The sequence below is a fragment of the Puntigrus tetrazona genome, chromosome 4, assembly GCF_018831695.1.
Source record: "Puntigrus tetrazona isolate hp1 chromosome 4, ASM1883169v1, whole genome shotgun sequence".
NCBI lineage: Eukaryota > Metazoa > Chordata > Actinopteri > Cypriniformes > Cyprinidae > Puntigrus > Puntigrus tetrazona.
Window position 1 is genome coordinate 26,370,325 of NC_056702.1, and position 72,089 is coordinate 26,442,413.

At 41.0% G+C, this 72,089-nt stretch overlaps 1 protein-coding gene across 1 annotated transcript; it reads left to right on the forward strand.

Annotated features, from left to right (window-relative positions):
• Positions 1-12,591: 12,591 nt before the first annotated feature.
• Positions 12,592-56,915, forward strand: LOC122342362 (the record flags this gene model as incomplete). The annotated part of the gene is given in 15 exon segments (XM_043236142.1): positions 12,592-12,850; positions 13,181-13,426; positions 13,788-13,882; positions 14,117-14,167; positions 14,282-14,425; positions 37,195-37,480; positions 37,483-37,545; positions 37,698-37,838; positions 38,023-38,120; positions 46,821-46,836; positions 55,479-55,573; positions 55,810-55,860; positions 55,976-56,357; positions 56,506-56,676; positions 56,830-56,915. Coding segments are annotated over 15 exon segments (2,184 nt in total), but the record flags the coding sequence as incomplete, so codon positions are not given.
• Positions 56,916-72,089: the final 15,174 nt, after the last annotated feature.

A 72,089-nucleotide genomic window follows, 5' to 3' on the forward strand; every position in this document is an offset into this window, starting at 1 on the left:
CCTAAGAGAGCTCCTTTGCAACCACTGCCCATCATTGGTACACCGTTTGAGAGGCTGGGAAGAGAAGAGCCTCTCGAGAAGAGCCGTTCAGGTAACCGATTCATGTTGGTATGACTGGGTTTTATAATCGTTTTATACCTAATTATTCTGACAGAGCTGCTCACCTAAATGATATGGTGGGTTGACGGCGCCCCAACCAGCTGCAATGGACTGAGGAGGGATTGAAGGCTTTCCGGGTCATTCAAGGAGCTCTGACTACTGAGGCGGTACTGTACAATCTGGACTTTACTCAGCCGTTCATTGTTCAAACGGATGCCTCCGAAAGAGGAATTGGAGCTGTCGGAGCACGTCGACCTGTGGCATTCATCAGCACGAAGCTCTGTTTATTAACCGCTAGAGCGCAAAAAAGTCACGAACTGCAGCTTTAATTATTGCCGATTTCGGGATTTTTGTGTTATTGAGTTTAGCATTAAATTGCGATTATATATTGCCTTCTGTGTTTTTATATGAACATTTGTTTTTTAAAATATATATAATAGCCTACTCTTTTCAAATAATGTGGTTTATGCGAGGCCCCTTGCGCTGCACGTGCAGAGTACACGTGAGGTCACGTGAAATCTGTGACGTCATAGTGAAGCATTCCACAGTATAAATTCATCGTCGGCCTCACATTTAATCTAATCTAGCGTGATCAATTGAGTGAGAATCAGAGCAGAAAGATTATCACGTGAACAAACACTGTATTCGTAGCAGCTAGGGGAAAGAACAAGAGCTGGACTTGTAAACTTGAAAGAGAACGACGGTCGGGCAATCTATGGCAAAGTCAACTCAGATCAGAAGGAAGAGGGAAACCCCAGGTAGCAGGACAATCAGGTGGGCTCAGTATGACTTTTAAACGACCTGTGACCTGTCACCTGTGTGGACAAGAAGGTCATATTAAGCCAAATTGTCCGAAGAATACGGTCCAGTCTATGCACTTGTGCTTTGTCCCAAGAAAAATATGAATTGCCAGCTTTTGCAGGTTGCCATCAAAATCATCTTCAAGTGTAAAAGAGACCGTTATATTGAACTAGTAAGTTGACGTAACTTAATGTACATACTTAAATACCAACTACATACTAATTACATTGCAAACAGAAGTGAAATGTGATATTGAACTCTTAATTACTCTTTTCTCTAATGTTAGCCTGGCTGTTCAAAGCCACTGTTTGCAGAAGTGGCTGCGAACCTGCTGCTGAAACAGGCTCCATTAAGCCCCTACATTGTGTACATGCTGGAATGGTTTGAAGAGGAGGATCGGTTCATCCTCATCCTGGAACATCCGGAACCCTGCATGGACTTGCTCAGATTTGTGGTTCACAACATTCATTGGGCGAACGAATTACAGACACGTAGCCTGATGTATCAAGCGGTGCTCGGGGCCAAGCACTGTCTTGACCGAGGTGTCTTTCACCGGGACATTAAGTTGAATAACTTTCTGATCAACACGACGACTAACCGAGTCCAACTAATAGACTTTGGCTGCAGTGACCTTGTCAAAAGTACAGGCTACTTGGGTGATTTTATAGGTGAGTTGGCGTGTTATGTTACTAGGCCTAATGAGAAGTCAAACTTCTGAGTAGTGATTTAATGAAAACAAATAGACATTTGGTCAAGTTTCTGGTGACATTTGTTTGCAAATAGATTTTGTAACCTGAATATGTCTTGCTTTCATGAGCAGGAGGAGTCTGCCCGCCTGAATACTACAAGGGCTACAAAGGATACAAGGCAGGGCCAACAACCGTCTGGTGTCTGGGTGTAATGATGTACGCAATGATGTGCAAATGTCTGCCCTTTAGCAGTCCTGAAGACATGATGCATGGCAGTCTGAGTTTTAACGTTAGAGTATCCACAGGTGAGAGAACAATCAACTACCAATGACACAGTGACATTAAGATTGTTAAACACACAAAGTGTAATACATGCTACATATTTCCATACTTGATAACGTTAGCATGTCATGGACATGAAAGAACACACATGACTAACCAATGAAAAACTTGTACAGAATTGCAGAACTTGATAAGTCGCTGCCTGACTGTTGACCCAACTAAGAGAGCGACTATTGAGGAGATCCTACAGCATAAATGGTTTCAGCAAGGACAAATGTCAGGAGTAGCTCAGAGTCAGGCAGAGTGACTTAGGAGGAAGGCAGATGATGACAGAAATCCCTCTTCTGAAAGTCCAAGAAGTGCTGTCATTCGTTCATTAAGCGGATGACCAAAACTGCACAAGCCATTCACCAGAGAGTCTCCGGAGCAGCAAGCTTAGTTTAAAAAAAAAGGGCAAACTTAATGGACGAAATGAAAAACAAATTTCTAAGAAATTAACACACGAAACCAAGGAGCAAATTTTATACTGTAAAAAGTGTGCACAAAACAGAGGAAATGAAGATGGAGAATATTATAAATTTAGCGCACAAAACAGGAATACTAATGTAGACTTCACAAAGACCGTTCCTGTCAGCTCCTCAAACTGATCTTAATATATTCAAGTTATTGAATAGGTAGAGTTACATTTCATTCAATAAAACCTCTACAAAAAAAATCACTTGTGTAAAATTTTCAGGACCTACTGAAAAACAGCCTATGCCAGGCTGGGAGAAATGAACAGTGTTGACATAGTTTAAACACTACATGGTGATAAAATTACACTGCTGTTATTTTTAAGACAGTGTCAGTGTAAAAATTTAACCCAAAGAGGTGTAAAAACAAAAAAGCCACACCTCCACTTAACGCTAGGCCACCAGGCTATGTCTGCCATTTTATTTCACTTGAAGACGAAGAAAAAGCAGATAAATCAGGTTCTCACATGGTATAGCTAAAATAAGTGTTAATTTTTATACACATGCACAGGAGTATATGTCGTGTAACTCACATTTGATCAATTTGTGACTTTAAGATAAATCGGGACCACGTTGTACTAATAACGTTACCTCAGTAAGGTTCATTCAAATTGTGGATGCGGTCTAAACTAGGTCTCTAATTACGTGTCCGTGGATTTCCTAAATGAAGGAGCGTATTAATAAATAGTGAGTTCATACAAAACCCTAAATCGTGAAGCGTGGGCGCCATCTTACACATTGACCAGCTTTATAAAACATTTTAGCTAGTCGCTAGAAATGCTTGGTGTTTTGTTAAATATAGTCTGTGGAACAACGTATAAATGCGCTGCATAGTGCTAACGTTAGATTACCAAAAGTATGTTTATTTCGAGGGGTGCTGCAGACCTGGCTTTTTAATGTTTATTTTTATGAGTTAACGTTAGCTGTGGTGGTGTGTGTTTTAGTTTTTAGTATTGGTCTCATCTAGATACTATAGGCATTTTTGTGTTAGCTTGTTAAAAAAGCACACCGACTGACTGGGATTATCCTGTGAGAGTGTTTCATTCTGAAGAAATGCTGGTTCAAGTGGAGTCTAAAGGGAACCCAAACTGGATCCGAATACCAGTGAAAAATGGCGGTTTTGACTTCTGTGAATTCATTAAGGAAGGTACATTTTTCAGTTTTAGAGTAATTTTATTCTTAGTGTTATTTACGTTGAAGTTAACTATTATTACTCGTATAAAAAAGCCATAATAATCATAATATCCGTAACTTTCTTTTTAAATCAGATATTCAGTATATTATAAATGGACTTAATCCCAAATAAAATTCTGATCGCACTAAAGTGGTGTTTTAATATTGTACCTGTATAGTAATGTTAAAATCTCTCAAAATCTGTTGCATTGGAAAATTTAAGTTTGAACATGAAATCGAATGGTACTTTCTACCTCTAAGCTTCAACAAAGCTCAACTTGCCGCATGGAGCCAATGTGATCCTAAAGACTTTGCAGGAGTTGATGATGATGCTGGTATTTTTGATGAGCTTGTGAGAACATCTAAGGTGTCCTTCAGACTTTTAGACGGTGATAAAGCCGGTAAGAAGCTGGTAAACATCCTTGTGGCTGATATGGTAGAGAAGTATGGGTAAGTTAGCAAAAAAATTGCACTGGTGTTTTATCATAGTTTTTATTTTTTATTTGTAATGTTCATTTATCTCATTTTTTTTCATGCTGTGGTGTAGGATTCCACCAGCCTTTATCCGTGTAAGATATATGTTCCTGGAATCATGACTTTATTCCTCAATCTGTGCTCACTGACAGGCTATGTAAGTATACAGTACATGGAGGCTGTACACTTTCCTTATTTCAGCACATATCAAATGCGTGAGTCAATCAAATTATTTATTATTCTGATTATTTATCTCTGATGGAATTTGCAGGCTTTTTTGGCTTCAGTCAGCATGTTTTCTTTTAGAAAAATCTGCAGAACTCTGTGGGAGGAATGTAAACCTTGTCAAATGTGTCTGTTATTGGTAGCTGTGAGTATTATAAAATAAGTATATGTATGTTTTATTGTTTGGGTAGTGGGTCATCAACAGAATGAACGAGTCTGATTATGGTAAGTATAAATGTCTGTTTTTTATTTGTTTATTATGTTTAAGGTTAAACTGTATACTGTATTCTACAATCAGCTGTGGCGAGGAATGAACGGAACCACTAATAACCTGAAATAATAGAGCAGAGAGCAACAGACAAAACCACCTAATAATGTTATGTAACAGTGAGTTATTCTCTGTATTAGGAAGCACTGCTTCTGAACTCCCTTAAACATGTCAATTGCTGTCCTGAGTTTTCTTCCAGGAACACACACTTCAAAATATCCTCATTTTTATTAGAACAACTCTCCAAGATTTTAGCATGGTAAAGGTTAGGACAATATTACTGTATTTGGTATTGGAGGAGTAGATCTGCTACTGTTAGTTATTGTTGTTGTTGTTGTTGTTGTTGTATATTGCTCAGTGACATGTAGCACTGCCAGTTGATGTAGAGATTCATAGTCCTCATGTCCATTATTGTGAAACCCGTGAGACACAACAAAACATAGCTCCGATCACAGCGTCCTCTATTCTCCTGTTCTTTGTTTCCTTTGTTGAACGTGGTGCACAAATGATGTTGCTGTCAACCGGCTTACCTCATTTCTTAGACATCGCTGCTAAAGCAATCTTTTCAATGGTACTGGGAAATACTTCGCTCAACGAGATCAAAGTGATCCTCAAGACATAATAAAATATCTCATATATCACCCACAAAAATATCTGCACGTCAGGTCTCATCTGTTAATTTCTAACCTTTCTATTTATGCATATAATTTTTTTAATGACTATAAAAAAAGACTTTCTTCAAGAGAATATAGTAAGCTATAAAACATACTACAACACAACGCAAGAAGTGCAACAAAGTTAACCCTGTTTCCTCAAAGATCCACAGACGCTGCAGGATCCTCAATTAAAGGTTAACCCTACTGGATTGCCTTGGGTCAAGTGTGTATTTATGCACATGCTGTATGTCTGATCGCTTATCCAGGAATCCAAATGCCAATGATAAATCTAGTACTCTATATATCAAAGATGGGAAGCAGGTAAAATCACTCTTGATACGTCCTGAAAAATCAAACATGCCCTTAGTCAGCTAACCTTTTGCTGAACTCCTCTCTCTAGAATGGATGTTACAAGCCAGTGTTTGCAGAAGTGGCTATAAATCTGGTAATGAAACTTATCTCCATTAAGCCCTTACAGTGTAGATTGGTTTGAGGAGGAAAATGATTACATTCTCATCTGGGAGTTTCTTCAACCCTGAAAAAGAGTACACAAATCTATCAATGGAAATGAATCACAGACACATTGCCTGATGTTGTGAACAGTGCTTCTTAGAGACAGTTGTCTTCTACCGTACATTGCGCTGGTCAATACAAAGATCCCAGAACTGTTTTATAAACAAATTTTGGGAAAAGCATGCACAAATAATTTACGCAGCCAGTATGTCATTAGTGATTATATTGTTTTCCAGTCCAATAGAAATCTGCTATAAATTATCTAGAATGTCCTGCCTTGGTATCTCTCGATTCAGCATTGGTGTGTTTTTATATCCAGAAGATAACCACTACGTTAACGCAGTGTCTCTAGCTGGTGTTCAAGAGGCCAACGTCCAGCTGATCCCACAACTGCAACCCAAGGCCATAGGTCTTTCAGCACCACCACCGCTCCTTCTCCTAGGTACAGAGGATCACATTCTCCACAACCATCCTCCTATGCCTCTCTCCTTCACTCCAGCCAAGGAGAAATGGAGAAATCTCCCGCTAGCCCTATACGCTTCGCTACAAACAGGAACGACATACCTAAATCCCATTCCCTCGGCTAAGGCCAGGGAAAAGTCAAGCCGGGGATGCTCACTATCAATGCCCCGAGGCGACTACTACAGTTCCAGGGTCATGCCTTTGATCTTCAGGCTGCAGCAGAATGCCTTCAGGAAGCCCGGCCGACTCCCAGATTTAGCCACAAGCAGCTCCCGATCTCGCAAACACCAGTCAGCATTGCCTCAATATAATGCTCCGGCGCAGGCCGAGCATTCCTCCCCACCTCCCCACAGATTTGCCTGCCACCAGAGCCGACCATAGTGCAAGGCCACCTTTACTAATGGCACAGGCTATGGCACCCCCTATCCCACTTCTGTCTTCTGCCTAGCTTTTTGCCTACCTCTGGAGCTGGCCAAAGCATGAGGCCGCCTCCACTGATGAACAACCCCCTTTGTTTTCCATACTTTTCCTCCAGTCTTGTCCCCGTAGCCATTCAAAGTGCAAGCCTGCCTTTGCAATCGGTTCAAATGACCTTTTTTCCTTCCAGCACCCCCTTACCCACCTTAACTCCTACGCCTTATCCACAGCCACGCCCCTACCTATGCCACCGAACACCCTCGCTCTGGATCCTCCCCCCATCTCAAACAGTATCAGGACCTAGATCCTCTCAGAAATCCAGCATGCTGGCCCTAGATGCAGAACCCCTGCCAACCCCAGCACCTCCTTTTCCAGAACTAATATACCTCTGAATCATCTCCTAAGACCTCTCTTCGAAGCTTCACTTGATTTGATTCTCCAAGCCATTTCACCCAGAACATGGCAATTTTGCTACTTTAAAGCATTCCTTTCCACCTATAACTTGCCTTCTCCCTGTTGTCTATCACTTAATTAATTTCTTACCTTAATATCACAAAAAACTCCAAGTCAGCTCCATCAATGAATATCTAGCGGAATCCAATTTTTTCCATAAACTCATATACGGTTCAGCCTCAACTCAAATCACCAATGCCCATACTTCTCTTTTTTTATCAAAGTCCATTTAAGCAGCCCTTCCCACTCATACAGACACTAGGCAACTCATTACTCTCTTGAGAGGAGATTAATCTCATTCAATTTACACTGCCCGCTCGATGCTATGTTCATTTTAGCATTTTTTTGGCTTCCTTAGATGTTCTGAACTAACTGTGACTTTAAACTTCAACCCGAAGTTCTATGAAAATCCATGCAAATGCAGATTAATAGATCCATATTTAATTACATTTAAATATATATGCATATATATCTTTATTAAATATTATATTTAATATTTGCTAGCTATTTACATTGCATTTATATTTTTCTCTTTAAATCAATTAAACTTTAATCTGTTTAATTTCTTTAATTATATTTAATTTATAGATCAAATTAAATCACACAGATGTAAACTGCTGTTTCTGTCAATGCTTTCAGGGAACATTTCAGTTGCATTGATGCCCATTCAGGGTTAGAAAGCTCTCTGATTTCATCAAACATATCTTAATCTGTGTGAACTGTCCCTTTAAATCTTTAAACAGAGCCTAATACAATGCTGAATTTATACTGGATTATTAGTATAGATATAGCAATATAGAACTTGTCTACCATGTTGACACAGGTAATTGACACAAAGTGTTAAAATAATATAAAAGATAAAAAGCCTTTAATGTACCTGGCTTTAACCATTACAAAAATGGTTTGAATGTTTCTAACCAAAATTGATTCAACTATACCAGTGGTTTTCAAACTTATTCCTGGGGATCCAGAAAAGATAGCTTTCAGAGAAGATAGACATGCAAAATGAGCAGAGCAGTGGATCCCAAAGAACAGGATTGAAAACCACTGGATTATACAATAAATATTGTATTACATGCTATTATATTGCTCTGTTGTATTCACTGCAACATCAGTGACAGTATGAATGCTTGAAAATAAAGCCTAATGTCTTTAAATCCATTATTTCTGTGAACAAGTTGAGGTGTGTTTATTATTTCCTTATGTCTATTGATTGACTAACATTAATTTCAGTTTCTTACAAATCTTCGACTAAAAAAGTGACAAAAAAAATGTATAGCATTAGCATTACAGTTTACATTTCGACATTTGTGTTGTAAGAATGTAGAATCAATATTGAATTTAAATTGAATGTGTGGGTATAGCAGTGCAATCCAGTTTGGAGATCTATTACTGTCACGAATGAGGGGTCTGAGGCGTGTGGATCCATGTGCAGGCTTTTATTGAAGAAAGGCAAGGTCATCAAACAGGCAGGTGTCAAACAGGGCAAACAGATGTATAGGAGGCGAGGCAATAACAAAATCCAAAAACAGGCAGTGGTCAGGTCAGGCAGCAAACAATCACAGAATCAGAAGACAGGCAGGGTCAAAACCAGGGAAACAAGAACTCAGAAAACACAAGGAACCTCGGAAACAACAACAGTACAGGCGAACAATGCAACCTGCAGGTGAGTGACCTGCTTCTGAATTTATAGTCCTAAACAAGAAGTAGCAGCAGAGGAAGTGATCACCGATCACCCAGAGGTAAGAGCTCCCTCTGCTGGCTTGGTGACATAGCCCCCCTCCTAGGAGCGACTCCTGGCGCTCCACAAGACAAACACCACAAAACAAAACTGGGAGCTTGGGAGGGGGTTCCGGGAGGGAGTCAGCAGACAGAGTCCAGGGAGAAAGAGACGGAGGGAGGAGCCAGGGAGAAGACAGGAGGAGTCCGGAGCGGGAGGCGATCCAGAGCCCAGCCATGAAGGTCAGTGGTGGAGTCGACGGAGGGAGGAGCCATGGAGAGGTAGCGGCCATCAACCTTATGGGGCCGACCGACGGCAGCGGCGGAGCAGGTGGTCAAGGAGACTGAGGCGGAGGCGGAGAGCCGAAGAGCCAGGGTGACACAGAGGCATTGGATGTCCTAGGCGATACCGCAGGCTTCTGCGACAGACGGGGGACGAGAAGGACGCGGCGAAGCCAGAGCGACAGAGGACTGTCGGGGGGAGGGAGGAGCCTGACAGAGCCAGAGGGATGGAGGGACGAGGCGAAGCTGGAGGAGAGGAATCCTGAGGCGACGGATGGTCGACGACCGACCAAGGCGTAGCCGGAGAGACAATGGAGCCTGGTGGAGCTGGTGGACTGACGGACCACGGTGGAGAGGAGGGAGTTAGAAGCCCAGGGGGAGCCGACGGGTCTACGAGCCGAGGAGGAGTCCGGGACTCGGAGGCGGGACGGTGAAGCGATGGATCCTTCACCCACGGCGGCGATGGAGACTGGCAGACCCGTGGAAAACTCCAGGTGGAGGGCAGAGGATGCAGGGTGCAGGGGCTGCTGGGATCCATCGATGACGTGTAGCGAGGGTGGGCTAACTGGAGGCTTTGCACGAGGCGCGGGCACTGGAGGCTTTGCACGAGGCGCGGGCACTGGAGGCGGCCATCTTGGGAAGTGGCTCTGGGAAGGCGGCGGCCATCTTGTGAAGCGGGTCTGGGAAGGCGGCGCCATCTTGTGAAGCGGCTCTGGGAAGGCGGCGGCCATCTTGTGAAGCGGCTCTGGGAAGGCGGCGGCCATCTTGGGCAGCGGCTCCGGGAAGGCGGCGGAAGGCACATACACACATTCATTCAAGGGCTAGCAGTAAATTGGACTACAACTAGTAAATATAGCAACAAAGCTCTTTCAATCAGACGCACGATAAAACTGAATTCGTTACTGTAGCAACAGCAGTGCCCGACGCTGACGTGATTTTGTTGATTGACAGAGAAAATGAAGTTAAGTCTTTGTTAAACTTTCTTCTTATCGTTAGCATTAACAACATTACGGAATTGTTATTTGATAGACAAAAAATCCTAATGTAAAATACTAATTTGTATTCGTGAACCGTTAGCTATTCGATTAAGACATGCAGAAAGCTTGTTTGAAAGCTGCTATTTTCCTCTTTGGATGTCGAAATCAAACCTAAGCCATTGTGTTTGTTCGTCGTTTCAATTAATTGTTAAAACACACTCTCGGGATGAATGAAACCACGCGGTCTTTTTATTAACTCGTGTGAGCAGAGCTGTCTGTATAAACAAGCGTTAGTTTTAAAGTGTCTTTAGAAAACGGGTGAAATTTATACATTCCGTGGAGTTACAGAGTTTAATTAAAGCTGCAGTCTGAGACGTTTTTATGTTCAGAATATACAAAATTACTAAGCGAGTACACCAATAGTGTTTTAATAAGTGTTTATGTAACCCACTCAAATAATGGAGTTATGCAATTAGTAAAGGTGTCAGTAATATTTCTTTATATATATTATTGAATATGTATTTTTTCTTTCTAATGTATAGTAATATTCAGGCATGCAAAGTAAATATATAAATATATTTTATTTGATTGTTGTCAAATTGAATTACTAATTAGAGAGGTGCGTCGATGGTTGTTGACGTCACTCATGCTCCAGCTCGTGGCGAGAGATACGAGCTGTACTTCTCTGCTCTCGCTTATTCATGGCCATCCTTGCATATTCTTCTTTAATTGTATGCCTGAACTTTTTTATTGCATTAGGTAAGTCTCAAGTACTCTTATTTTCTGTATATTTGATTTGTATGTTCTTTTGTTATTGTAAGATGTTGTGAATGAATCATTCGGTTCGTGAAACGGACAAAGTGCATAGAGTAATAAGAGCAAACTTTTATGTTATGTTAGAAGAATTGTTGAACATGGTTATGGACTCGTTTTGTGAAAAGTAATGTTATACTTCAAGTTATCCAAGTTAATTGTTATTGAATCAATTGGCCGACGTCACTCATGCGCCAGCTCGTGGCGGGAGATACGAGCTGTACTTCTGCTCTCGCTTATTCATAGCCATCCTTGCATATTCTTCTTTAATTGTATGCCTGAACTCTTTTATTGCATTAGCGATTTGGAGTGTGCTGTGTGTGCTTGGTGGGAGTGGATGATTTCATCACGTTGCGATCTTTTGGATTCGTGCCAGGGGAGACGAATTTGAGTTCACTCGAGTGAATCGCACGATTCAAGGACTCGTTCGTGAGGAGTGAACGGTTCTTCATCGTTGATTTCGGCGAGGATTCTGTAGGCATTCGTTCATACACTTACACTGATTTGAACTGAAGCAAACACATTTCGACCTGATTCAGGAGTTACGCATTTCTTCTGATAGTTTGGACTGTGTATTTCATTTTATTTTATTCAATTGTGATATATTTGATATATTTTTGTCAACCAAGTGACAATTACACTGCATAGTGTTATAACAAAAAGAGGGCACACTGAATACAAATAACACCTGTTGAAACGTATTTCTGTGTATGTGTTTTTATTCAAGCAGTTGGTGACAATTGACAAATTGACATTTGAATCGCGAGTGCAGACACATTTCTTAAGCACAATTTTTTTTAATTTTTTTATACAATTCTGTGTTTAGTGTAAGCCCACGAACCCGAGACTCCAAATACTAGTGGTTAATATAAATAACATATATTTGGTGAGCTCAGACCTTGTAGATATTTTTCCTCCTTTTATTTATATAATTCCGTAAACGGGTTACATTTATATTCGGACTAGTTCGGGTAAGTACCGCTGCGGAGTAGCCCCATACCTGCGTGAGACGTACCCATAAAAGTAGTTCCGGCTGCAGTGTTCTTCCGCAAGAAGCTCTGTTTATTAACCGCTAGAGCGCAAAAAGTCACGAACTGCAGCTTTAATTATTTCCGTTTCGGATTTTTGTGTTATTGAGTCTAGCATTAAATTACGATTATATATTGCGTTCTGCTTTTTTTATATGAACATTTGTTTTTTAAAATATATATATATATATGATAGCCTACTCTTTTCAAATAATGCGGTTTATGCGAGGCCCTTTATGCGCTGCACGTGCAGAGTACATGTGAGGTCACGTGAAATCCGTGACGTCACAGTGAAGCATTCCACAGTATAAATTCATCGTCGGCCTCACATTTATTCTAATCTAGCGTGATCAATTGAGTGAGAATCAGAGCAGAAAGATTATCACGTGAACAAACACTCAAAATAACTTTTCCAGCGCTTCATTACAGCACCAGTGTTTCTGTCTGTAATCAATGGAGCTCAAGTCTAAAAAGAGTTCAATATTAGTAGATAATACAATAAGAGCTGGAGAAAAAACATCACTGACCCTTCAGGAGCAAATCCAGAGGCTTCTCCTGCAGCAGCAGCTATGGAGAACAGCCCAGCAGGTGAACAACAAGCTTGTGAAAAATTCCTTTCTCTGAAATAGTTTTGTTGCAACAATTCCTTTTTTAATATATTAAATGTATATATGACTTCTTTTTTTTTTTTTTAAGCAAAACCAGCTAAACACAAGAAGAAAAGCCTTTGTGCATTCTTCAAGAAGACATGGCTTGCTGTGAAAAGCACTCGTCGAGGCAACAAAACAGCCCTCCTCAGCTTGCGACGGACACAGATTCAGCTGATCTTCAGTGTGGTCCATCTGATCTCGAACCAGCAGCACACTGTCATCCAGCTGATCCACAGCCAGGCCCGTCCGGTCTAGAGCCAATAACTCTACAGGATCAACCTGATCCTCTGCCATGTCTGTCCAGCATCACACCGATAGACTGTGATGAAAATCCAGGTGATCCCGAGCCAGCTGAAGGTAGGTCTACTGTCATTTCAATTCTGTCCTGTTTTTCACACTTTTGAGTGTTTATTTATCTAATACCTACAAGTATGTTTGAATGTGCCTTGTAATATTTGGTTATAATTCTTAACTCTTCCATTTCTGTTTTTTTAGAAAATCAAACAAACACAAAGAAGAAGAAACGCATTCGCACACTCTTCAAAAGATTCTGGCGGGCTGTAAAATGTGCAACAAAACAGAAAAAGCACAACAAAGTGGCTCCTCTTTGTGCACAGCCCGAATCAGATTCAGCTGATCCTCAGTCAGATCCAAACTTTCTTGAACCTATGGCTCTGCAATATTCAGCTGATCATCAGTCGGATCCATCTGTCCATGAAACCATGGCTCTACAAGATCTGACTGATCCTCCAGAAGATCGTCTGTCTGGTTTGTCGGATCCTGGTTTTGTACCAACATGTCTGCAGGATTCAGCTGATCTTCTTCCAGGCCCGTCAGCTCTTGAGCCAGTACCCCCAGAATTTCCAGCTGCTTGCAAGCATACACGAATCAAGGATCAAACCCGAGCAGCCTGTTTCGGCCGTCCAACTCCTGGTGAGTTTATTTCCACTTGTCTGTGTGCGTATACATGTATGTATAATTCCTCATACGGTATTCCAAACGTAAATGATAACTGTTGACAAAGTAGTATTGCCTAAAAGCAATTGAAAGAATCCTTCTGTTACATGTTGACTTATGGTGAACTCAAAATCTCATACTGAGTAGGTACTACATTTGAATTTGAACTTGCTTTGTGTTCAATTTTGGGCGTAGCATTAGTTTCAAATGTTGAGCATATTTATTCTCCATGTATCTGATGTGAATTGCATGTGTGTATTTATTCAAGCACTGCCACAGGATTTCATGTCAGACTGAATCTCATATTTTAACATGCTCTCTTTGTATGTTTTTGCAGTACCATTTGATGAGATTTATGAAGTGGGAGATAAGCTTGGACAAGGAAGCTTTGGCACTGTGTACGAGGGGACTTCAAAAATTCAACGCAAGAAGGTAGGAATCACCGCTTTATTCACCAAATGTATATAGAAGATATCGATCAGTGCTTTGACCAAAACATTTTTAATATCAATTTAAATAGAAATATTTGTGATCATGACTATATATGTGTGTGTATATGTGTATAAATTTGCAGATTCAATATAATCAGTTTGCCCATTTGTAACATACAGTGCGCTTATAAATGATTTCATTTATTTATTCATTGATTGCATTTATTTTTTGCAGGTTGCCATCAAAATCATCCTCAAGTGTAAAAGAGACCGTTATATTGAACTAGTAAGTTGACGTAACTTAATGTACATAATTAAATACCAACTACATACAAATTACATTGCAAACAGAAGTGAAATGTGATATTGAACTCTTAATGACTCTTTTCTCTAATGTTAGCCTGGCTGTTCAAAGCCACTGTTTGCAGAAGTGGCTGCAAACCTGCTGCTGAAACAGGCACCATTAAGCCCCTACATTGTGTACATGCTGGAATGGTTTGAAGAGGAGGATCGGTTCATCCTCATCCTGGAACATCCGAACCCTGCATGGACTTGCTCAGATTTGTGGTTCACAACATGCATTGGCCGAACGAATTACAGACACGTAGCCTGATGTATCAAGCGGTGCTCGGGGCCAAGCACTGTCTTGACCGAGGTGTCTTTCACCGGGATATTAAGTTGAATAACTTTCTGATCAACACGACGACTAACCGAGTCCAACTAATAGACTTTGGCTGCAGTGACCTCGTCAAAAGTACAGGCTACTTGGGTGGTTTTATAGGTGAGTTGGCATGTTATGGTACTAGTTCTAATGAGAAGTCAAACTTCTGAGTAGTGATTTAATGAAAACAAATGGACATTTGGTCAAGTTTCTGGTGACATTTGTTTACAAATAGATTTTATAACCTGAATATGCCTTGCTTTCATGAACAGGACGATTCTGCCCACCTGAATACTACAAGGGCTTAGGATACAAGGCAGGGCCAACAACCGTCTGGTCTCTGGGTGTAATGATGTACGCAATGATGTGCAAATGTCTGCCCTTTAGCAGTCCTGAAGACATGATGCATGGCAGTCTGAGTTTTAACGTCAGAGTATCCACAGGTGAGAGAACAATCAACTACCAATAACACAGTGACATTAAGATTGTTAAACACACAAAGTGTAATACATGCTACATATTTCCATACTTGACAACGTTAACATGTCATGGACATGAAAGAACACACATGACTAACCAATGAAAAACTTGTACAGAATTGCAGAACTTGATAAGTCGCTGCCTGACTGTTGACCCAACTAAGAGAGCGACTATTGAGGAGATCCTACAGCATAAATGGTTTCAGCGAGGACAAATGTCAGGAGTAGCTCAGAGTCAGGCAGAGTGACTTAGGAGGGAAGGCAGATGATGACAGGAATCCCTCTTCTGAAAGTCCAAGAAGTGCTGTCATTCGTTCATTAAGTGGATGACCAAAACTGCACAAGCCATTCACCAGAGAGTCTCCGGAGCAGCAAGCTTAGTTTAAAAAAAAAAAGAGCAAACGTAATGGACGAAATGAAAAACACTTTTCTAAGAAATTAACACACGAAACCAAGGAGCAAATTTTATACTGTAAAAAAGTGTGCACAAAACAGAGGAAATGAAGATGCAGAATATTATAAATTTAGCGCACAAAACAGGAATACTAATGTAGACTTCACAAAGACCGTTCCTGTCAGCTCCTCAAACTGATCTTAATATATTCAAGTTATTGAATAGGTAGAGTTACATTTTATTCAATAAAACCTCTACAAAAAAAATCACTGGGTGTCCTGCTCGATTGCTCCTGTCTGCTGAGAGGTTGGTTTGTTTGTAGCTGAGTGTAGCTTCGCTCTTCAATTTATCACCTCTTCTCTAGCGATCAAATATAATTTAACTGTCTACATACCGTTGATACTATCAAATTAATCTAACTAATTAGACTGCTGTTAGTTCGTTCGCTTTAATCTAAAACTTGGCGGTGAGTTAGTACTCGTTAGCCGATTCACTTTCGCTCCCACCCGCGTTTTCGCACATATTGTTGGCTTTTTTCCGCTCCTGTTCATTTGTTCCTCGCGCTCGTTCACTCCGTTTTAAGAAGCTCATCAAATCAAGAGTGGTAAGTGAATCCTTACAGTGAGTAAATGGCTTCTCCCTGCATCGTCACTTGCATCGTCTGCCACATGTATAGCTTATCCTTCTCTGTTAGCGATCAGGGATTCACGTGATAAATGCAGTGAAATAGCTAGGCTGACAGAGAAGGTTTTAGAATTACAGACACACATCCAAACTTTAATTGAGGACAGTAAGAATGCGAGGGCTGTAGATACTGCTTTGGATGCGACTAGTACAGTGAATCATGTACATTGTTCTCGTCCAGCTTCAGAGCCCCTGCAGCAGGGCAATTGGGTGACCGTGAGGCGGGCTAGTCGCGGGTCAAAACACCGCTCATCAGTTCCGATCAGAACATCAAACAGGTTCTCCCCACTCAGTGACGCACACAATTACTATACAAGTGCTCTAGTAATTGGCGATTCTATTGTACGGAACGTGAAAATAGAGACACCAGCCACCGTAGTCCAATGCTTACCGGGAGCCAGAGCGTCTGACATCTTGTCAAATTTAAAAGTGCTGGCTAATGCTAAACGTAAACTTCGCCAGTCGGAGATCACTAAAAATAATATTAAAGAGGTGTGGGAATTTGCAAGCACGATGTCGGACAATGTATTATGCTCTGGTCCCCTCCCTGCTTACCGGGGTGATGAGTGTTGGGTCTGGATGCCTCTTTAAGGTTCTTTACCTGCCCGAAGACAACTCAATAACAGACATGAGAATTTGTTCCGAATGTGTAACTTGCAAGTGACATCGCTTCAGTTGCAAGGGAAGTAAACTGTTTCCAGCTCTCTTCAGTTTGCTTCTGAAACGCAGCCCCTCACACATCTTTATTTATACATAAAGGAAGAGCAACCCCCATAAAAAGGTTACAATAGGGCACATTCCTTTCTTGTGGGTGCTTGATCCTAATTAGATATCATTTAGATGGAATCTGCTTGTGGGAGAGTTCAGCAAGAGTTCAGCAAGGTGTCGGCTCTGGACAGCGTCCTGTCCTTTGTGAGCGTGTTGCCAAACTCTTAACACACACACAGAAGTTCTTCAAAACCACTTTGATATATGAGACAATAATGTCAATAAAAGTACGAAAACAAGAATAGTAGTTCCAACAATGAGATTTACAGCAGACTGCTGGGTCTCAATGGCTGGATGTCTAAGTGGTGCCCGCAAAACAACATAGGCTTTATAGACAATTGGATGAGTTTCTGGGGCAGACCTGACCTGTTAAAAAGAGATGGGCTTCATCCCTCCTGGGGTGGTGCTGCTCTTCTATCTAGAAATATGGCATATAGTCTTATAGCTCCAACATGACCAACTAGTGCCCAGGTCAGGAAGCAGACAGACCGGCTAAACCGACCAGCCTGCTAGCTGCCTCACATCACAGAAGGCAGTTAATTCTCAGCACATAGAGACTCTTTCACCTAGATATCACACTATAGAGACTGTGTCTGTTCCCCGAATTAGAACAGAGAACGTCCAAACCAAATCAAAAGTAATAATTTAATTAATTTCCAACAAATTAAAACTACCTATAATTCAAATAAGCAAACGATAAAACTTGGCTCGCTGAATATTAGATCACTTTCCACAAAAGCACTTTATATATATGATTTGATCAAAGATCAGAACCTAGATTTGCTTTGTTTGACAGAAACCTGGCTAAAACCAGATGGATATATTACTCTAAATGAATCTACAAATCCTATTAACTGAAGCAAAACGCTTGTACTAAGACGCGCGCTGCGTATGACGTCACTGATATGCGACGCACTCTTGCAGGGAGAGAGCACGTGCATCCCGGATCGCGATTAAAATCATTACGGAAAAAAAGCACGAATGATCCATGATATTGAAGCAGATGATATGCGGTCGTGAAACCTGTGAGATCCTATGCGGTTGATTAATTGTTGAAATCCCCTGGATTTGGTGAGTTTCAAAATATGATGTTCAGCTCTCTTAAATGAAGTTTAATATGTTGTGTTAATGTTTTGAAGCATTTTATGCGAGTTTGTATGCATTTAGTGTTCAGATATTATGTATAATGTATTGTAACTCTGTAATGTATTTCTAAAGGGCTTAAAAATGATAACCAGCAGACGATTATCATTTATGTAACTAGTTTATTGTGGTTGAGTGACCAAAGTGCTCAAATGGTTTTCTCAACCAGTTGAGTATATATTTGAAAGACATACAGAGTTTTAACAGTCATGTTAATTGTTCAGTGATATTGTGACACTGTTTGCATAAACAGGTCAGGTTTTTTAAACTGTGATCCTAAGATGGCGAGCAACCCAACTAGAGAACCCGGAGAGAGACAACTTGAAGAAAATCCTTTACTCATCACGTGGTCAACGCCTTATTCATTATTCCAAGTGGAATTCACCCATTCCTAGTGGTATTTCTCACCACATTACCTCAGTACTGATCATCACACTGACTATTGAACTTTTTGCACTACAAACACAAGCATTCTCTCGTGTTCAGTGGATTCATCGTTTGGATTCTAAGGACAGTTATATTTTATTTTTGTTCCTTTCCCACATTTACATAGTTTATGGACTGAGAACTTTTCATATACTGAATCTTTATTTGTTATTTTCCTTGAGTGATCTATTGTAATTGTTTTTGTTGTTGTGGGTCAGAGATTCTAATTCAAAGCAATATCAATACAAGCAAAGCTCCACAGAAGCTAGGAAAGGTTAAAAACTATAAATCAATAAGATTGAAGCAAACTAAAAATAAATTCAAAATAGAAGTTAATTATAAACAATTGGTTAATTAAAGACAGGTACAATAAAAGCACAGTACAGTAAAAATATTCGTCAAATAACTTCAAAGGAGCTCAAATTTAATTTCTAATACAAAGAAAGAGAAAAGAGAATTTCTTTGGATGTGTATTTCTATTGTTTTCTTTATTGTCATTTCATTTCACATTTTCATTGAATTCAACTCAACTAAAAGACACTTTAAAGTCATTCTCCTGGTCTGCCTATTTATTAATGTGGTTTAACTAATTCTTGCCCTCCTGTAGCGAACCTAGTACATTGACTGGTCCATTACAGTGTATCTTCCCATAGTAACTACAGTGCACCAGTAGCGCAAGGGGTTACACACAGCACAGATTTCATTAAAGAATTTGCTGATTTTCTAACTGAGTTAGTACTGGCCGCAGATGAAGTCTTAATTGTTGGCGATTTTAATATCCAAGTTGATAATGAAAAAGACGCATTAGGATCAGCTTTCTTAGATATTCTGAACTCCATTGGGGTTAGACAACACGTCTCTGGACCTACTCATTGTCGAAACCATACTCTAGATCTAATACTGTCACATGGAATGGTTGTTAAAATGGTTGAAGTTCTGCAGCAAAGTGATGACATTTCAGATCACTATCTAGTCTTGTGTGAACTCTGTATAGTTAAACCTGTAAACTCTGCACCTTATTACAAGTATGGTAGAACCACCACTTCCACCACAAGAGAAAGCTTTCTAAATAACCTCCCTGACTTATCTCAATTCCTTAGCTCATCCAATACGACGCAAAAACTTGATGATGTAACAGAAACTATGCACTCTCTTTTTTCTAGCACTTTAGATACAGTTGCTCCTTTGCACTTAAAAAAGATAAAAGAAAACAATCTGACTCCATGGTATAATGACAACACACGCACCCTAAAGAGAGCAGCCCGGAAAATGGAGCGCAGGTGGAGAAAAACCAAATTAGAAGTATTTCGTATTGCCTGGCGGGAGAGTATGCTGTCATACAGAAAAGCATTAAAAATGGCAAGATCTGATTATTTTTCATCCCTTTTAGAAGAAAACAAACACAACCCCCGGTATTTATTCAGTACAGTAACTAAATTAACAAAAAATAAAACGTCAACAGGTGCTAATATTCCCCAAGAGTATAGCTGCAATGAGTTCATTAATTTCTTTACTTCTAAGATTGATACCATCAGAGATAAAATTGTAAATATGCAGCCACAACTACAGTTTCACATCAGATAGTGAGCTTTAGATCCCCTGAGGAAAAATTACACACTTTCTCCACTATAGGAGAAGACGACTTGTACAAACTTGTTAAATCATCTAAACCAGCAACATGTATGTTAGACCCTATTCCATCTAAACTATTAAAAGATTTGCTTCCAGAAGTCATAGATCCTAATTTGAACATTATTAATTCATCATTGTCATTAGGATATGTTCCCAAAACCTTCCCAAAACTGGCTGTAGTTAAGCCTCTTATTAAGAAACCACATCTCGATCCCAAAGACTTACAGACCAATCTCTAATCTCCCTTTTCTGTCAAAGATACTGGAAAAGGTCGTATCCTCACAACTGTATTCCTTTTTAGAAAAAAAATGGTGTCTGCGAGGATTTCCAATCAGGTTTTAGACCGTACCATAGTACTGAGACTGCTCTCATTAGAGTTACTAATGACCTGCTTCTATCATCTGATCGTGGTTTTATCTCGTTATTAGTGCTATTAGATCTTAGCGCAGCATTCGATACTATCGATCACAACATTCTCTTGGATAGACTAGAAAACTATGTTGGCATTAGAGGAAGCGCCTTAGCATGGTTTAAATCATATCTATCTGACCGCTATCAGTTTGTAGCATTAAATGAGGAGGTATCATATCGCTCAAAAGTGAAATATGGAGTTCCTCAAGGCTCAGTGCTAGGACCGTTACTTTTCAACCTGTACATGTTACCTCTGGGAGATATTATCAGGAGTCATGGTGTGAGCTTTCACTGCTATGCTGATGATACTCAGCTCTATATTTCAGCGCAGCCTGGTGATACACACCAAATTGAGAATCTAACAGAATGCATAGTCGATATAAAAAACTGGATGATGAGTAACTTCCTAATGCTAAATTCTGAAAAAACAGAGGTGCTAATAATTGGACCTAAAAACCCCACATATAATAATCTAGAACACAGCCTATCACTTGATGGCTGCTCTGTTAATTCTTCATCATCAGTTAGGAACCTAGGTGTGCTGTTTGACAGCAATCTTTCCTTTGAAAATCATGTTTCTAGCATCTGTAAAACTGCGTTTTTCCATCTTAAAAATATATCTAAATTACGACCTATGCTTTCAACCTCTAATGCAGAAATATTAATTCATGCGTTTATGACCTCAAGGTTAGATTATTGCAATGCTTTATTGGGTGGTTGTTCTGCACGCTTAATAAACAAACTTCAGCTAGTCCAAAACGCAGCAGCCAGAGTCCTTACTAGAACTAGGAAGTATGATCACATTAGCCCGGTTCTGTCAACACTGCACTGGCTCCCTATCAAACATCGGATAGATTTTAAAGTCTTATTAATTACCTATAAAGCCCTGAATGGTTTAGCTCCTAAATACTTGAGCGAGCTCTTATCCCATTATAGTCCTGCACGTCCGCTGCGTTCTCAAAACTCTGGCCATTTGATAATACCTAGAATATCAAAATCAACTGCGGGCGGCAGATCCTTTTCCTATCTAGCACCTAAACTCTGGAACAATCTCCCTAACTCTGTTCGGGAAGCAGACACACTCTGCCAGTTTAAATCTAGATTAAAGACACATCTTTTTAATTTAGCCTACACATAACACACCAACACACTTTTTATTATTCAAATCCGTTAAAGGATTTTTAGGCTGCATTACTTAGATTTGCTGGAACCGGGAACACTACTCCTAAAATACGATGTACTTGTGGCATTGTAAAAAGAATGGCATCTACGCTAATATTAGTCCTGTCTCTTTCTCAATCTGTTTTCACAGTTTGTATCCAGACTAGATGGTGGATCAGCACACACAGATTATGTTCATCAGAGACCAGAAAATCTAGATGCGCCCGTGGACAGATCACCAGGTACTGATGCACACACACACACACACACGCACACACTAAGTCATTTACACTATCTGACACAGCTGCGTTTAAAAGTGAACTGGAAGTTAAGTGCTGGGCGTCCGGTCAGAGAACTGACCCCAACTGAGTCTGGTTTCTCCCAAGGTTTTTTTTTCTCCATTCTGTATGCATGGGGTTTTGTTTCCTTGCCGCTGTCGCCTCTGGCTTGCTTGGTTGGGGACACTTAACTTCTAGTGATTTAACGTCGAATTGATTACAGAGACCGTCTCTGCATTTAATAAGAAATTGGTCACTCTCGTCAGTATACATCCCTGTCATTGTACTCTTCTACATTATACTGTACAGTGCTTTGATGCAACCTGTGTTGTTAAAAGCGCTATATAAATAAAAATGATTGATTGATTGACTTGTGTAAAATTTTCAGGCCCTGCTAAAAAAACAGCCTATGCCAGGCTGGGAGAAATGAACAGTGTTGACATAGTTTAAACACTACATCGTGATAAAATGCTGTTATTTTTAAGACGGTGTCAGTGTGAAATTTAACCCAAAGAGGTGTAAAAACAAAAAAGCCACACCTCCACTTAACGCTAGGCTACCAGGCTATGTCTGCCATTTTATTTCACTTGAAGACGAAGAAAAAGCAGATAAATCAGGTTCTCACATGGTATAGCAAAAATAATTATTTTTATACACATGCACAGGAGTATATGTCGTGTATGAAAAGTCAAACTTCTGAGTAGTGATTTAATGAAAACAAATGGACATTTGGTCAAGTTTCTGGTGACATTTGTTTGCAAATAGATTTTGTAACCTGAATATGCCTTGCTTTCATGAACAGGAGGAGTCTGCCCGCCTGAATACTACAAGGGCTACAAAGGATACAAGGCAGAGCCAACAACCGTCTGGTGTCTGGGTGTAATGATGTACGTAATGATGTGCAAATGTCGACCCTTTAGCAGTCCTGAAGACATGATGCATGGCAGTCTGAGTTTTAACGTTAGAGTATCCACAGGTGAGAGAACAATCAACTACCAATGACACAGTGACATTAAGATTGTTAAACACACAAAGTTTAATACATGCTACATATTTCCATACTTGACAACGTTAGCATGTCATGGACATGAAAGAACACACATGACTAACCAATGAAAAACTTGTACAGAATTGCAGAACTTGATAAGTCACTGCCTGACTGTTGACCCAACTAAGAGAGTGACTATTGAGGAGATCCTACAGCATAAATGGTTTCAGCGAGGACAAATGTCAGGAGTAGCTCGGAGTCAGGCAGAGTCACTTAGGAGGGAAGGCAGATGATGACAGGAATCCAAAAAAGGATTCTATCTGCCACTCTGTCCGTGTCAGGCATTCACCACAGCCACCTCCCTCTGAAGCACCACCCACCAGATCATCATCTCCAGAGTACTAATCCCCACACCTGTTTCCCATCTGAGCCACCCCATATAAGCAGGACTCCCTCAGTTCACCCTCGCTGGATCTACTGTTCATCACCCTCCATGTTAGCGCCTGGCCTCGCCATACTCTTCGGTTTGTGGACTCTGATTCCTGGCTCCCCCTTTGGACAGTACTCATTGGTTTACTACAAGGACTTTCAGCTAAGATCTCTTCTCCATTGACCTGCCATTACTCCGTTTCAATAAAAGATCATCATTGTTCTCCAACTTCCTGTCTCTAGTCTGTTCCTGGTGTTGTGTGACAGACTGCTGCTAAAAAGGTTGTTTTAAAATTAAGACCGAACCATCTTTCCAGTTAGTGTACCACAGCCAAAATACATTGTGCCTATGGAAAGACGATACAATTTTGGTTAGGCCTTATTGATATGATACCAGATGATAATATCATATAAGCTGTACTTGTCCTGTAAACCTGTTGTGTAATATCACATTGTAGCCTCCTTCTCTTTCAATCAGATGCACGATAAAACTGAATTCGTTACTATAGCAACAGCAGTGCAGCGATGCTGACGTGATTTTGTTGATTGACAGAGAAAATGAAGTTAAGTCTTTGTTAAACTTTCTTCTTGTCGTTAGCGTTAACAACATTACAGAATTATTTGATAGACAAAAAATCCTAATGTAAAATACTAATTTGTATTCGTGAACCGTTAGCTATTCGAGTAAGACATGCAGAAAGCTTGTTTGAAAGCTGCTATTTTCCTCTTTGGATGTCGAAATCAAACGTAAGCCATTGTCTGTTCGTCGTTTCAATTAATTAACCCTAACCCTAACCCTAACCCCTAACCCTAACCCCTAACCCTAACCCCTAACCCCAACCTAACCCTAACCCTAACCCTAACCCCTAACCCTAACCCCAACCCCAACCCCAACCCTAACCTCCTAACCCTAACCTAACTTCAACCCTAACCTAACCTAACCCTAACCTAACCCTAACCCTAATCCCTAACCCTAAACCCTAACCCTAAATCCTAATCCTAACCCTAACCCTAACCCTAACCCTAACCCCTAACCCTAAACCCTAACCCTAACCCTAACCCTAAATCCTAACCCTAAACCCTAACCCTAATCCTAACCCCTAACCCTAACCGTAAAATAACCCTATCCCTAACCCCTAACCCTAACCCGTTCATCCAGTGGTTTTCCCGAGTGCGCAAAATCTGCACACATTTATTTTGTAGAGATCCCACAATCCCTCCATCTGTTTAGGTGTTGCAAAACATAATGCAGACCCATATTGACTGCATCATCCCCTGACCTGTTTGTTCTGTATGCAAACTACAGGGGGTCCAGTAAAAGTCCTACAGATAACCCAAGACCAGTTTTTCAAATGATTTCTTGACCACAGACATTAGAGCCACAGGTCTGCAATCCAATTGTCACCAAGCCAGCAGAGGGAGCTCTTACCTCTGGGTGATCGGTGATCACTTCCTCTGCTACAACTTCCTGTTCCAGGACTATAAATACTGTTGTAGGCCCCTCACCTGCAGGTTGCATTGTTCACCTGTTCTATTGTTGTTCCTGAGTTTCTGAGTATTTTCCGAGTTCTTGTTTCCCTGGTTTTACCCTGCGTGTCTTCTGATTTTCTGATTGTTTGCTGCCTGACCTGACCACCGCCTGTTTTTGGATTTTGTTTTTGCCTCGTCTCCGATACTCCTGTTTGCCCTGTTAGACGCCTGCCTGTTTTGACCATGCCGTTGTTCAATAAAAGCCTGCACATGGATCCGCACGCCTCAGACCCCTCATTTGTGACAGAATGCAACCTCGCACCAGGATCCAGTGGCTTTTCACCCAAACCATGGCCAGGTATGCACCTTGCAATGTCTTTGCTAACCCTCAAGCAGGGCACCCGGTCACTTGAGGATTATACTCAAGAATGTCTGGACCTGGCTTACCTCTCTGACCTACCAGACTGTTTGCTGATAGAATTTTTTTACGAGGGAATAAATCAGCCACTCAAATCACAACTGGTTCAAGAGGGTCGAACTGTCCAGCGTCGCTACCCAAGATGGCCACCGCCTGCCCAGCGCCGCTTCCCAAGATGGCCGCCTCCTGCCCAGCGCCGCTTTCCAAGATGGCCGCCGTCGACGATGGATCCCAGCAGCCCCTGCACTCATCCTCTGCCCTCCACCTGGAGCTCGCCACGGGTCTGCCAGTCTCCATCGCCGCTGTGGGTGAAGGATCCCTCGCCTCCGAGTCCCGGACTCCTCCTCGGCTCGTGAGACCCGCCGGCTCCCCTGGGCTTCTAGCTCCCTCCTCTCCACCGTGGTCCGTCAGTCCACTAGCTCCACCAGGCTCCATCGTCTCTCCGGCTACGCCTTGGTCGGTCGTCAACCATCCGTCGCCTCAGGATTCCCCTCCTCCAGCTTCGCCTCGTCCCTCCATCCCTCCGGCTCTGTCAGGCTCCTCCCTCCCCCCGGCTCCACCTCAGTCCTCTGTTGCTCTGGCTCCGCCGCGTCCATCTCGTCCCCTGTTTCTGCATCAGTCGCCGAAGCCTGCGGTATCGCCTAGGACCTCCAGCGCCTCTGTGTCACCCTGGCTCTTCGGCTCTCCGCCTCAGTCTCCTCGACCACCCGCTCCGCCGCCGTTGGTCGGCCCCATGGGGTTGATGACCGTTACCTCTCCATGGCTCCTCCCTCCGTCAACTCCACCACTGACCCTCATGGCTGGAATCTGGATCGTCTCCCGCTCCAGACTCCTCCTGTCTTCTCCCTGGCTCCTCCCTCCGTCTCTTCCTCCCTGGACTCTGTCTGCTGACTCCCTCCCGGAACCCTCTCCCAAGCTCCCAGTTTTGTGTTGTTTGTCTTGTGGAGCGCCAGGAGTCGCTCCTAGGAGGGGGGCTATGTCACCAAGCCAGCAGAGGGAGCTCTTACCTCTCGGTGATCACTTCCTCAGCTACAACTTCCTGTTCCAGGACTATAAATACTGTTGTAGGCCCCTCACCTGCAGGTTGCATTGTTCACCTGTTCTATTGTTGTTCCTGAGTTTCTGAGTATTTTCCGAGTTCTTGTTTCCCTGGTTTTGACCCTGCCTGTCTTCTGATTTTCTGATTGTTTGCTGCCTGACCTGACCACCGCCTGTTTTTGGATTTTGTTTTTGCCTCGTCTCCGATACTCCTGTTTGCCCTGTTAGACGCCTGCCTGTTTTGACCATGCCACCACGTCCGAAAAGCCTGCAAATGGATCCGCCTCAGACCCCTCATTCGTGACACCAATTAAATCCAGTAATTTGGGTTTTCTTTGGGATGGGGATGATGGGATGGTGGCGCGTCTATGGCATGAAGGGACTACACACAGCTCCAGTGATCTGTTGAAGATCTGTGTGAAGATGGGGGCCAGTTCACAGAGTGGACACTACTCACAAACGTCCCACTTTCCTCAACACCCCAGTCTTGGAAGTTTGCTGTAGTCTTTACTCTCTTATCTTAAAGTTTATGTATGGAACCTAACACATTTTGTCTTTGTCATACTTGCTCAGTTTGACATACACTTGTCCTGTTTCTGTTAGGACATTAATTTGAAATACGTTAAAATACAGATCAACCCAAGGTCATCTGTTTCTAGGTCTCACAATTTCGCTTACAATAATTATCTTTTTATAACATCTCCAATTAGCCAAATCTCAGTGCTTTGTTTCATAAAAGTTAAATATTGTCTGAGTTTAACTCTCATTGGATTTCTATTGTTAATTTCATAACAGCATGTCCCAATTTTAACCGCCTCTTAGAGTCTTCACAAATTAACGTATGCCTCTTCCATTGATTAGACATTTGACTTTTGACTAATCATTGAAATGATGGATCTGGGATAGAATCCTGCCCATAGGCCGCCTTCGTCATTTTGAAACTCTGCTGGGACACTTGTGTTTGTGGAGATTATTCTGTCATCTCCAGTGATGCCAATGTTTTTGTCTATAAAACATAATATTCCTTCACATTTCACCAATCATATAACATTGTTGTTATATTTACCATGTAACTGATATATTGAAACATATCATCTTTTATCCAATCCTTAGAAGCACTCAAGTCATTGTATAAATCTCTGACCTCTGGGTGGAGCACTCTTAACATACTTTTACATTGTAGAAATATGTCTGTACTCAGACTTCAACATGTCAAATGTTTTTCTACAGTACTCCTCTCCTTCATCATCATCACTGTACCAGATAATAGTTTTGATTCTCTTAAAGCAATTTTTGCACAAGTCACCCATAACAAATCCAGCTTTTTGAATATATAATACCTGATGACAAGTCATACATTCATCCTCTCTAACAGTGATCCAGTAACTCTGATATCGTGACAACAGTTGGCCTTTTGCTGTTCGTTTAAGTTCCTATAAATAAAGCATATTTCTGAACATTTTTATTCCATCAATTGCAGATTTTACTTTTTCTTAAGTATATTGTTCACATACTGTTACCAAATAGCAGTGTATATATATATATATATATATATATATATATATATATATATATATATATATATATATAAACATACATTTCTTGATAATATGAAAAGATAGCGATTACCAGTAAGTCGAAATGGTCAAGTCCATTTAAGTTTCCAGCAACCTCTGTGTCGGACATCCTGCTGTAAGACAAGTCTGATCTGGTCAATGTTAGAGTTCTTCTGTCCATCCTTCTAAACGCGTGTAACTCGATATGACTTCACAGCACCAATTTTATCAGGTACATGACGCGTTGAATGCAAATTACTAATAGGGGGTTGTCTTTCACCTCTCCTACATTTTTTAGCAGATCTACAGATCATGCCACAAATCATCCTAAGGAGTTTCCCAAGACCAGTTTGCTCCACAGTAATTAATAGGAATGATCCTGTCGCAATGATTAATATCATATGAAAAATGCATATTATCCATCTTAAGGTTCTATAGGTGCTTACTGAGAAACCTCCTAGAATTTTCAGTAACTTTCTTGTTCACTATAGACCATAGGCTTTTAGACTCCTGTAAGTTTCCCCTTTCTTGGAAATACTGCCGTTTAGCCAACATAAAATATAGTGGAAGCGGAGGCATACATCACCCATTTTCTTGAATGTTATAATTCACCGTCACAGCAGCAAATACATTCATATCAGTCTCTATGGGTTCAGATAGCAGTCTACTAATGCCTTGATTAATATCATTCCTTTTCTCATTGCTGTCCACTGTCTGATTCAGACATTGCCAGTGCGCGATCCCTACTTGTTTTATGTCTTCAAAATACCTCACAGTCCAATACGTCTTTAAAGTTAGCAATTCTTCCGCTTTCATTTCACCTCTACAGTTTCTGCTGAGTTTGTACAGAGTTTGTAATTCATCCATATTATAATACCCCAGAATTTCTCAGGAATTGCCCACGTGATTATACTATAATCATTCTTGTATCTCATTCTAACTAGAGGTATAGGATAATACTTATTCAGTCGGGATTGTTGTATTGCACCCTTGTGCCTAGATTTGCTAAATTGTAGCTCTCTTTTTGTTCTATAACCTTAATTTTCTCCCTCTTTCTTGTTGCTACATCTTGCAACAGATCAAATAACCTAAACTGTATTACCATTTGATCAGTTTCAACAAACTCGTCTGTTATCAACCTTTTCCACAATAGTGACTCTTTTAAAATAGTTTGAATCATTACTTCGCTTTTAAATCCCTGTCTGTTTAAAGACACTAACCAATGCTTGCCTTCAACATTTGAAGCTGCTCCTGCTCTTTGCCTATAAATTTTCTCACAGCTCAACTTCTCTCTACACACACAAACTTCCCAATAAATCTCATCAACTGTGTACACTTATCCTCTAACTTTGTTACCCAATGCTTATAGCACTGTTACGCCAAATCACACGTAATTGCCAATTGTACCTAGTTTTGGCACATTGTTCAACACTTTGATCAGTACAATCCCCCCAGAATTTGTCTGTTACAATACTGATCTGATAGAACAGTTTTTTCTTCTGTGAATATTTATTTCGTCCTAAAGCTACCTCAGCCTTTCTAGTGGACTCACTGTTCCATTTTAAACCAGAAAAAGGATTTCTTAACTTATGCAAAGCCTCATAAAGTGTATACTTTTCCTTTGTATCTTTGATCTTTGCCTTTTTCAAGAAAATTTCTCTCTCCTCCTTTTTCTAACTTTTTCTCAAATTACCAATTTCTTATTTGGTTCTTTCTCAACGTTTTCCTTGTTGAGAAAAGTTGTCACTGGATTTTGTAAAAACCCAAAACTATAATAAGTATAGCTACATTTATCATGGTTACCACAAAGATTGGTTTGCTTAAGCAGACCTGTTTCCATTTTCACTAATACTTGAACACTTCTCTGTCTGAGCCCAACACTTAGCTCCAGGTTCCTTGTCCTGTAAAACATAACACAAATCTGAAATTGTGTTCAGTTTCTTTAAGTCATCTAGAAACTCAGTTTCTTTCAGTATTTTTAAGTTCTGCTGTTACAGATCTTAAGACCGTTTTGTGTGTAAAAAGACTTTTCTTCTATGATTGGGCTTCATTCCCCTTCTAAAAGTCTTATTACATTCAAAACATATGTATTCCCCTTCTATGGGGTCTATCATAATTTATTATGATCAACAAAATGTCATACTTACGGTGCCAGACAGCCACGCCACTGCCAGTGAACACTTTTCCTTGTTTCTCTGCCTTAAATCTTATGCTCTGATATTTGTTAGTTATATCTTTTTGTTTCGAAGTTTATTTCTTACTTCTGCTGAGCATACTTAATTTTCTCTCATTTTTGGTCCATCCAGAGACATAGTACTAGCTGTTTTATTGCTTCAATAGTTCATTCCTAGTCATTGCATATTTCTTCATGCATGAATGAAACACTTTTGTGAGATATAACCCACAAATGCAGGCATATTACATTTCTAGAAAAAAGTAATTTTACCTCTTCAGTTCAATTTTTAATTGTTAAGTAGTGTGACGAGTCGGCTGCCCCTCCTCTTTATTGTCACCATCACCCCGTTCTTTATTCGCCGCCCTTCACCAGGCTCCCGACGGGAGTGGGTGTGTTCGAGAGGAGGGGCGTGGTATTGTTCAGGTCTGGCGGGTGACGAGGCACACCTGGAGTGAGTTAGCCTCGTTACCGTCGCCGTTAAGGGCCGTCTGGCGCCTCTCCTCGGGAGACCTCACCCCGCCGTCCGAGAAGTGCGTCGTGGGACCCCCGTAGTCCGGGCTGGGACCACACAGCTCATCCCACTTGAAGCAAAGAAGCGACGGAGACGCCGCGGAAGAAGCCGCCGCCCCTCGCGCCCCGACCAGAAAAAGGGGAGCGCGTGCGACGGCCGGACTCCGCCCCTTTCCTGGACCCTTCCCCCCCTGGAACACGGCCTAAACCTGCACGTTACCCGCAGCACGCACGAGGACACCAGATCCCCCTTTTATTTGGACACTTTCGCCCTTGGACACTTTATTACTTTGTATTATTATTTTGTCAATAAAAGCCTCTCCGAGGCCTGACGCCACGCCCACTGTGTCTGTCGTTGGCTCCTCCCTTCACAGTAGCTAAAATTACATTTCTTTTACTCCACAGTCTGTTATGCAACTCCTCTACTGTATGATTGTCAATCATGTTTATTACCTTATCTTGTTTAGTAATCAACTAACTTGACATTTATCACTAGACTATTCTTTGTCTTTTCCAACAATTCATTCTTTCTTTATTTGTTTAAATAGCAATAATATAAACGCTTCTTTCATGCATTTATCCCATTCTAAATTATTGTAATTAGATCTAAAGATTTTTTCAAAGATGTATTCCTCTCAGGTGAATAACATAAAACTTTATTTAGTTTCTTTAAAAGCTATTCTTCTAACTTTCAACTAAATAAGTGGTTTTATCTCAACAAATTGCTTGAGGTCTCCCCCGACTCAATTTTCAGGATTTTACTCATGTGTCCAGAAAATCCTTCTACTACTAGTATATATTTATTTCCTAGCTTTAATCTTGGATTTAAAGGTCTATTCCTTATTAACCTGTTCTTGTGTAATTTTACAATAATCATTTCATTGTTTTATTGTACCCTCTTTTCACACAATTGTCACATTTTAGCCTTATTTGTCTGTATCTTTTATCTGATAAGACTTTGCCCTTTAATTTTTAACATTAGGATGTTTCCTGTAATCATGTACTTTATGAATGGTGTTATTTTCGCTTTCTATGATCACAACTATACACCTTATTTCTTCTAAGTCGTCCATCTCTCTGCGCTGTTTCTGTGTCATCTGTGGTATGTTCAGCTTGATGAACAACTACTAGATCTAACTCTTCTATTAGATCGTAAAAGTCCTTCCACAGCTCACTATACTAAACAGGCTTTCTACTTAATGTTGAAAACCTGTTCTGTCTTCAGATTTCTAAGTTTACATTCAAACATACTATATCTGCTACTCTGTTATCAAAATAACTTGTTGAGCTTTTAACCCTTTCATAAGCCTTTAAAACAGACATTGCTTCTGCAAACAGAGCTGTAACGGGACCTCTTTCCTTCACCTCTTCTTTATTCTTCTCATTTTATCTTTATTCACTTTATTTGTGATCAGTGCTCTAGATTATCATTTGCTCTAGTTTTTGATCCACACACTGTAATTCCTTTAAGTTTACTTTACTCTTCTGACGTTTTTAGTTTTTCTTAACTATTTCTTAAGTTAGGATCTCTAAATACATTCTCCTATCTTTGTCATTGAGTATCTTGGTCTTTTGCGTCTGTTATTTTATTCTTAGTTAAATACTTCATCTGTATTAACTGTAGAATTCTGTCTTCGCACGAGATCTTTTAAGTCTTACTGATAGTTGCTAGTTTCTTTCCTTCTGGTAAGAACTTTTCTTTCTGGATTCTCTCAGCTCCTGGACATTATACGAATTGGTATATTACTTTTCTCATTTCTTATTATTAGTTGGTATCCTGTCATGTCTATGTCTAAATCCCTGGCTTTTTCCCTGGCTCTCTTTTGCTAAGGGAATAGACCAAAAGCCATTTGCCAAATCTAACTCTGTTAGGTATCTACCTTCCTTTACCCTTTCAATAGTATCTCTAGCATTAATTACATATCGTCTGTCTGGTTTAGTTACCCTATTTAATGCCTTATACTTTGTTACTAGCCTGAATGTTTTATCCGGCTTTGGTACTACTTGTAAAGGACTATTTGTTACTGCCGATTTAACTTCTCTTAGAACGCTCTGTTCAGTAATTTCACCTAATTCCTCTTTACCAATTTAATCATTGGATACTGACACTGAAGCTTATGCATTCTACCGGATATTTTCAATATTTCATACTAATTCTTATCACTAACTCTCACAAAAGTTTTTGTGCCTTGCATAAGGTGCTTCTATTTGTATAAACTCATCTTTTTTTGCTCTTCTGATCCTAACATTTTACTAGGCACTTTTCTTAATTCTAACTCAACATCAACTTCTCTTAATCTGAATATCTTTCTCAAATCCCTTGCTGCTAACAAATTTTTGGACCCTCTAATCATTTTAATATCAAACTCTTCTCCCATTCATTCTCTTTCAACTTTACCATTATAAGCTTGTACCAGAATATTATCAGTGAATTGTATTGGCTCTGCTGTCGAGCTGACATCTGCTGCTGAATCAATGAACTATTGTGTTCCTTCTACATTAATAAATAGATTATTATCCTTTTCAAATTACTCTTTGATCACAGATATTCCTCTTCAACAGGCCAAGTTGATTTCATTATGGTACAACTTATTTCTGCTCTACTGTTTTCTTCGTACTTTCTTGATCTATTCACATTCCTTTCTTATCTACCACTTTAGTCCGTCTAACCTTCTCTACGTTCTTTAAGAACTTTCTAATTTACGCTTCTGAATAACTTTCAGTTGGGGTCCTTCTCTCCCACCTATTTGCTGGAATGTAGCTTACATCCCCCATCTTACTTTCCAACTCTTATACTTTGACTCTCTGTCCTAAACATTCCTATTTCCTTCTTTTTGTCTAGTCTGAAAACGAGTGTTATACTGTTTTCTCTCTCCTATTTTGTTATTCTGCATTTTTGTGAAATTAACCTTTTGTAATTTCTGTGTGCTCGTATTTTGAGGTTCCTTTTTCCTCACTACCCTTAGATGTTGGGAGGTTAAATCATACTCTGCAAGTCTTTCCTCTATCTGTTTCTTAGATAGGTGTTTTAGGATTGTTATCAATTTATATCCACCTGGAATATTTCTTCCTACATCCCTCAATAATCTAACTTTATCTGACATTGGTATTTCTTCTTCTATTGACAACCATACACTTGACAATGTCATTTGATCTTTAGAGGCACTAAATAGAATTTCTTTCTATTGTAAGTATTTAGTCCTCTATTCCAGTTAAGTCTCTAATCTTTTCTATAAACTCTGCTGATATTACCTGTACACTTAACTAAACCATTTACACCTTCCCAACTTCAACTTGCATTCTATAGCAACTTTAATACTATGATCAGAATAAGAACTTTTTCTGAATCCTACAGTATCTGTGTACAGTATCTGTCTATTGCAGTTCTAACACATTAGTTTGTACTGCTCTGCTTCGAGTCATAAATCAGTTGTTTCACTGGAAAATCCCTAACACCAGCTGCAGGTTGTTTCTTCTCTCTATACCTCACTAACTGTTTTATCTGCAGTTTTAAACCTTCTATAATTTTATCCAATTTCCTAATCACTTTTCTATTAAACGTATATCCCTCCTAGAATATTATTAGTTCTTCCTGATCTTGACTATCCTTCTTATTTAGATATTTATGCTGCAGGAAGTGACTGCCCGTTGTTCTCAGTGGTCCATAAGTTAAATTCAGTAAATAAATCAGTAATAACCTTACTGTTTGTTTATTTATTCTCTCTCCCTCTTATTAGTGTCATTTTTGTCTTAAACTCCTTTTATCTCTACTTCAGGCCAGTCGTTCCGAATTTGTTTGGTTATTCTTTTTAACCGTAATATCTCTACTTTCTGTTAAAGTACATACACTCTAGCTTAATTGTATTAAGCTCAACCAAGTATTTATGTATTTAACATATATATACTATGCTGCGTGAATGACAGCATCAAGTAAATTACGACGTTAAGTTATTTCGTCTCTCTATGCGCATGCTGAAGAGCGCACGCTGTACTGAAAGTATTTACAAAGTATGAAGAATAAACATTTCGCTACGTGAACTACACACTCGAGCTCAACACTTTCTCATGTTTTAGTCTTCTATACTTGTTATTTATAACTAATTCTATCTCACTATGCTCACCCTTTTTCCTAATTGTCGATGAGTATGAGTTCTCAGTTTAGTCTAAGTTCTTTATGGTTTTTCCTCTTCACTGCTCACTACTTCATCTAACTCGTCTTGAGGAGCTATGTTCTCTTTCTTCCTGACAGAGATTACTGTTTCATGAGCTCCATTTTTCTCCTTTCCTTTCACTATGAATTTATTTACATTTCCTCTATTCCTATTATCCATTAATAGGTTTGTTTCTTTAAAGTTTTGTTTACGTTAATTACTTATTATTCCTTCTAACATTTGTTCACTGCTATTTCACAATGCCCGAACTGTATTATCTTAACCTCTCTACAGACCGCTATTTGAATCAAGGATGACATTGTCGTCTCAGTTCCTTACTCTGATCTTTCGGTGCTACATAGATCTTCTCTACAGTCTTTCACGATGTGCTACATAAGTCCAATGCAGCAAACCAGAGGTTAATCTGACTGACCCAGGACTCTGCATACCTACATGCTATTTAGTTTTCTCTATTTCTGCTAACACTTAGTTTCTTATCTTTATTCTTTTTTTAAAAAAGAAAAAAAAAGAAATCGTAACGTCAGTCCCTTTTCCTGTTTGCGTTAATAGATTTCCATTTAGCACTACCATTCCTCCTCTAGTTTTTAAACCATCATAAACTATGATAAAAAATTTTCACGTTTTCTCAAATCTCCTTTTATTTAGTTCATGCACTAATTCTTGACCTGCTTCTCTAGAATCTCTAGGTTTCCCCATATCATGTCTAAAGCTCTCAATGTTCTCTTTCCATCTTTTTGTCTTCCTCTATTTTTGACAGTTTTCTTGGTATCACTTCTAATATTTATGGTAGGATATTTTGTGCTGACTATTTTTATTTGATTGAACTTCTTCTGTTCTGTATTGGCTTGAATGGAAACCAAATATCTCGGTATTAATTAAAACCAATATAATTCTAGTTCTTTCTGAACTAAAACCCGTTTCTTAGAGTACTTTTCTTGGACAAAAGTTTTCCACTACTCTCTTCGTATTGTTTCCTCTAATAGGTTTTGTCTCTGAATGTAAACTAAATTTGCTCACATCCCTTTTCTCTCTCTATTTTTTCCATATAATTCTCTATATTTTAGTAGGCTATTTTGCAATCGACTATTTTTATTTGATTGAACTTCTTCTGTTCTGTATGTCTCTGGATTGGATCCAAATATCTTGGTAATAATTAAAACCGATATAATTTTAGTTCTTCCTGAACTAAAACATGCTTTTTCGAGTACTTTTCTGTTCTCTAATTTGTTTTATGGACTGTATTTCTTACAAGCAAGGCGTCCCCACTTGACAGATCTACAGCCCTCAAGACTTCTCTAACCTCAGTAAGCATTCGTCTCTAACTTACAAGATTTTTCTTCTTTGTGTTTACACTAAACTCTTTTTTATCAAAGAGTTTATCAAATAATTATTTTTGAATTATTTTTAACTACTAGAGTTTTCTATAGGATCTCTTTCACCTATTAAACTCTACCCTTTCACTTCTAGAACGTCTTGATTAGGCTGAGCAATCGATCATTGATTATGGCCAGTAATCAATGATCAATGTGCCCCGTTGCTACGCCACGTTTTATGGTGCGCAAATCTCCTGCACCTTCTACCTTATTCAGTTTATCCTCAGGTAAGGTAAAGTAAGTTGAGTCTGTCCCATCTCTAATAAGCATTTAATCATACTCACAAGACAGGTCACAGAAGACTTCTCCGTGGTCTGTTCTGCTGAGGTCTTGAAATCAGAGTCTTTGGCAGGCGAGCGTATTGGTTATAATAAGATATAGTTTAATTATATATAGGTTAAATACATTACAAATGAAACACTAATATGAAATAGAAATAAAAACAAAGTTCTATAATTTGTGAGCTCGGTCGTTCGGAGGCATCGTGGCGAGGCTGTCTGGCATCGGAGAAGCGTGTCGCCGAGGTGCAGCGTTATCTTCTGGTTCACTTCTAAGTGCAACCCCCCTATATAGACTACAGGTGTAAGTCAACACTTTTTGGGAAAGTCCCGTACAGCTGAAGACCTCCCTCTCAAGAAGCTCACTATAAAAACACAGCCATCTTATCAGTCTGCTCTTCTGCGAAGATCTTTCTAAGATGTCCTCCTCTCCGCGTCGGGAACTCAGCACTCAACAGTAACATTCCTATTCTTCAAAGTTCTTACTAATACATATTTTATCTGACTATACTTCAACTAAATGCTACATATATCATACCTAATGTCTTTTCCCAATAAACTACTTTAACACATGATGCTGTGGTGGTCTTTCTTTCTACTTTTCAATAAAGTGAATACAATACCATGTGTACTGTGTATCTTATTAATACTTATCAAATAAAAGAATACGATATTCTGTGTGGTCTCTTCTTCTTGATAAATCAGTAACACATCCCAATGTGTTTACAATACAAGGTATCACTCAAATAAACAAGGCAAACTTACAAAATTGGGAAAACGTCCCGCTTTCCTCAACAATACAAATTACATTGCAAACAGAAGTGAAATGTGATATTGAACTCTTAATGACTCTTTTCTCTAATGTTAGCCTGGCTGTTCAAAGCCACTGTTTGCAGAAGTGGCTGCAAACCTGCTGCTGAAACAGGCTCCATTAAGCCCCTACATTGTGTACATGCTGGAATGGTTTGAAGAGGAGGATCGGTTCATCCTCATCCTGGAACATCCGGAACCCTGCATGGACTTGCTCAGATTTGTGGTTCACAACATGCATTGGCCGAACGAATTACAGACACGTAGCCTGATGTATCAAGCGGTGCTCGGGGCCAAGCACTGTCTTGACAGAGGTGTCTTTCACCGGGACATTAAGTTGAATAACTTCTAATAGACTTTGGCTGCAGTGACCTCGTCAAAAGTACAGGCTACTTGGGTGATTTTATAGGTGAGTTGGCGTGTTATGTTAGTAGGCCTAATGAGAAGTCAAACTTCTGAGTAGTGATTTAATGAAAACAAATAGACATTTGGTCAAGTTTCTGGTGACATTTGTTTGCAAATAGATTTTGTAACCTGAATATGCCTTGCTTTCATGAACAGGACGATTCTGCCCACCTGAATACTACACGGACTTAGGATACAAGGCAGAGTCAACAACCGTCTGGTGTCTGGGTGTAATGATGTACACAATGATGTGCAAATGTCGACACTTTAGAAGTCCTGAAGACATGATGCATGGCAGTCTGAGTTTTAACGTTAGAGTATCCACAGGTGAGAGAACAATCAACTACCAATGACACAGTGACATTAAGATTGTTAAACACACAAAGTGTAATACTTGCTACATATTTCCATACTTGACAACGTTAGCATGTCATGGACATGATAGAACACACATGACTAACCAATGAAAAACTTGTACAGAATTTGAGAAGTCGCTGCCTGACTGTTGAACCAACTAAGAGAGCGACTATTGAGGAGATCCTACAGCATAAATGCTTTCAGCAAGGACAAATGTCAGGAGTAGCTCAGAGTCAGGCAGAGTGACTTAGGAGGGAAGGCAGATGATGACAGGAATCCCTCTTCTGAAAGTCCAAGAAGTGCTGTCATTTGTTCATTAAGCGGATGACCAAAACTGCACAAGCCATTCACCAGAGAGTCTCCGGAGCAGCAAGCTTAGTTTAAAAAAAAAAGGGCAAACTTAATGGACGAAATGAAAAACAAATTTCTAAGAAATTAACACACAAAACCAAGGAGCAAATTTTATACTGTAAAAAAGTGTGCACAAAACAGAGGAAATGAAGATGGAGAATATTATAAATTTAGCGCACAAAACAGGAATACTAATGCAGACTTCACAAAGAGCGTTCCTGTCAGCTCCTCAAACTGATCTTAATATATTCAAGTTATTGAATAGGTAGAGTTACATTTTATATACAAAAAAAAATCACTTGTGTAATATTTTTCTGGACCTACTGAAAAAACAGCCTATGCCAGGCTGGGAGAAATGAACAGTGTTGACATAGTTTAAACACTACATGGTGATAAAATTACACTGCTGTTATTTTTAAGACAGTGTCAGTGTAAAATTTAACCCAAAGAGGTGTAAAAACAAAAAAGCCACACCTCCATTTAATGCTAGGCCACCAGGCTATGTCTGCCATTTTAATGCCACCAGAGCCAACCATAGTGCAAGGCCACCTTCACTAATGGCACAGGCTATGGCACCCCCTATCCCACTTCTGTCTTCTGCCTAGCTTTCTGCCTACCTCCGGAGCTGGCCAAAGCATGAGGCCGCCTCCACTGATGAACAACCCCCTTTGTTTTCCATACTTTTCCTCCAATCTTGTCCCCGTAGCCTTTCAAAGTGCAAGCCTCCCTTTGCAATCGGTTCAAATTACCTTTTTTCCTTCCAGCACCCCCTTACGCCCCTACCTATGCCACCGAACACCCTCGCTCTGGATCCTCCCCCCATCTCAAACAGTATCAGGACCTAGATCCTCTCAGAAATTCAGCATGCTGGCCCTAGATGCAGAACCCCTGCCAACGCCAGCACCTCCTTATCCAGAACTAATATACCTCTGAATCATCTCCTAAGACCTCTCTTCGAAGCTTCACTTGATTTGATTCTCCAAGCCATTTCACCCAGAACATGGCAATTTTGCTACTTTAAAGCATTCCTTTCCACCTATAACTTGCCTTCTCCTGTTGTCTATCACTTAATTAATTTCTTACCTTAATATCACAAAAAAACTCCAAGTCAGCTCCATCAATGAATATCTAAGCGGAATCCAATTTTTTCCATAAACTCATATACGGTTCAGCCTCAACTCAAATCACCAATGCCCATACTTCTCTTTTTTATCAAAGTCCATTTAAGCAGCCCTTCCCACTCATACAGACACTAGGCAACTCATTACTCTCTTGAGAGGAGATTAATCTCATTCAATTTACACTGCCCGCTCGATGCTATGTTCATTTTAGCATTTTTTGGCTTCCTTAGATGTTCTGAACTAACTGTGACTTTAAACTTCAACCCGAAGTTCTATGAAAATCCATGCAAATGCAGATTAATAGATCCATATTTAATTACATTTAAATATATATGCATATATATCTTTATTAAATATTATATTTAATATTTGCTAGCTATTTACGTTGCATTTATATTTGTCTCTTTAAATCAATTAAACTTTAATCTGTTTAATTTCTTTAATTATATTTAATTTATAGATCAAATTAAATCACACAGATCTAAACTGCTGTTTCTGTCAATGCTTTCAGGAACATTTCAGTTGCATTGATGCCCATTCAGGGTTAGAAAGCTCTCTGGTTTCATCAAACATATCTTAATTTGTGTGAACTGTCCCTTTAAATCTTTAAACAGAGCCTAATACAATGCTGAATTTATACTGGATTATTAGTATAGATATAGCAATATAGAACTTGTCTACCATGTTGACACAGGTAATTGACACAAAGTGTTAAAATAATATAAAAGATAAAAAGCCTTTAATGTACCTGGCTTTAACCATTACAAAAATGGTTTGAATGTTTCTAACCAAAATTGATTCAACTATACCAGTGGTTTTCAAACTTATTCCTGGGGATCCAGAAAGATAGCTGTCAGAGAAGATAGACATGCAAAATGAGCAGAGCAGTGGATCCCAAAGAACAGGATTGAAAACCACTGGATTATACAATAAATATTGTATTACATGCTATTATATTGCTCTGTTGTATTCACTGCAACATCAGTGACAGCATGAATGCTTGAAAATAAAGCCTAATGTCTTTAAATCCATTATTTCTGTGAACAAGTTGAGGTGTGTTTATTATTTCCTTATGTCTATTGATTGACTAACATTAATTTCAGTTTCTTACAAATCTATAGCATTAGCATTACAGTTTACATTTCGACATTTGTGTTGTAAGAATGTAGAATTAATATTGAATTTAAATTGAATGTGTGGGTATAGCAGTGCAATCCAGTTTGGAGATCTATTACTGTCACGAATGAGGGGTCTGAGGCGTGCGGACCCATGTGCAGGCTTTTATTGAAGAAAGGCAAGGTCATCAAACAGGGCAAACAGATGTATAGAAAGCGAGGCAATAACAAAATCCAAAAACAGGCAGTGGTCAGGTCAGGCAGCAAACAATCACAGAATCAGAAGACAGGCAGGGTCAAAACCAGGGAAACAAGAACTCAGAAAACACAAGGAAACCCGGAAACAACAACAGTACAGACGAACAATGCAACCTGCAGGTGAGTGACCTGCTTCTGAATTTATAGTCCTAAACAGGAAGTAGCAGCAGAGGAAGTGATCACCGATCACCCAGAGGTAAGACCTCCCTCTGCTGGTGTAGCGGTTTACTCTGGTTGTGAATTTCTTTAATAATGACGAGGCTGAAGTTGGGGTCTCAGTTTTTTTATTCTGCAGAAACAGAGCACACATTAATTTGTTGGACACACGTCTCTCTCTCTTCTTCACTCAGGCTCTCATTAACAGAGCGAGAGAAATGCATCTGACCCGTCAGCTGCGAATCTAATTCTAAAATGGCGCTGTCAGCGCACCACACGAGTATCATGTGCGTCACTAATATGCGCTCCTAATAACACAAAGTTTGGCAAAACTGGTTCCATGTAAAATAATTATGTACACTTCAACTTATCTCAGAACACAATAAATGTACAATAGAAAAAAAGTTTTGCTGAAGTTCACATTGAATATAGTATAATTATTAACCCAGCTACATACTCCCCCCTGAACTTCACAAAATTTGTTTATCAGGGTGCAATATGAAAAGTTCTCAGAGGAAACTCAAACTGTCAATGAATAGACTGGTCACAGCAGCATATATGCTTCCCACTCCACAGGAAAGTAGTCCAAACAGGTTGATCAGGCCTATGAAGAACCACTTGCAATAAAGGTGCCCTAAACACCAGTATACCGACCTTAGTAAAAGACAGTGATTTGTAAACTCAGTATCCTATGTACTTCAGAGAAAAAGGGCAAAGCAAAAAAACAATAGTACAACAACTCCGGAATGTGACCTCAGCATAAGTAACAATTTGATTTAAGACATTAAAGATCTTGTAAACGCACTGAAAGAACTTGTTGTCTTCACATTTTGAGACATGTTTTGAATTAACCTGTTCACAGGCTTCACAAGGCGTCCAAGTCTGGTTCTAACTTGTAATGGAACTTGGACAGAAGATGAATCCACAGATTCAGAAGTAAGACCACCCTCACTAACTAGCTCTTCCGGTGATAAGGGTGTTTGTGTGTCAGTCTCTGGTCTATTGGGATGAACGGTAACATCTTCACAACACAAAGGGTTACCGTCTACTGCACCAAAATCTGTCCTTGTAGACTTTGGGTTCACTGCCAATGAAGGAACACTTTCTGACCTAAAGGAAAGACTGACTGAGACATCATCTGGAGCTACAGTCTTTGCAACCCAACTTTCAGTTCGATCAGCATTGCTGCAGGCTGAGTTGGGTTTTTCAACATCACTCAATGTTACTCCACTACAATCATCATCTGGTTCACTGTCATCGCTAAATGTGGGTTCAAAGTCTTCAACCTCAATTGGCAAAAAGTTAGCTTGAAGGAGCAAGTTTCTATGAACAGTTTTTTACCTGACCACTGTGGGTGTTGCGGATGCGATAGGTGTGGCATTGAGGATTGGAAGCAACAACAATATAAGGCGTGGACTGCCATTTGTCTGCAAGTTTTCTCCGTCCACGTTCACCTTTGTTTGCCACCAAGACCTGGTCACCAACTTCAATACTGCATCCTCTTGTCTTCTTGTTATACTTGCCGCCTTTGACTAGCTTCAGCATTGCTTTGAGCAAGAGACAAGGCTTCTTTCAAATCGTCCCTCAGACGTCTCACGTACGCATCATAATCAGTGATGGCACAGTCCCTTTCTATTCCACTGAACATCACATCAACGGGAAGCTTGGGGATCCTGCCATACATCAGATAGAATGGTGCGTAGCCAGTCGATTCATGAGCTGTGCAGTTATAAGCAAAGGTCAAGGTTTGCAACATCTGTGGCCACTTTTGCTTGCTCCTTGGTGGCAACGCTCTAATCATGTTACCCAGGGTTCTGTTAAAACGTTCCGCTTGACCATTGCCCATTGGGTGATATGCTGTTGTTCTGGACTTCTTCACACCAGCAACTTCAAGGAGGTCACGAATTAGTTGGCTCTCAAAGTTGGCACCTTGATCAGAATGGATCCTCTCTGGAAAGCCAAAAACACAGAAAAACTTGTCCCATAACATCTTTGCCACTTGCTTATACAGATTGGTCTTTACAAGGGAAAGCACAGGCCATCTTAGTAAAATGGTCAGTTATGACCAGGACGTCCACACTGCGACCACTGCAATTTTCCGCAGACCAAAAGTCTATGCAGACCAATTCCAGTGGGCATGATGTTTTAATGCTTTCCAGTGGAGCTCTTCCTTCAGGTTCAGGTGTTTTGCTCACTACACACCGCTTACAGCATTTAACATGATCACGCACATCCCGCTCTAAACCAATCCAGAAGAACCTCTGTCTCGCAAGGGATAAAGTCCTACCCTGACCTTGATGCCCAGCTTCGTTGTGAATCCCATGAAGAACCTGCCTCACAAGAGAAGTCGGAACAGCATATTGCCATCTCTTCTTTCCCATCAGGACATCTTTAGACACCCTGTACAATACTCCATCAAGTATCTTAAATTTCTCCCACTGTTTCAGGTTTTTGAGCACCTCGAATGACTCTCCTGCTCTTTCCCGTCTGGATGGCCTCTGTCCTCTACTCACATAGAACAGAACTCTTGACAAGACCTTGTCATCTTGCTGCTTCTTTTGTAACTCACTCAGTGAGAACACTGGCAGTGGACTGGGAACTGAAGACAGCAATTGGTGGGGTATCCTGAGTGAGCCATTGGACCGCTCTACTAGTCGTTCCTACTTCCCACTGTGAATGAACATCAAGGGCTGCTGACACTTCGTCACAATTAAGTGAACAGTGCTCTAGCACCTCACAGGGATAACATTCAACAGTGCAAAGGTTTGCACTTAACCTAAAGGCATCCTGGATGGTGTCTTCTTGAACTTTTTCCGCCTCCTTCAACAGAAGACCATATGGCTCAGACATCAGTCTTTGGCCAACACTCTGACGAATAAAAGGTCGCCTACTTAGAGAGCATCCGCAACCACATTTCTGCTGCCAGGAATGTATTGAATACTAAAGTTATATGGGGCCAGCTTAGACACCCACCTCAATCAATCAATCAATCATTTTTATTTATATAGCGCTTTTAACAACACAGGTTGCATCAAAGCACTGTACAGTATAATGACAGGGATGTATAGTGACGAGCGTGACCAATTTCTTATTAAATGCAGAGACGGTCTCTGTAGTCAATTCAACGATAGTCACTAGAAGTTAAGTGCCCCCAACCAAGCAAGCCAGAGGCGACAGCGGCAAGGAAACAAAACCCCATGCATACAGAATGGAGGAAAAAAAAACCTTGGGAGAAACCAGACTCAGTTGGGGTCAGTTCTCCTCTGACCGGACGCCCAGCACTTAACCTCCAGTTCAATTTTAAACGCAGCTGTGTCAGATAGTGTAAATGACTTAGTGTGTGTGTGTGTGCGTGTGTGTGTGTGTGTGTCAGGATCTGGTGATCTGTCGGCCGGGCGCATCTAGGTTTCTGGTCTCTGATGAACATAATCTCTGGGTGCTGATCCACCATCTAGTCTGGATACAAACTGTGAAAACAGATTGAGAAAGAAACAGGACTAATATTAGCGTAGATGCCATTCTTTTTTTACGATGTCACAAGTACATCGTATTGTAGAAATAGTGTTCCCGGTTCCAGCAAATCTAAGTAATGCAGCCTAAAAATCCTTTAACGGATTTGAATAATAAAAGGTGTGTTGGTGTGTTATGTGTAGGCTAAGTTAAAAGATGTGTCTTTAATCTAGATTTAAACTGGCAGAGTGTGTCTGCTTCCCGAACAGAGTTAGGAGATTGTTCCAGAGTTTAGGTGCTAGATAGGAAAATGATCTGCCGCCCGCAGTTGATTTTGATATTCTAGGTATTATCAAATGGCCAGAGTTTTGAGAACGCAGCGGACGTGCAGGACTATAATGTGATAAGAGCTCGCTCAAGTATTGAGGAGCTAAACCATTCAGGGCTTTATAGGTAATTAATAAGATTTTAAAATCTATTCGATGTTTGATAGGGAGCCAGTGCAGTGTTGACAGAACCGGGCTAATATGATCATACTTCCTAGTTCTAGTAAGGACTCTGGCTGCTGCGTTTTGGACTAGCTGAAGTTTGTTTATTAAGCGTGCAGAACAACCACCCAATAAAGCATTGCAATAATCTAACCTTGAGGTCATAAACGCATGAATTAATATTTCTGCATTAGAGGTTGAAAGCATAGGTCGTAATTTAGATATATTTTTAAGATGGAAAAACGCAGTTTTACAGATGCTAGAAACATGGTTTTCAAAGGAAAGATTGCGGTCAAACAGCACACCTAGGTTCCTAACTGATGATGAAGAATTAACAGAGCAGCCATCAAGTGATAGGCTGTGTTCTAGATTATTATATGTGGGGTTTTTAGGTCCAATTATTAGCACCTCTGTTTTTCAGAATTTAACATTAAGAAGTTACTCATCATCCAGCTTTTTATATCGACTATGCATTCTGTTAGATTCTCAATTTGGTGTGTATCACCAGGCTGCGCTGAAATATAGAGCTGAGTATCATCAGCATAGCAGTGAAAGCTAACACCATGACTCCTGATAATATCTCCCAGAGGTAACATGTAAAGGTTGAAAAGTAACGGTCCTAGCACTGAGCCTTGAGGAACTCCATATTTCACTTTTGATCGATATGATACCTCCTCATTTAATGCCACAAACTGATAGCGGTCAGATAGATATGATGTAAACCATGCTAAGGCGCTTCCTCTAATGCCAACATAGTTTTCTAGTCTATCCAAGAGAATGTTGTGATCGATAGTATCGAATGCTGCGCTAAGATCTAATAGCACTAATAACGAGATAAAACCACGATCAGATGATAGAAGCAGGTCATTAGTAACTCTAATGAGAGCAGTCTCAGTACTATGGTACGGTCTAAAACCTGATTGGAAATCCTCACAGACACCATTTTTTTCTAAAAAGGAATACAGTTGTGAGGATACTACCTTTTCTAGTATCTTTGACAGAAAAGGGAGATTAGAGATTGGTCTGTAATTTACTAAGTCTTTGGGATCAAGATGTGGTTTCTTAATGAGAGGTTTAACTACAGCCAGTTTAAAGGTTTTGGGAACATAACCTAATGACAATGATGAATTAATAATGTTCAAAATAGGATCTATGACTTCTGGAAGCAGATCTTTTAATAGTTTAGATGGAATAGGGTCTAACATACATGTTGACCCACCTCTGCTCACATGCATCAAGTTTAGGCTTGGTCAAGATGTATGTTAGCGGATTGTTGTCCGTCCAGACTGTGAAATCGTGCCCTTTCAGTCAGTGACTGAACTTGTCACAGACGGACCACTTCAAAGCCAGAAATTCCAGACGATGGGCAGGGTACTTGGTTTGTGCACCGGTGAGGGATTTGCTGGCAAAGGCGATGGGACGAGCCTTGGTTTCACCTTCCGGTACTTGCGAAAGTACCGCCCCTAAACCATCCAAGGAAGCGTCCGTACATAAAATGAATGGTCTGCTGAAATCAGGATGAGCCAGCACAACAGACTCTAACAAGGATGACTTCAATTTCTGGAACGCTTCACTGTGTTTCTGTGTCCAGTCAACAGGGTTCAGTTTTTTTTAATTTACACCACCTCTTAGAGAAACTTTTTGTCCTTTTGGTGCCGCCGTCAGGTTGAACAAGGGCTTTGCGACGCTGGAACAGTTCGGGATAAACTTTTGATAATACATCACCATCCCCAGAAATGACTTGATTTTTTTTTTTTGAGGGCGTCACTCCATCTGGCATCATCAGGTCTGCCTCAGACACAGCTGATATGGCACTGACCTTATCTGGATCCGTTGACACTCCACTTCCATCAATAATGTGGCCCAGAAATTTAACGCTTCTCCTCAGAAAATGGCATTTCTTAGGGGCCAACTTTAGGCTGTGCTCCCTGAGTCTAGTAAACACAAGTTCAAGACGCTTGATGGCTTCCTCTTCATTTGGAGCGTACACCAGAAGATCGTCGAGATAGCAAAGCAGCGTGAGGAAATTCTGATCCCCAAAGATGTTAGTCATGAGACGCATGAAGCTGGCCGGACTGTTGCAGAGCCCTTGCAGCAACCGATTGAATTCATACAGGCCCATGGGAGTTGTAAAGGCGGTAAACTTCCTGTCTTCTTCAGACACAACAATGTTATAAAACCCGGAGGTCAAGTCCATTGCACTAAAGACAGCATTGCCTCCCAAAGCTGCCAAGCAGTCTGCCTGATGAGGCAAGGGGTGGGCGTCCTTAACAGTCCGAGTGTTCAGCCAACGGTAGTCCACACATATCCTAAGATCTCCAGTTTTTTTCCATACAAGCACAAGTGGTGAAGCCCATTCACTATAAGACTTGCGTATAATCTCTTGTTCCTCCATATCTGAGAGCACACTTCTCAGCTTTTGATATTGAGCTGGAGGAACACGGCGGTATGGAAGCCTGAAAGGTCGATCATCTGATAAATGAATACGATGGACAAACTCCTTGGCCTTTCCACAACCCAATTTGTGTTTTGAGAATACATCCTCATGCCTTTCTATGAGCTGCACCAGCCGACTCTTCCAGTAAGAGGACACCTCACATGAATCAAGATCGCCAAGATCGAGTTTCTGCAAGCTTTCATGAAGTTTGAAGGCAGGGCAACCATCCTCACCATTGACAATGTCCTCAACAGTGCTCTGGCAGTGCACCCCTACCATCTCATGCTTGAGATCAGAGTGTGCACCAAGATCCTCAACTGCCACAACAGGGAAGACATCTGCAATTTTGGAGTTCCTTTTTAGTGTAATAGGTTTATCAAGAGGATTTATGATCCTAACTGGGACCGGCTCAATCACGATAGTACTACCCATAGAAAGAGGAGTGTTCGATGGAAGCTTGCCCCACACAAGGTGTTCTTGCTTGGGTAACAGAGTGACGGCCTGTGTCAGTTTTGCAGTGCCCACAATATCAGGAATTTTGTCACCCTTCCACCTGTGAATGCCAGACAGCATGTTCAGGAACTGCTCGATTTCAGGTTCTCCAGTCGTTTCAGGACGAGTCATGACATTCCAATAGCCAGAGTCTTGCTTGAGCTGGGTAAGTAAGAACTTAATGACATTAGTTCCCAGAATTAACTGATCCCTCTGGTCTGGCACAACTAGTGCAGGCACACTCACTAACTTGCCACACACATCCATCTTTAACTGGTACACTCCACTAGGTTTGACTGTAACACCACCACAACCAACGAGAAGAATGTCCAAATGAGACTGGTCAACCTTTGCAGGCATCCCCTAACTCAACAATTTGCACTCTGTTTCTTCATTAATAGTGCATGCCATAGATCCACTATCTAGCAAAGCTTGAACTGTGATTTTATCGTTCAGCAACACTGACGTATAGAACAGACTATCAGACTTCTCCAACTTGGTGATGTTCTGAAACAAAACTATACTATCGCTGGTGACAGACTTGCAACACTCCTCATAAACAGAGAAATGATCATCATCCATAGTGAGGGTTTGGTGTTGTACACTCACATAGTCCCCTCCCAAATGTGAGTGCATCAGTTTCCCTGAGCAAACGAATCTGAAGCGGATGGTGCAGCAGGGTTGACGGCTTTGTGACATTGCTTCCGCTGATGTCCAATCTCCAAGCATGACAAGCATCTCCTTTCTCTCATGCAGTGTGAGCGGGTGGAATGATTCCTCTCACCACAGACTCTACAAGGAGAGCTGCTCCGCCACTGAGCTGCTCTTAAATGTGAGACAGGAGCATTTTGACTAGTACGTTCCAACACCCTTTCCAACATGCTCAAGACACGCTCCAAAGTGCCAGCTTCCGAAGTAGGTTCAGCAGACTTCAAAGGACTTTGAGGGACATAAGCTGGTGCAGCCGCATTCAAACCCTCTCCCTTGGGAACACTGTAAGGGAAGGAGGATACTTTGGCTTCAGCGACTTGGACAAGGTTAACTTCATGTGAGACAGGCAGTTTCTTAGGCTGAACATCCCTCTGGTGCTCATCAATGACTTCTTGAATTTCTGAAACTGTCCATTTACTGATAGGTTTACATCTAAACACACTAGAGAGGCCTGTGTCTGGACAGTTCCTGATGAACATCATAGCAATTTCAGAACTCATGTTTTTCAGCTTTGTACCTTGTTTCTGCAAATGACTGTCTGCTAGGTCAGCAGCTGTATTGAACCTAATCCAGTAGTCGACAGGGCACTCATTTGCTTTGGGTTGTGTCGCATAGAAATCAGCCAGAGGTTGACATGAACCAGGACTTTCACTGAAGTAGCGTCTCAGCACATCATAGATGGTCCCAGAAGAAACAGCTTCATTAGGACTACTCTTAAGTCTGACCTTAACAATACACTTGGCCCTTCCCAGTAGGTGGCTCAGTATCACATCCACTTGATCTTTGTTAGAACAATCTGCTTTGTGGAGATATAATTCCATCAACTCAATCCACTCCTGAACAGTGTATTTGTCTGTTCCATCTCCTCTGAACATTGGGGGCTCTCTGACATCTGGCTTGACTATCAGACTGACGTTGGCAAGTGACCTAGAGGGTTCTGATGCGACACTGCATGAGACCGAACTTGGGGGATTGACTGAGTTTTGACTGGCCAACAACCTGGTGGCGATGGAATCCCCTATCTGACTACCTAATTCACCAATAAGGTCACGTAACTGTTGTGTAACATTATTATTAGCATCATTAGGAGTAGAGGCAATTGGCCCGATGGGTTGAATCTTTGGCGTATCAGGTGATTGGGGACTATAAACTAACACTCTAGGTTTACCAACAACAGGCTCTTCCACCCCTAACAACCCTCTACCCCTCCCAAGGTATGGCGTCATCATATCAGAATCTTTCCTAACCCCAGCCATAATGAACATGTAATAGTAACAGATAAAACACAAAGAAAGCTGATGTCAAAGAAAGTCAGACAGATATGAGCAAAAACCAACAGTTTGGTGTATCAGTCTTTAGAAGAGTCTCTTTTACCTCACACATTCACTGAAACCGTGGTGAAATTGAATCCTTAGTCTCTGTGTACAGCACGTAGAAGTCAGTCTGCAGAAAGGCCTCTCCACACAGTCTTTTTTCTGTTGTAGCTACAGAAAGAAATGATGAAGCCGATTCCTTAGCCTTCACGCTCAGCACTCAGACGTCACGAACATGCAGCAAAACTCCGGTGGTCGGCTGCGGCTGATCCAGTTGATCCAGTAGGTCACGGCACCATTTTGTGTAGCGGTTTTACTCTGGTTGTGAATTTCTTCAATAATGACGAGGCTGAAGTTGGGGGTCTCAGTTTTTTTATTCTGCAGAAACAGAGCACACATTAATTTGTTGGACACACGTCTCTCTCTCTTCTTCACTCAGGCTCTCATTAACAGAGCGAGAGAGAATGCATCTGACCCCGCCAGCGGCGAATCTAATTCTAAAATGGCGCTGTCAGCGCACCGCACGAGGTATCATTTTTGTAAACAGACCCAACTTTTTTGTCAAACTTATACAACTCATATAGCGTTGATTTTAAACACTTCAAACATGTTTCAGTATATAACAGTAAACAAACACCATACCTGCAGAAACAGAGCACACATTAATTTGTTGGACACACGTCTCTCTCTCTTCTTCACTCTGCTCAGACAGATAGAGAAGCTATGAGCTATACCAGTAACAGTAAAGCATTCAAATACGCGATCATTTACATTCATTTTCATGTCATCACAGTCTTACATTACGTTTAGACGTTTATCTTATGAAATAACACGTTGAACTCATTTAGCGCGTTCTTACCAGGCTCTCATTAACAGAGCGAGAGAGAATGCATCTGACCCCGTCAGCGGCGAATCAAATTCTAAAATGGCGCTGTCAGCGCACCACACGAGGTATCATGTGCGTCACTAATATGCGCTCCTAATAACACAAAGTTTGGCAAAACTGGTTCCATGTAAAATAATTATGTACACTTCAACTTATCTCAGAACACAATAAATGTACAATAGAAAAAAAAGTTTTGCTGAAGTTCACATTGAATATAGTATAATTATTAACCCAGCTACACTAGCTTGGTGACATAGCCCCCCTCCTAGGAGCGACTCCTGGCGCTCCACAAGACAAACACCACAAAACAAAACTGGGAGCTTGGGAGGGGGTTCCGGGAGGGAGGAAGAGATGGAGGGAGGAGCCAGGAGAAGACAGGAGGAGTCCGGGCGGGAGGCGATCCAGAGCCCAGCCATGAAGGTCAGTGGTGGAGTCGACGGAGGGAGGAGCCATGGAGAGGTAGCGACCATCCACCCCATGGGGTCGCCTGACGGCAGCGGCGGAGCAGGTGGTCGAGGAGACTGAGGCAGAGAGCCGAAGAGCCAGGGTGACACAGAGGCATTGGAGGTCCTAGGCGATACCGCAGGCTTCTGCGACTGACGCGGAGACGGGGGACGAGAAGGACGCGGCAAAGCCAGAGCGACAGAGGACTGAGGTGGAGCCGGGGGGAGGGAGGAGCCTGACAGAGCCGGAGGGATGGAGGGATGAGGCGAAGCTGGAGGAGAGGAATCCTGAGGCGACGGATGGTCGACGACCGACCAAGGCGTAGCCGGAGAGACGATGGAGCCTGGTGGAGCTGGTGGACTGACGGACCACGGTGGAGAGGAGGGAGCTAGAAGCCCAGGGGGAGCCGACGGGTCTACGAGCCGAGGAGGAGTCCGGGACTCGGAGGCGAGGGATCCTTCACCCACGGCGGCGATGGAGACTGGCAGACCCGTGGCGAGCTCCAGGTGGAGGGCAGAGGATGAGTGCAGGGGCTGCTGGGATCCATCGACGACGTGTAGCAAGGGTGGGAAGGTGGGATAACTGGAGGCTTTGCACGAGGCGTGGGCACTGTAGGCGGCCATCTTGGGAAGCGGCTCTGGGCAGGCGGCGGCCATCTTGGGAAGCGGCTCTGGGCAGGCGGCGGCCATCTTGGGAAGCGGCTCTGGAAAGGCGGCGGCCATCTTGGGAACAATAGGAAGGGCTATTGTTCCTCTGGGAAGGCGGCGCCATCTTGTGAAGTGGCTCTGGGAAGGCGGCGGCCATCTTGTGAAGCGGCTCTGGGAAGGCAGCGGCCATCTTGTGAAGCGGCTCTGGGAAGGCGGCGGCCATCTTGGGAAGCGGCTCGGGGAAGGCGGCCGTCTTGGACAGCGGCACGGGGAAGGCAGCCATTACAGGAGTTGATGCGGTGTCCTTTTCCTCCTCAACACCCAACGTGAAAGCTGACCCCACAGTCACTAAAATCCAAAAACAGGCAGTGGTCAGGTCAGGCAGCAAACAATCACAGAATCAGAAGACAGGCAGGGTCAAAACCAAGGAAACAAGAACTCAGAAAACACAAGGAAACTCGGAACACCAACAGTACAGGCGAATGCAACCTGTAGGTGAGTGACCTGCTTCTGAATTTATAGTCCTAAACAGGAAGTAGCAGCAGAGGAAGTGATCACCGATCACCCAGAGGTAAGAGCTCCTCTGCTGGCTTGGTGACAATTACAGATCTGGTGTTACTAAATAAATCAGTTTTTGAATATTGCTATTTTGTCCAAAGCTGTACTATCACCCATTACTGGTTTATTTAACACAATTCAAAATAAAATGAATGTAAAACACATAGAAATGAAAATTTTATGTGTATTTTTTTAATAATTATAGGGTTCTAAGAAGAATTCTTATTTCCCTCAAATTCATACACTGTTATAGCCCATACACACATTCATTCAAGGGCTAGCACTAACTTGGACTACAACTAGTAAATATAGCAACAAAGCTCTTTCAATCAAACGCACGATAAAACTGAATTCGTTACTATAGCAACAGCAGTGCGGCGATGCTGACGTGATTTTGTTGATTGACAGAGAAAATGAAGTTAAGTCTTTGTTAAACTTTCTTCTTATCGTTAGCGTTAACAACATCACAGAATTAATTGATAGACAAAAAATCCTAATGTAAAATACTGATTTGTATTCATGAACCGTTAGCTATTTGATTAAGCTGCTATTTTCCTCTTTGGATGTCGAAATCAAACCTAAGCCATTGTGTTTGTTCGTCGTTTCAATTAATTGTTAAAACACACTCTCGGGATGAATGAAACCACGCGGGCTTTTTATTAACTTGTGTGAGCAGAGCTGTCTGTATAAACAAGCGTTAGTTTTAAAGTGTCTTTAGAAAACGGGTGAAATTTATACATTCCGTCGAGTTACAGAGTTTAATTAAAGCTGCAGTCTGAGACGTTTTTATGTTCAGAATATACAAAATTACTAAGCGAGTACACCAATAGTGTTTTAATAAGTGTTTATATTCGGACTAGTTCGGGTAAGTACCGCTGCGGAGTAGCCCCATACCTGCGTGATTCGCCGTAGACGTACCCATAAAAGTAGTTCCGGCTGCAGTGTTCTTCCGAAAGAAGCTCTGTTTATTAACCGCTGGAGCGCAAAAAGTCACGAACTGCAGCTTTAATTATTTCCGATTTCGGGATTTTTGTGTTATTGAGTCTAGCAATAAATTGCGATTATATATTGCGTTCTGCTTTTTATATGAACATTTGTTTTTTAAATATATATAATAGCCTACTCTTTTCAAATAATGCGGTTTATGCGAGGCCCTTGCGCTGCACGTGCAGAGTACACGTGAGGTCACGTGAAATCCGTGACGTCACAGTGAAGCATTCCACAGTATAAATTCATCGTCGCCTCACATTTAATCTAATCTAGTGTGCTCAATTGAGTGAGAATCAGAGCAGAAAGATTATCACATGAACAAACACTCAAAATAACTGTTTTCCAGCGCTTCATTACAGCACCAGTGTTTCTGTCTGTAATCAATGGAGCTCAAGTCTAAAAAGAGTTCAATATTAGTAGATAATATAATAAGAGCTGGAGAAAAAAACATCACTGACCCTTCAGGAGCAAATCCAGAGGCTTCTCCTGCAGCAGCAGCTATGGAGAACAGCCCAGCAGGTGAACAACAAGCTTGTGAAAAATTCCTTTCTCTGAAATAGTTTTGTTGCAACAACTCCTTTTTAATATATTAAATGTGTGTATGACTTTTTCTTTTCTTTAAGAAAAACCAGCTAAACACAAGAAGAAAAGCCTTTGTGCATTCTTCAAGAAGACATGGCTTGCTGTGAAAAGCACTCGTCGAGGCAACAAAACAGCCCCTCCTCAGCTTGTGATGGACACAGATTCAGCTGATCTTCAGTGTGGTCCTTCTGATCTCGAACCAGCAGCACACTGTCATCCAGCTGATCCACAGCCAGGCCCGTCCGGTCTAGAGCCAATAACTCTACAGGATCAACCTGATCCTCTGCCATGTCTGTCCAGCATCACACCGATAGACTGTGATGAAAATCCAGCTGATCCCGAGCCAGCTGAAGGTAGGTCTACTGTCATTTCAATTCTGTCCTGTTTTTCCCACTTTTGAGTGTTTATTTATCTAATACCTACAAGTATGTTCGAATGTGCCTTGTAATATCTGGTGATAATTCTTAACTCTTCCATTTCTGTTTTTTTAGAAAATCAAACAAACACAAAGAAGAAGAAACGCATTCTCACACTCTTCAAAAGATTGTGGCGGGCTGTAAAATGTGCATCAACACGGAAAAAGCACAACAAAGTGGCTCCTCTTTGTGCACAGCCCGACTCCGATTCAGCTGATCCTCAGTCGGATCCAAACATTCTTGAACCGATGGCTCTGCAGCATTCAGCTGATCATCGGTTAGATCCTTCTGTCCATGAAACCAGGGCTCGACAAGATCTGACTGATCCTCCAGAAGATCATCTGTCTTGTTCGTCTGATTCTGGTCAAGAACCGCTTGGTTTTGTGCCATCGTGTCTGCAGAATTCAGCTGATCATCAATCGGATCCATCTGTCCTTCAAACCATGGCTCTACAAGATCTGACTGATCCTCCAGAAGATCATCTGCCTGGTTCGTCTGATCCTGGTCAAGAACCACCTGGTTTTGAACCAACATGTCTGCAGAATTCAGCAGATCATCAGTCGGATCCATCTGTCCATGAAACCATGGCTCTACAAGATCTGACTGATCCTCCAGAAGATCATTTGTCTGGCTTGTCGGATCCTGGTTTTGTACCAACATGTCTGCAGGATTCAGCTGATCTTCTTCCAGGCCCGTCAGCTCTTGAGCCAGTACCCCCAAAATTTCCAGCTGCTTGCAAGCATAGACGAATCAAGGATCAAACCCGAGCAGCCTGTTTTGGCCGTCCAACTCCAGGTGAGTCTATTTCCGCTTGTCTGTGTGCGTATACATGTATGTATAATTCCTCATACGGTATTCCAAACGTAAATGATAACTGTTGACAAAGTAGTATTGCCTAAAAGCAATTGAAAGAATCCTTCTGTTACATGTTGACTTACGGTTAACTCAAAATCTCATACTGCTCATACTTCTGTAGTACTACATTTGAATTTGAACGTGCTTTGTGTTCAATTTTGGGCGTAGCATTAGTTTCAAACATTGAGCATATTTATTCCCCATGTATCTGATGTGAATTGTATGTGTGTATTTATTCAAGCACTGCCACAGGATTTCATGTCAGACTGAATCTCATATATTAACATGCTCTCTTTGTATGTTTTTGCAGAACCATTTGATGAGATTTATGAAGTGGGAGATGAGCTTGGACAAGGAGGCTTTGGCACTGTGTACGAGGGGACTTCAAAAAATCAACGCAAGAAGGTAGGAATCACCGCTTTATTCACCAAATGTATATAGAAGATATCGATCAGTGCTTAGACCAAAACATTTTTAATATCATTTTAAACAGAAATATTTGTGATCATGATTATATATGTGTGTGTATATCTGTGTATAAATTTGCAGATTCAATATAATCAGTTTGCCCATTTGTAACATACAGTGCGCTTATAAATGATTTCATTTATTTATTCATTGATTGCATTTATTTTTTGCAGGTTGCCATCAAAATCATTCTCAAGTGTGAAAGAGACCGTTATATTGAACTAGTAAGTTGACATAACTTAATGTACATAATTAAATACCAACTACATACAAATTAACTTAGCAAACAGAAGTGAAATGTGATATTAAACTCTTAATTACTCTTTTCTCTAATGTTAGCCTGGCTGTTCAAAGCCACTGTTTGCAGAAGTGGCTGCAAATCTGCTGCTGAAACAGGCACCATTAAGCCCCTACATTGTGTACATGCTGGAATGGTTTGAAGAGGAGGATCGGTTCATCCTCATCCTGGAACATCCGGAACCCTGCAAGGACTTGCTCAAATTTGTGGTTAACAACATGAATTGGGCGAACGAATTACAGACACGTAGCCTGATGTATCAAGCGGTGCTCGGGGCCAAGCACTGTCTTGACAGAGGTGTCTTTCACCAGGACATTAAGTTGAATAACTTTCTGATCAACACGACGACTAACCGAGTCCAACTAATAGACTTTGGCTGCAGTGACCTCGTCAAAAGTACAGGCTACTTGGGTGATTTTATAGGTGAGTTGGCGTTACTATGAGGCCTAATGAGAAGTCAAACTTCTGAGTAGTGATTTAATGAAAACAAATGGACATTTGGTCAAGTTTCTGGTGACATTTGTTTGCAAATAGATTTTGTAACCTGAATATGCCTTGCTTTCATGAACAGGAGGAGTCTGCCCGCCTGAATACTACAAGGACTTAAGATACAAGGCAGAGCCAACAACCGTCTGGTCTCTGGGTGTAATGATGTACGCAATGATGTGCAAATGTCGACCCTTTAGCAGTCCTGAAGACATGATGCATGGCAGTCTGAGTTTTAACGTTAGAGTATCCACAGGTGAGAGAACAATCAACTACCAATGACACAGTGACATTAGGATTGTTAAACACACAAAGTGTAATACATGCTACATATTTCCATACTTGACAATGTTAGCATGTCATGGACATGAAAGAACACACATGACTAACCAATGAAAAACTTGTACAGAATTGCAGAACTTGATAAGTCGCTGCCTGACTGTTGACCCAACTAAGAGAGCGACTATTGAGGAGATCCTACAGCATAAATGGTTTCAGCAAGGACAAATGTCAGGAGTAGCTCAGAGTCAGGCAGAGTGACTTAGGAGGGAAGGCAGATGATGACAGGAATCCCTCTTCTGAAAGTACAAGAAGCGGATGACCGAAACTGCACAAGCCATTCACCAGAGAGTCTCCGGAGCAGCAAGCTTAGTTTAAAAAAAAGAGCAAACTTAATGGACGAAATGGAAAACAAATTTCTAAGAATTTAACACACGAAACCAAGGAGCAAATTTTATACTGTAAAAAAAGTGTGCACAAAACAGAGAAAATGAAGATGGAGAATATTATAAATTTAGCGCACAAAACAGGAATACTAATGTAGACTTCACAAAGAGCGTTCCTGTCAGCTCCTCAAACTGATCTTAATATATTCAAGTTATTGAATAGGTAGAGTTGCATTTTATTCAATAAAACCTCTACAAAAAAAATCACTTGTGTAAAATTTTCAGGACCTACTGAAAAAACAGCCTATGCCAGGCTGGGAGAAATGAACAGTGTTGACAGTTTAAACACTACATGGTGATAAAATTACACTGCTGTTATTTTTAAGACGGTGTCAGTGTGAAATTTAATCCTGTGATGAAGTAAGGATGTTAGATACATAAACATGAATAACCATACCACAAGGTTTTGTTTGAAATAACTTTATTTGTTTCTTTATTTTTCCAGTCACACGGAAGGTGCACATTCCAGTGTGACTTATGTTTTGGTGGTGGTTTCTTAGTCTGTAAAACAAGAGAAAATTGTATTAACAAATGACATTTGAGTAATTAAGTTATGGTTTTCTTTGTCTTACCTTTTCCCTTTGGTGCTTCCTAGTAGGAGGGCCGGCCCAAACAGGAAGCCCTATTTATTCCATCAATGGAAAGGAGGAGTCTGTTCCACACCCATGTGGATATTGTTTTTCTTTTGTATGTCTTTTGGACAAATGTTTGTATAGGGGGAAAAGTGAAAACAGTTTAAGATGTCAATGGGGTTGTTTGTATCATCAATGTGTGTCTTTTTCAGTAGCAGTTTTAGAAGAAACTGTGGGATTGGGCTATTTGAATTTAGGGGAGGTGCATCACCTATAAAAGGCTAACTATTGTTCCAAGAGAGGAGGGAAGACAGATGGGATGTTTAGTTGGAGTAGTAGCCAACCTTTCTCCTGATTCCCTTGTTAAGTGCAAGCCTTGATATGAATTTTGTTGTTTTGATTTATTTTGTACTTTGTTTTTCTGGTTTCTATTTTCTTCTTGGAAAATCATTTCTATGCTGAATGCACTTTTTGGAGCTGTGAATTAAATCCATTTTTTTTTTTCTCTTGAAACCTCAGAGTTCTGTGCGTGATTTACTGCCCATTCACTGCTATGATCAACGGCCATCATCACAAATGGTGTCAGAAGTGGGATGCGGCGTCTCTAATGGCTAACAGTGGGCAGTAGACAATGTTAACTGGAAGTTTCAAGATGGCTGCCAAAGGCCCTGCTGTGCCTCAGCGAGTTACAAGAGCCCATCCAGTACTGTTCTCAGAGGAGGAGGATACGGTGGAAGCTGTTAACGCTGTGGAAATGGATTTGGGTGTTGGTGCACATGAAGAGGCTGAATTAGACCAGTCTGCTAAGCGGCGAATGTTCAAGAAGTGGACACTGAACCGGTGGTACGATCCAAAACGGTGAAGGTTAGTACCCCTCGAGATAAAGCAGACCTCATGCTGATTGAAGAAGACTTTTGACTGAAATGAGACAATTTATGCAACAACAACAAAGAAATGAGAGAATTTTGTTTGATGAGTTGCATCACTTAAAGACCACAATACTCACAAAGCCCAGGGGTGAATGGGGATTTGATGAACAGAACAGTCAACAAACCCATCATCATTCCCTGCCATCGCCAAGGACCTTCTTACCATCGTTGGGTGCAGTTACGCTACCCGCATTGTCTGCAGCTCCAGCCCAACCCATGCCAGGTCTACAAGCAACGAGCCAGGTACCACATCCCCTTTTAAATCGATATCATGAGCCTCGAATTCCCGAATTCGTAGAGGGTGAAGATGTGGAGAGTTTCTTTGTTCGATTTGAGCGTATAGCAAGAACTTGGGGGTGGCCAACAGATGAGTGGGCGGCTCGAGTGGTTACTCTGTTGACAGGCAAGGCTTTGGAAGCGTATGCGGGAATGGATGAGCAGAGAGCTGGTAACTACGAGGACATCAAGGCAGCGGTACTAGCCAAGTATAATGTGACGGAGGAGACTTATCGGCTGCGTTTCAGAGGCCTAACCATACCATCTGGGGAATCGGTGAGAGAGACATACACTCGAATAAAAGGCCTGTATAAAAGATGGATGCGACCGGAGACAAAGACCAAAGATCAAATTGCAGAGACCATCATTCTAGAACAATACCTGCGGATGCTTCGTCCAGATGTAAGGGTTTGGGTGAAAGAACCTCAGACTGGTGAGGAAGCAGCGAGATTGGCGGAGAGGTATATTGCAGCACACCGGGAACCACCGCCCAGGACTAATAAAGTTACTGTGGGTAGGGGTAAACTGGAGGAGACCAGTGATAGCACTGCAGTGCTCGGGGGAAGGAAGCCTCCTGTTGCTGCGGGGTCTTTGATTTGTTTTTATTGTCAACAACCTGGTCATAAGGCCTCTTTCTGTCCCCTAAGAAAATCTAAGGTAACCAGTTTGTGTTATGTACCCAGAAATGACCTGTCAGGTGAATTATTGACCCAACCTGAAAAGCATAGACATGTGATACCTGTAACAGTAAACGGCCAGTCAGCTCAGGCACTAGTAGACACAGGAAGTACCCAAACATTGGTGAAGCCTCATTTATTGAGGGGCATAATGATGAATTTTGGGGAAACAATTTGTCTGGGATGTGTTCACGGGGAAGAAAAAGTTTACCCAACTGCTGATGCAACTATAGTTGTAGATGATCAAGCATATTTGCTGAGGGTGGGTGTGGTTGAAAAACTAGCCTATGATGTGGTGCTAGGTGAAGATTTTCCCCTTTTACTTGACCTAATCAATGTATCCTCCAAACCTTGTGCTGTAGTCACACGATCACAGAGCAAGGGTTTACAGCCACTCCCTGAGGCTCATCCAGATTTGTTTGGTTCTGGGGGTAAGGTTAAGAAGAGTAAGAGAGTACGAAAACAGGAAAAACATAGGGGTAAAAGTAAGAGCCTGGAAAACATACCAGATTTCCCTGGTCCTGGTCCAGATTTGATTGAACCTCAATGGCAGGTCCCTGACAATTTTAGAGAATTGCAAAAATCAGATGACATTTTACAATCACTGTTTAAGAAAATCTGTGAGATTGATGGTAAAGAGGTGGGAGCACCAAAATTAGGTGGAGATCGATATATCTTAAAAGACAATCTTTTGTATAATACAGACACAGAAAACCCCAGACTAGTTATTTCCAGTAACCTTCGGAAAATGATTTTGCATTTGGGCCATACTATACCTTGGTCAGGGCACTTAGGGCGGCACAAACCTATGAGCGTATTAGCCAACGATTCTATTGGCCTAAATTGTACCAGGATGTACAAGAGTATTGTAAGACCTGTGCTGAATGTCAGAAAGTAGCTCCTGTATGCAAAACAGACAAAAGCTACCTTCAGCCTTTACCTATTATAGGTACCCCTTTGATCGCATAGGTATGGACATTATTGGGCCCTTGGTAAAAAGTAGCTCGGGGAACCAATTTGCTTTGGTAATCTGTGATTACGCCACTAGGTACCCTGAAGTGTATCCTCTGCGATCTATACAGGCTAAACATATTGTGAAGTGCTTGGTTGACTTAATTTCAAGGGTGGGAGTACCTTCCGAAATTATCACAGATCAGGGAACCAATTTTATGTCCAAAGTGATGGCATTAATGTACAAACAACTGGGGATAAAGGGTATTAGAACAACACCATTTCACCCCCAAACGGATGGCTTAGTAGAACGTTTTAACAGTACTTTGAAAAACATGTTAAAAAAGTTTGTGGATGAAACTGGTAGAGATTGGGATAAATGGATCCCTTTCCTTTTGTTTGCATATAGAGAAGTTCCTCAATGTTCCACTGGATTCTCCTTTTGAATTGTTGTATGGCAGGCAAGTTCGAGGGCCCCTGGACATGCTCAAGGAGGGATGGACCGCAGCGGAGCCAGCTCAGTGCAGTGTAGCATCCTATATTTTGCAGATGAGGGACAAACTGGAGAAGTTCCGACAAGAGGCTCAAGAGAACCTGCAAATGGCCCAAAAGAAACAGAAGGTATGGTATGACAAACAAGCCAGAGAAAAGACTTGTCCCCTGGGGAAAAGTTCTAGTATTGTTACCTTCTGGTACTTGCAAGTTACTAGCCAAGTGGCAAGGACCCTATGTGGTAAATCGGCGTTTGGGCCCTGTAACATATGAGATTTTGTGTCCTGAAAGGAAACATCCTAAGCAGATCCTACATGCCAATTTGCTTAGAAAGTTCAAGGAAAGGTTACCGGAATCTGAGAAACAAGTGACTATGTTGGTGCGGGCGGTGGATGACGAAGTAGATGAGGTGGAGATGGAACCAATTCGACCCTCAGAGAAAATCCAGCCCTCTATGCACATCTGAGTAATCTGGAACAACAACAGCTCATGAAGGTATGTCAGTCTTTTCCAACGTTGTTTCAAGAAAGACCAGGGTTGACAGCGGCTATCACCCATAATATCATCTTAAAAGATCCTACCCCAGTTCGTCAGAAACCCTATAGAGTTCCTGAAAAGATGGTCGAGAAACTGAAGACTGAAGTCAAGATGATGCTAGAGATGGGAATCATCGAACCCTCACAGAGTGAATGGTCAAGTCCAATCCTTCTGGTCCCCAAGAAGGACGGTGGAGTAAGATTTTGTACGGACTTTAGAAAGCTCAATAGTGTGTCCTGCTTCGACTCATACCCAATGCCCCGCATAGATGAACTCATAGAACGATTGGGTAAAGCACATTATATGACCACCCTCGATTTGTGTAAGGGGTATTGGCAAGTGCCACTCAAACCTTCTTGCAGGCCATATACTGCTTTCTCCGTACCCCTACAGGGTTATATCAGTATACGGTAATGCCATTTGGGTTACATGGAGCTCCAGCCACCTTCCAGAGGCTTATGGATGGAATACTTGCTGGATGTGACCAGTATGCGGCAGCATACTTGGATGATGTAGTGATCTATAGTCAAACATGGCCAGAACACCTAGATCATCTTAGTGATGTCTTACAAAGACTTTAAAAGCTGGACTTACTATTAATTCGGCTAAATGCTCATGGGCTCAATCGGAGTAAAGTATCTGGGATACCTCCTTGGTCATGGTCGAATTAAGCCACAAGTGGAAAAGCTTAGAGCCATCCAAAATATCCTAGACCACAAACAAAAAAGCAAGTAAGATCATTTTTGGGTTTAATTGGGTGGTATCGCAGATTTATCCCCCATTTTTCATCTTTGGCTACCCCATTAACAGATCTGACGAAAAGAGTCCTTCCAAGTTCCACTGGACCAGGAGTGTGAAGAAGCTTTTGTAGCACTCAAAGACTTAATATGTCAAGATCCCATTCTGCAGAGTCCTGACTTTTCAAAAAGGTTTCTTGTACAGGTGGATGCTTCAGATGTTGGCCTAGGAGCAGTTTTGGCCCAAGGAGAGACTGGAAGTGAGCGACCAGTGTTATTCCTGAGCAGAAAGCTCTTTGAGAGAGAGCGGAAGTATTCCACTGTGGAGAAAGAAGGATTGGCGATTAAATGGGCTGTGGACTCACTACAGTACTATCTGCTTGGAAGAGAATTCACATTGCAAACAGACCATCGAGCATTAAAGTGGATGCAATCCATGCAAAACAGTAACACTAGAATACTGCGCTGGTGTCTGGCTTTGCAACCCTATAAGTTCGCAATTGAGCATTGTCCAGGTAAAAAGAATCTTATAGCAGATTACTTATCACGTTTACCTAACTAATTCAGTCCAGAGGGGGAAAAAGGGAGAAATGTGATGAAGTAAGGATGTTAGATACATAAACATGAATAACCATACCACAAGGTTTTGTTTGAAATAACTTTATTTGTTTCTTTATTTTTCCAGTCACACGGAAGGTGCACATTCCAGTGTGACTTATGTTTTGGTGGTGGTTTCTTAGTCTGTAAAACAAGAGAAAATTGTATTAACAAATGACATTTGAGTAATTAAGTTATGGTTTTCTTTGTCTTACCTTTCCCTTTGGTGCTTCCTAGTAGGAGGGGCCGGCCCGCAACAGGAAGCCCTATTTATTCCATCAATGGAAAGGGAGGAGTCTGTTCCACACCCATGTGGATATTGTTTTTCTTTTGTATGTCTTTTGGACAAATGTTTGTATAGGGGGAAAAGTGAAAACAGTTTAAGATGTCAATGGGGTTGTTTGTATCATCAATGTGTGTCTTTTTCAGTAGCAGTTTTAGAAGAAACTGTGGGATTGGGCTATTTGAATTTAGGGAGGTGCATCACCTATAAAAGGCTAACTATTGTTCCAAGAGAGGAGGGAAGACAGATGGGATGTTTAGTTGGAGTAGTAGCCAACCTTTCTCCTGATTCCCTTGTTAAGTGCAAGCCTTGATATGAATTTTGTTGTTTTGATTTATTTTGTACTTTGTTTTTCTGGTTTCTATTTTCTTCTTGGAAAATCATTTCTATGCTGAATGCACTTTTTGGAGCTGTGAATTAAATCCATTTTTTTTTTTCTCTTGAAACCTCAGAGTTCTGTGCGTGATTTACTGCCCATTCACTGCTATGATCAACGGCCATCATCACAAATCCAAAGAGGTGTAAAAACAAAAAAGCCACACCTCCACTTACTATGTCCGCCATTTTATTTCACTTGAAGACGAAGAAAAAGCAGATAAATCAGGTTCTCGTATGGTATAGCTAAAATAAGTGTTATTTTTATACACATGCACAGGAGTATATGTCGTGTAAGTCACATTTGATCAATTTGTGACTTTAAGATAAATCGGGACCACGTTGTACTAATAACGTTACCTCAGTAAGGTTCATTCAAATTGTGGATGCGGTCTAAACTAGGTCTCTAATTACGTGTCCGTGGATTTCCTAAATGAAGGAGCATATTAATAAATAGTGAGTTCATATAAAACCCTAAATCGTGAAGCGTGGGCGCCATCTTACACATTGACCAGCTTTATAAAACATTTCACCTAGTCGCTAGAAATGCTTGGCGTTTTGTTAAATATAATCTGTGGAACAACGTATAAATGCGCTGCATAGTGCTAACGTTAGATTAACAAAAGTACGTTTATTTCGAGGGGTGCTGCAGACCTGGCTTTTTAATGTTTATTTTTATGAGTTAAAGTTAGCTGTGGTGGTGTGTGTTTTAGTCTTTTGTATTGGTCTCATCTAGATACTATAGGCATTTTTGTGTTAGCTTGTTAAAAAAGCACACCGACTGACTGTGATTATCCTGTGAGAGTGTTTCATTCTGAAGAAATGCTGGTTCAAGTGGAGTGTAAAGGGAACCCGAACTGGATCCGAATACCAGTGAAAAATGGCGGTTTTGACTTCTGTGAATTCATTAAGGAAGGTACATTTTTCACTTTTAGAGTAATTTTATTATTAGTGTTATTTACGTTGAAGTTAACTATTATTACTCATATAAAACAAGTCATAATAATCATAATATCTGTAACTTTCTTTTTAAATCAGATATTCAGTATATTATAAATGGACTTAATCCCAAATAAAATTCTGATCGCACTAAAGTGGTGTTTTAATTTTGTACCTTTTATAGTAATGTTAAAATCTCTCAAAATCTGTTGCATTGGAAAATTTAAGTTTGAACATGAAATCGAATGGTACTTTCTACCTCTAAGCTTCAACAAAGCTCAACTTGCCGCATGGAGCCAATGTGATCCTAAAGACTTTGCAGGAGTTGATGTTGATATTTTTGATGAGCTTGTGAGAACATCTAAGGCAGTGGTTCCCAACCGGTGTGCCGCGGCACTAAGGGGTGCCGTGAGATCTTTTGAGGGTGCCGCCAAAATTTCAACAAAATTTTTTTATCAATCAATCAATCAATCATTTTTATTTATATAGCGCTTTTAACAACACAGGTTGCATCAAAGCACTGTACAGTATAATGACAGGGATATATAGTGACGAGAGTGACCAATTTCTTATTAAATGCAGAGACGGTCTCTGTAGTCAATTCAACGATAGTCACTAGAAGTTAAGTGTCCCCAACCAAGCAAGCCAGAGGCGACAGCGGCAAGGAAACAAAACCCCATCCAAACAGAATGGAGAAAAAAAAAACCTTGGGAGAAACCAGACTCAGTTGGGGTCAGTTCTCCTCTGACCGGACGCCCAGCACTTAACTCTCAGTTCAATTTTAAAAGCGCAGCTGTGTCAGATAGTGTAAATGACTTAGTGTGTGCGTGTGTGTGTGTGCATCAGGATCTGGTGATCTGTCGACGGGCGCATCTAGGTGTTCTGGTCTCTGATGAACATAATCTCTGGGTGCTGATCCACCATCTAGTCTGGATACAAACTGTGAAAACAGATTGAGAAAGAAACAGGACTAATATTAGCGTAGATGCCATTCTTTTACGATGTCACAAGTACATCGTATTTTAGGAGTAGTGTTCCCGGTTCCAGCAAATCTAAGTAATGCAGCCTAAAAATCCTTTAACGGATTTGAATAATAAAAGGTGTGTTGGTGTGTTATGTGTAGGCTAAGTTAAAAGATGTGTCTTTAATCTAGATTTAAACTGGCAGAGTGTGTCTGCTTCCCGAACAGAGTTAGGGAGATTGTTCCAGAGTTTAGGTGCTAGATAGGAAAATGATCTGCCGCCCGCAGTTGATTTTGATATTCTAGGTATTATCAAATGGCCAGAGTTTTGAGAACGCAGCGGACGTGCAGGACTATAATGTGATAAGAGCTCGCTCAAGTATTGAGGAGCTAAACCATTCAGGGCTTTATAGGTAATTAATAGGATTTTAAAATCTATTCGATGTTTGATAGGAGCCAGTGCAGTGTTGACAGAACCGGGCTAATGTGATCATACTTCCTAGTTCTAGTAAGGACTCTGGCTGCTGCGTTTTGGACTAGCTGAAGTTTGTTTATTAAGCGTGCAGAACAACCACCCAATAAAGCATTGCAATAATCTAACCTTGAGGTCATAAACGCATGAATTAATATTTCTGCATTAGAGGTTGAAAGCATAGGTCGTAATTTAGATATATTTTTAAGATGGAAAAACGCAGTTTTACAGATGCTAGAAACATGGTTTTCGAAGGAAAGATTGCGGTCAAACAGCACACCTAGGTTCCTAATTGATGATGAAGAATTAACAGAGCAGCCATCAAGTGATAGGCTGTGTTCTAGATTATTATATGTGGGGTTTTAGGTCCAATTATTAGCACCTCTGTTTTTTCAGAATTTAACATTAAGAAGTTACTCATCATCCAGCTTTTTATATCGACTATGCATTCTGTTAGATTCTCAATTTGGTGTGTATCACCAGGCTGCGCTGAAATATAGAGCTGAGTATCATCAGCATAGCAGTGAAAGCTAACACCATGACTCCTGATAATATCTCCCAGAGGTAACATGTAAAGGTTGAAAAGTAACGGTCCTAGCACTGAGCCTTGAGGAACTCCATATTTCACTTTTGATCGATATGATACCTCCTCATTTAATGCCACAAACTGATAGCGGTCAGATAGATATGATGTAAACCATGCTAAGGCGCTTCCTCTAATGCCAACATAGTTTTCTAGTCTATCCAAGAGAATGTTGTGATCGATAGTATCGAATGCTGCGCTAAGATCTAATAGCACTAATAACGAGATAAAACCACGATCAGATGATAGAAGCAGGTCATTAGTAACTCTAATGAGAGCAGTCTCAGTACTATGGTACGGTCTAAAACCTGATTGGAAATCCTCACAGACACCATTTTTTCTAAAAAGGAATACAGTTGTGAGGATACTACCTTTCTAGTATCTTTGACAGAAAAGGGAGATTAGAGATTGGTCTGTAATTTACTAAGTCTTTGGGATCAAGATGTGGTTTCTTAATGATAGGTTTAACTACAGCCAGTTTAAAGGTTTTGGGAACATATCCTAATGACAATGATGAATTAATAATGTTCAAAATAGGATCTATGACTTCTGGAAGCAGATCTTTTAATAGTTTAGATGGAATAGGGTCTAACATACATGTTGCTGGTTTAGATGATTTAACAAGTTTGTACAAGTCTTCTTCTCCTATAATAGAGAAAGAGTGTAATTTTTCTTTAGGGATCTAAAGCTCATTATCTGATGTGAAACTGTAGTTGACGGCTGCATAGTTACAATTTTATCTCTGATGGTATCAATCTTAGAAGTAAAGAAATTCATGAACTCATTGCAGCTATACTCTTGGGGCATATTAGCACCTGCTGATGCTTTATTTTTGTTAATTTAGTCACTGTACTGAATAAATACCGGGGTTGTGTTTGTTTTCTTCTAAAATTAAAATAAATTTTTTTTATTAAGGCAGAATCAGTGTAAACAGTATTCTCATATCATCTAGGACTAGGTATAAGGTGTTGTTGCATGCAAACTCTCGAAATGAAACAAATAAATAAATAATAATAAAAAGCTACGGAGATTTTAAATATCTATTTCCTTATAGGGGTGCCGGGAACTTTTGAAAGGCTTTCCAAGGGTGCCTCAAACAAGAAAAGGTTGGGAACCACTGATCTAAGGTGTCCTTCAGACTTTTAGACGGTGATAAAGCCGGTAAAAAGCTGGTAAACATCCTTGTGGCTGATATGGTAGAGAAGTATGGGTAAGTTAGCAATAAAATCAAACACTACACTGTAAAAAAATCCGTAAAAATACAGTTAAAACGTCTGTTTTCATTTGAAGGAATTTTCCGTATTTTAAGTTTACAGGTGTTTTCCGTAATTTTAATGACGCGTTGCATTGTGGGTGCAAGATCCAAATCAAATCAAATCAAAAATCAAATTCAAATTTTATTTGTCACATACACATACATACATGGTACGACATGCAGTGAAATGTTCTTTACAACCGTCCAGCATCAAAATAGAGAACAGAATTTAAATATATATAAATATAAAATATAAAAAAATATGTATAAAAATATGTATAAAAAAGAAGTGTGCAAAGTATAAAAAATAAAGTGTAAATAAAGTGTAGAATATAAAATATAAAGTGTAAAATGTAAAAGTGGCTGTGCGAATGTCCAAAGTAAGTGGCGAGTATCTGGGAAAGAGGGGTGAACATGGGAATCCCGGTAATTAGGTGCTGGGTGTTCTCTGGTTCAGACTCCGAATGGCCTGCGGGAAGAAGCTCCTCCTCATTCTCTCTGTGTTTGCCTTCAGGGAACGAAAGCGCTTTCCTGAACGCAGCAGAGAAAAGAGTCCATTGTTGGGATGGCTGAGGTCTTCCACGATCTTCCTGGCTCTGGTACAGCACCGCTTGTTGTAGATGTGCTGCAGCACAGGGAGCTCAGTGCGGATGGTGCGCTCAGCTGACCGCACCACCTTCTGAAGGGCTCGCCTGTCCTGCATGGTGCTGTTTCCAAACCAGGAGGTGATGTTTCCCGTCAGGACACTCTCGATGGTGCAGGTGTAAAAGTTCCTGAGCACCTGAGATGGGAGTCTGAAGTCCCTTAAGCGCCTCAGATGGTATAGACGCTGCCGGGCCTTCTTCACCAGGGTGTTGATGTGACAGGACCAAGACAGGTCCTGCGTGATGTGAACACCCAGGTACCGGAAACTGTCCACTCTCTCCACTGGGGTCCCGTCGATCTTGATGGGATGGTAAGAGCGCACCTGCTTCGTGCTGAAGTCCACTATTAACTCCTTTGTTTTGCTGACGTTCAGGAGCAGATTGTTCTCCTGACACCATCTCTCCAGGTTGTTGATCTCCTGAAGGTAGGCCATCTCATCGTTTTTGGAGATCAGGCCCACCACGACAGTGTCGTCAGCAAATTTAAGGATGGTGGTGGAGTTTGTAGTGGCCACACAGTCATGTGTGTACAGCGAGTACAGCAGGGGGCTCAGAACACAACCCTGAGGGGCTCCAGTGCTGAGAGTGAGGGAGGATGAGGTGTGTTTTCCCATCCGTACGGCTTGTGGTCTGTCAGTTAGGAAGTTGGTGATCCAGTGACGCAGGGATGGGCTGAGTCCCAGGACCTCCAACTTCGAGGTGAGCGTGGAGGGAACTATGGTGTTGAACGCTGAACTATAGTCCACGAACAGCATTCTGTCTGCTGAGGCTCGATTGCTCCTGTCTGCTGAGAGGTTGGTTTGTTTGTAGCTGCGTGTAGCTTCGCTTTTCAATTTATCACCTCTTCTCTAACGATCAAATATAATTTAACTGTGTACATATCGTTGATACTATTAAATTAATCTAACTAATTAGACTGCTGTTAGTTCGTTCGCTTTAATCTAAAACTCGGCGGTGAGCTAGTACTCGTTAGCCGATTAACTTTCGCTCCCACCCGCGTTTTCGCGCCGATTGTGGGCTTTTTTCCCCCGCTCCTGTTCATTTGTTCCTCGCGCTCGTTCGCTCCATTTTCACAAGCTCATCAAAACAAGAGTGGTAAGTGAATCCTTACGGTGAGTAAATGGCTTCTCCCTGCATCGTCACTTGCACTGTCTGTCACATGTATAGCTTGTCCTTCTCTGTTAGCGATCAGGGATTCACGTGTGATAAATGCAGGAAATAGCTAGGCTGACAGAGAAGGTTTTAGAATTAGAGACACGTATCCAAACTTTAATTGAGGACAGTAAGAATGCGAGGGCTGTAGATACTGCTTTGGATGCGACTAGTACAGTGAATCATGTACATTGTTCGGTTCCAGCTTCAGAGCCCGTGCAGCAGGGCAATTGGGTGACCGTGAGGCGGGCTAGTCGCGGGTCAAAACACCGCTCATCCGTTCCGATCAGAACATCAAACAGGTTCTCCCCACTCAGTGACGCACCCACTGAGAAACCTGATCAAAGTGCCCTAGTAATTGGCGATTCTATTGTATGCGAACGTGAAAATAGAGACACCAGCCACCATAGTCCAATGCTTACCGGGAGCCAGAGCGTCTGACATCTTGTCAAATTTAAAAGTGCTGGCTAATGCTAAACGTAAATTTCGTAAGATTGTTATTCACGTCGGCGCTAATGATGTTCGACTTCGCCAGTCGGAGATCACTAAAAATAATATTAAAGAGGTGTGTGAATTTGCAAGCACGATGTCGGACAATGTAATCTGCTCTGGTCCCCTCCTGCTTACCGGGTGATGAGATTCACAGCAGATTGCTGGGTCTCAATGGCTGGATGTCTAAGTGGTGCCCGCAGAACAACATAGGCTTTATAGACAATTGGATGAGTTTCTGGGGCAGACCTGACCTGTTGAAAAGAGATGGTCTTCACCCCTCTTGGGGTGGTGCCGCTCTTCTATCTAGAAATATGGCATATAGTCTTATAGCTCCAACATGACCAACTAGTGCCCAGGTCAGGAAGCAGACAGACCGGCTAAACCGACCGTCTGCTAGCTGCCTCACGTCACAGAAGGCAGTTAATTCTCAGCACATAGAGACTCTTTCACCTAGATATCACACTATAGAGACTGTGTCTGTTCCCGAATTAGAATATGCAGAGAACGTCCAAACCTAATCAAAAGCAATAATTTAATTAATGTCCAACAAATTAAAACTACCTATAATTCAAATAAGCAAATGATAAAACTTGGCTCGCTAAATATTAGATCACTTTCCACAAAAGCACTTTATGTATATGATTTGATCAATGATCAGAAGCTAGATTTGCTTTGTTTGACAGAAACCTGGCTAAAACCAGATGATTATATTACTCTAAATGAATCTACCCCCCAAAATTATTTCTATAAAAATGAGCCACGTTTAAAAGGTAGAGGGGGAGGTGTTGCTACAATTTATAACAATATTCTTAGTACTTCTCAGAGGGCAGGCTTTAAATATAACTCATTTGAAGTTTTGGTGCTGCATATAACATTATCTACAGAATCATGTGCTAGTGATAAATCTTCTGTCATGTTTGTACTGGCTACTGTATACAGGCCACCAGGACACAGCACAGATTTCATTAAAGAATTTGCTGATTTTCTAACTGAGTTAGTACTGGCGCAGATAAAGTCTTAATTGTTGGCGATTTTAATATCCATGTTGATAATGAAAAAGACTCATTAGGATCAGCTTTCTTAGACATTTTAAACTCCATTGGGGTTAGACAACACGTCTCTGGACCTACTCATTGTCAAAATCATACTCTAGATCTAATACTGTCACATGGAATAGATGTTAAAATGGTTGAAGTACTGCAGCAAAGTGATGACATTTCAGATCACTATCTAGTCTTGTGTGAACTCTGTATAGTTAAACCTGTAAACTCTGCACCTTATTACAAGTATGGTAGAACCATCACTTCCACCACAAAAGAAAGCTTTCTAAATAACCTTCCTGACTTATCTCAATTCCTTAGTTCATCCAATACGATGCAAAAACTTGATGATGTAACAGAAACTATGCACTCTCTTTTTTTAGCACTTTAGATACAGTTGCTCCTTTGCACTTAAAAAGATAAAAGAAAACAATCTGACTCCATGGTATAATGACAACACACGCACCCTAAAGAGAGCAGCCCGGAAAATGGAGCGCAGGTGGAGAAAAACCAAATTAGAAGTATTTCGTATTGCCTGGCGGGAGAGTATGCTGTCATACAGAAAAGCATTAAAAATAGCAAGATCTGATTATTTTTCATCCCTTTTAGAAGAAAACAAACACAACCCCCTGGTATTTATTCAGTACAGTGACTAAATTAACAAAAATAAAGCATCAGCAGGTGCTAATATGCCCCAAGAGTATAGCTGCAATGAGTTCATGAATTTCTTTACTTCTAAGATTGATACCATCAGAGATAAAATTGTAACTATGCAGCCGTCAACTACAGTTTCACATCAGATAATGAGCTTTAGATCCCCTAAGGAAAAATTACACTCTTTCTCTATTATAGGAGAAGAAGACTTGTACAAACTTGTTAAATCATCTAAACCAGCAACATGTATGTTAGACCCTATTCCATCTAAACTATTAAAAGATCTGCTTCCAGAAGTCATAGATCCTATTTTGAACATTATTAAT